Source organism: Cryptomeria japonica, chromosome 3, assembly GCF_030272615.1.
Source record: "Cryptomeria japonica chromosome 3, Sugi_1.0, whole genome shotgun sequence".
NCBI classification, from domain to species: Eukaryota; Viridiplantae; Streptophyta; class Pinopsida; order Cupressales; family Cupressaceae; genus Cryptomeria; species Cryptomeria japonica.
The window spans coordinates 704,719,928-704,792,016 of NC_081407.1; the positions used below are offsets into that span (position 1 = coordinate 704,719,928).

General features: G+C 35.4%; 1 protein-coding gene across 1 annotated transcript; it reads right to left on the bottom strand.

Moving 5' to 3' along the window:
- Nucleotides 1-34,699: 34,699 nt before the first annotated feature.
- Nucleotides 34,700-46,256, bottom strand: LOC131054201 (uncharacterized). The gene is made up of 11 exons (XM_057988664.2): nt 44,287-46,256; nt 43,373-44,184; nt 43,058-43,291; nt 42,743-42,927; nt 42,057-42,405; nt 37,946-38,023; nt 37,024-37,845; nt 36,705-36,947; nt 36,489-36,592; nt 35,974-36,319; nt 34,700-35,623 (listed from the first exon to the last, which is right to left on the bottom strand). The coding sequence occupies exons 1-11, from the start codon at nt 46,175-46,177 to the stop codon at nt 35,228-35,230; spliced, it is 5,460 nt and encodes a 1,819-aa protein (XP_057844647.2). The 5' UTR covers nt 46,178-46,256; the 3' UTR covers nt 34,700-35,227.
- Between the last annotated feature and the right edge of the window lie 25,833 nt (nt 46,257-72,089).

Sequence of the window (72,089 nt, forward strand, 5' to 3'; positions counted from 1 at the left end):
TCAGGTTGTTCAATGTAAACTTCCTCCTCAAGATCTCCATTCAGAAATACACATTTAATATCCATCTGATATACTTTGTAGTTTTTATATGTTGAAAAGGACAAAAACAATCTAACTGCCTCAATTCTAGCTACCGGTGCAAAGGTTTCATTATAGTCAACTCCTTTTTCAGAATATCCCTTACACACTAGTCTTGCTTTATTTTTGATAACCTTACCATCTTCATTAAGTTTGTTTCTGAATACCCATTTTGTTCCAATTACATTTTTATCTTTAGACCGAGGGACTAATGTCCAAGTATTATTTTTCTCAATTTGCTCTAATTCTTCTTCCATAGCTTTAGTCCAATATTTATCTTCACGTGCCTCATTAATTGATGATGGTTCAATTTGAGAAATAAGACACACCTCTTCATTTGCCAATCTTCCTCTTGTCATAACTCCTTTGTATTTGTTTCCAATTTTCTGATCTTCAAAATGATTCAGTCTTACATACCAGGGTGTCTTTGTTTGTTGTAGTTCTTCAGTCACAGTGGAATTTTCAGATGATACCGGTGTAACTAGATCTTCACTCTGTACCGGTGGATTCAGTGTAGGTTCATTTGTTAGAATTTTTGTTGCCAGTTCAGAATCCATATACCTTGAAGTTCCTTTGAATTGTTCATCAATCTTTACATTTGTACTCTCAACAATGTTCTGCAATCTCTTGTTAAAACATCTATATGTTTTACTCTTAGATGAATAACCAAGAAATATTCCTTCATCACTTCTAGGATCAAAATTTCCAATATACTCATCTCTTCTAATGTAGCATTTACTTCCAAATATTCTAAAATATTTAAGAGTAGAAGTAATACCAAACCATAGTTCATGAGAGGTCTTACCAGTTTCACCTTTGATGTGAACTTTGTTGAATGTATAGACTGTTGTACTCACTGCTTCTCTCCAATATACATGTGGTAGATTTTCTTATGATAACATACTTCTAGCTGCATCCAAGATAGTTTTGTTTTTCCTTTCAACAACTCCATCCTGCTACAGTGTTCGAGGTGCTGATAGTTGTCTTCTAATTCCATTCACTTCAAAGAATGCATTAAACTCCTTACATGTAAATTCTCCTCCTTGATCTGATCTTAAACGTTTGATTTTCTTACCGGTTTCATTTTCAACCATTGCTTTGAACAATTTAAACTTTCCAAGTGCTTCTGATTTTTCTCTGAGAAAAGTAACTCAACACATTCTAGAATAATCATCAATGATTAGCATGAAATATCTATCACCCTGTAAGCTTTTAGTTCTAGTTGGACCACATAAATTAGTATGAATTAAATCAAGAGCGTTATTAGATTTCTCTGGAAAACTTTTGAAACTAGCTCTAACCTGTTTTCCGAATTGACATTCCTTACATACTGTGTTGTGAGGTTTGACAATTTTAGGTAAATCTCTAACTGCCTTAGTAGTACTGATTTTTACCATGCAATCAAAGTTTACATGATAGAGTCTCTTATGCCATAGCCAAATTTCATCAATGTGTGCAATCAAGCATGTATTTTCGTTGTTATTCAAACGAAAGATATTACCTCTAGTCTGATTACCGGTTGCAATTTCTAAACCAGTTCTATTCATGATTTTACATTTTCCATTTTTGAATTGTAACTGAAAACCTTTTTCAACTAATTGACCAACACTCAAAAGATTATGCTTTAAACCTTCAACATAGTAGACATTGTCGGTGTTATGCTTACCATTAAAAGATATTGAACCCTTACCTTTGATCTGACAAGCTTTGTCATCTCCAAATCTTACTAGGCCTCCATTATTTTCTTGAAAGTTCAAGAATTTACCTTTATCTCCTGTCATATGATGTGAGCATCTAGAATCAATGATCCATTCATCCTTTACTTCAACTTTAGCTGCCAAGGCTTGTTCTACCAGTTGCACTATAGGTGCCAGTTGATCTTCTGTTATAGCAACAAAAACTCATCCATTATCTGCAGGATCTTCATCAGAATCATCATTCACTCCTTCATCAGCTACATAACAAGATTTGCCCTTTTTCTTCTTAAATTTGTATCTCTGATATTCAGGATTAGGCTTGTATGTCCTTCTAGCTTCTTCTCTTAGTCTAGCATGTCTATTAGGGCATCTTGAAGCCATATGACCAATCTTATTACAGTTAAAACATTTAAAGGGTGCTTTACCTTCATACTTACTTCCAATTGGACCTTTAGGCATTTTTCTTGCAAATAGTGCTTCAAGCTCTTCAAGTTCTTCATTTTCTTTCCTACATTCCTAAAGTTCTCTTGCATAAAAGGCTTTCCAATCAGATTTGTCAAATGATGATGTTGATGCTTTAAAGGCTAAATCTATCTTTATAATAGCAACAAGACCAAATTCCTCAATTTCAAAGGTTGAAAGTTTTCCAATCAATGTATCCCTAGTTACTGATGTATTAGGCATTGTTCTTAGCTCATTTATAGCAGTAACCTTCATTTCATATGTCGGTGGCAATCTTCTTAAAACTTTTGAAAGAATTTCATCTTCACTTAAGGTTCTTCCACAACATTTTATACCCAAAACAATTTCATTAACTCTTTCCACAAAAGCAGAAATTCTTTCATCTTCTTCCATTTTCAGATTTTCATACCTGACCCGGAAGCTTTCAAGTTTTGCAATTTTGACTGTGGAATCTCCTTCATTCAATGTTTCTAAATGATCCCAAATAGCTTTAGCAGTTGATCTATCAGATAATCCCATGATTTGCTGATCTGTTAATGTGCTCAAAAGTGCTTCTCTTGCTTTGCAATCATTTTCCTCATCTTTAGTCAAGTTAGGTGGACTAGGCTGAGTGGTAGTAGCAGCAGTATAACCATTCTTTGTAACTTCCCAGATGTCCTTACCAATGCAATTCAGATGTGTCTCCATTCTAATCTCCCATATGCCATAGTTGGTTCCATCAAGTTTAGGATTGTCCTTCCTGAAATAGTTAGTAGACATTGGATCTCCTCAAGTTGTTAAACTTTTGCAAAAGAGGACCTTGCTCTGATACCAATTGTTAGGTCCCAGAGACAACTAAGAGGGGGGGTGAATCAATTGTCTAAAATATTAAACCAAAAACAACTTAATCAAATTACTGCATAATACCGGTGAAATAGTCTGCTATACCGATGGACAAATTTAATAGATAAATGCAATACCGGTAAAGATTAATGCATGAAACTAAAAGAAAAAATCATCCACAGCACATAACACCAATGTTTGTACTTGGAAACCCTGGAAGGGGAAAAACCACGGTGGGAAACCTTACCCACAATCAGATGATACTATTGCAGATAGTAAGTGTACATAAATGGGGTCTGCACATGCAAAAAGGCCAAGCGCCTAGAGCTTACTTCTCAAACACAAATGGGAGTCACACTAACTACAGTTGGATGGTTAAATCCAATAAAATTGTACTACTCAAAATAGCATCTTCATATGCTGGATTCAGTACCGGTGTAGTTCTGATATGCTTTCACAAAAACCTAGCTTCACCTTCAAATGATGTTTGCGTGTATAGCTTTTCTTAATCTCGCATATACCTTCGCACAAATCCCTTTCCACCTTCCTCCATCGATCTTACAATTAAGACCTTACATTTATACCATAACCTAAGACCAATTTTAGTAGGTCGACTCTACAAGATATTACAATAAAATCATTTTACAAATAATACAATATCCGATGCAATAACTGATTGAACATGTCGGCTTGATGCATTTACAATAATAATTAATCAACTTCATAATATGTCGTGTTGATCTGGAAACGATAAACCTGTCGGTGTAACCCTGGACCTATTTGCCGGTAACAGACAAATATGCAAATTACGAATATGCCAATAAGCAATTCTCCAAAATATGATGTCCAAACATTCTCTTCGACATTTCCAAGTATTTTGTATGCTATTCCAAGTGTCGGTGATCATTATATCCTGTCGGTGTATCATATACCGGTGACTGTGTAAAAGTCACTTGCTTGCCAGTGAATGTTGTTGGATCTCCAAAGTGCTAGAGTTTTAGTAGGTGTTGACATCAATGACAAAACCATACCAAAATACCAACAAAAGGCATCATGGAAAAGATGGAGGCTACATATGGAGCCTTGCTAGACATAGGTTCATGATTTTGATTATGCTTAGAAGTAGTTCCTTCTTTATCTTTAGGTGAGTCATTAGGTTCTTCGATTGTAATGACACCATCATCGAGGAGATCTTGAATCTTATGTTTTAATTCCATACTCATTGAAGTCTTATGTTTGTTATGCCTATGATATACACAATAACTACTCAAAACTACACATCCTCATGTGGTCTTTTTAGGCAATATGATAAGATTGTTCTTAATAAGCTCTTCCAAAGCTGACTCAATAGATTGCCCCAAAGGTGTAAACTATCTATCTAGGGAATAGATGTCTTTATGTCTTGGTGAAGGTGTCTCATGAGCTTGTTTGAGATTTGGCTTTTGATTGTTAATTATTCGTTGGTATTTGCTTGTCAAATCACATAATCGTTTTAACACTTCTTGAAGTTTCTCACACTTGATATCATACATTTGTTTTTCAAATGGAGTCATTGATTTATTTTGTTGGATTTCCATTTTATATATTTCTTCCTTTATATCTTGAAGCATTTGAGCATAGGTAGCCATGGGAATTGGAGCTAAGGTATCTAGGAGATTCTTACTTTTGTCAAAAAAATTAGAAGAGCTTTTGGTTTGAACATACATTTTTAACCGACATGACCGAGAGTGAGATGTGTTGCAGAAGTCAAGATCAAATTATAGCTAGTAGTTCATTTAACGTAGTGATTGAGAGAAGTAACTAAGATCTGGTCTGGTTTTAGGAATGATCTATCATGTGTAAGATGTTATCTAAGTTATCTTAGGTTTGATAAGATGTTTGTTTGAACTAGCTTAAAGATGATCGACAAAATCGTGCAACGCAATGGTAAAGGTACACTATCAAGGTTGTTTATGCTTAGAAGGATGATAGCCAGTTTTAGGCTCGCTATAGGCTGTTTTGGACAGGTTTGACTGTTCAGGACTGGCAAAATCAGAGACTCGTACGACTATATTTCTGAGACCATACGACAGTATAACAGGTTTAGGACGACAATAGTTTTGTTTTGTATGAGTTGCTGCCTAGTACCGTACGACAAATGGGTAGGTCCCGAATGACAAATTATTCTATTCAGTTTTGTCTCGTACGACACAGGATTTAGCATTAAGCGACAGACTGTTGAGTTTCGTACGATAGAGGATTGAGTTTTGGATGACACTTTAGTAGACTCGTACAACATAGGATATGGTGTATGATGACAATTTATCAAACTCGTACGACTGTTCATAGAGTAGGGACTAAAAATTCTGAGTTTTTCAATGGCTGGGTATGACAACTGAGTATGACCAATTCTGAGATGGACTGATTTTTGACAGGGATAGACTAGTTTTGACACGGACAGAGTTTATCACTGAGTTTTTTGATTTGTTTTCTCCAGTTTCAGTATTTCAGTTTCAGTGTGAGGAATGAAAACACAGAAAATACGTAGTATGAATAGTAACTCCAATCACAACATGCAAACCCTATGGAAGTTGGCTTAGAGAAGAAAACCTTTACTTGTTGAATTAGGTACACACCCAATAGCTAATCAGAATATGGTTGTTGAGTCTCATGCAATAGATTCTCAACGTTGTATTAGCCGACTCCAAATGCTAAGGGAGGCACGATATGGCAAGTGTCTTGGGAGAGTTACTATCTTTCTTGCACAAAGATTATCAACCTTTCAGAGGTGAATCGGGTAGCTTCTAATTTATTGTTCTTAGTCAAGAATTCTGTTTGAAATTACCCCTTGAAGTCGTGCAAGCATTATTGAGGCCTATAGCCTGACAAGGTACCGAAACAAGTTGTAGTCATGTAAACGTGATTGAGACCGTGAGGCCCTACAAAATGCTCGATATGAGAGATCTCAAAGAGAAAACTCAAATAATCCCATCCTCTGAGACTTTAATCACTAGAGGCCTATTTATTATAGTGAGTTGGAATGCCCAGGTCCAGTTGTACTCACTTGGGTCATTCTCACAAGGTGATTACTTTTTCCCACTATGACAAGCCCGCTAAAGGTACACAAATCTCAATTTTAGAAAAAGCCTCAAGGGTCTAGATTTTTTATTGTCTGTAAAAGACAAGAGCATACTCTCCTACCTCTTAGATTTTTCTGAAAAACACAAAAGACAGGTTTTTTCATAACCAGATAGCAATTTAAGTGCCTAAAAATGAATTTTAAGAATACACGATGTTTGGTCAATTTTCTTTAGGCAACCTGCAAAAACAACGCATCAATAGTCATGTTGTTTTTTTTCTTTGACAGGTGTATGTTTGATTGATAAATTCTTTGACAAGCATCCTGCAAGAAACTGGTTAGGCTGTGAAAATATCAGGCAGACAGAAGACAATTCAGGGTTAGCGTCAGTGTAATCAAAATTTAATTCAAGAAAAACCTTGAAAAGTAATTTGTTTTTCCAAAAAAAGAATCCTAATCTAACTCCTCCAACCTACAAGAAATTGTTAGAAACCTGCAAGAAGAAAATTTTAGTGAAATATCAAATCTCTTGGTGAGCTTACACAAGCCTAATTTCAAATCATGGTTACAAATTTTTCACTCCGAATGCTGAAATGCCCTGAAATTTGACTAAGTCTGAAATTTGGAAGATCCTCCAAAAACTAGATTTTGCATTATAACTCCTGGAGGTTCGAAACCCCTCTCAAACATCCTGACAATATATATGGAATATAACTTAAAGTATAAGAAATATCACTTATACTTAAATGTTATATTCCATATATATTGACCTTCCACAAGCCTTTTTTCATGAAAAATCCTAAACAAAAACTCTTTGTTTTTCATACGACAAAATAGTAACTCGTACAAGTATTCTCACCTAACCATATGACAATTCTCACCAAACCGAATGAGCAAAAATAGAAAAACAATGACAGATTAGTTACTCGTACGACAGAGGATTTCTTCTCGCACGACAGAGGATTTATGCTCGTACGCCAGAGGATTGCTTCTAGCATGACAGAGGATTTATGCTTGTACGACAGAGGATTGTTTCTAGCATGACAAAGGATTTATGCTTGTATGACAGAGGATTGCTTCTAGCACGACAGAGGATTTCTTTTCGTACGACACCTGCAATTTTTCGTTTCAACCTATGAGAAATGTCGTACAAGATTACGCAGAGGTTGTACGGCCAAAAATCTGAAAAGTCAAAAAACCTGAAAAATAATAAAAATAAAAAGTTAGTCTTTGGAGGTCGAAAAATATAGTCTTCTGCCCCACGGTGGGCGCTAGAAATGTGTGTGTGAAAAGTGGACCTGTATCTGTAAGCACAACACTTCAATCAAATCATTACATGCATGGTTAAATAGATATAAATATGAATATTGAAACCATAACAAAGCGACCCATTGCCTTCTAAAAGATGCGAGTATATGATTGCTCTCAAATTATTTAGCAATACCAGTGACTAGACAACATCAAGACGAAGAATTTTATCTATATGAACATGATGAATGCTAGATGGATGCAATATTGATCTAACAAGATTTAAGCATATTAAGCTAAATGATTTAAGCAATGTGAAATAATTAATATGCAATATATCAATGATCCTAGAGCAAAAATAGTATAATAACGATATATTCTCCAGCCTTTTTTGAATGAGAGATGAACCTGAATTTATAGAAAATTGAGAAAGAAACCAGTGGCTAAGATCAAATGATGATGAGTGGTCAAGATTTTCCAAGAGGAAGCACAATCCGAGTGAATTGATGTGATTGGATGCTTTTATCAGTTTTAAAGGAAGTTGAACTAAAATTAAGATTAAAATCAGAAAAAACTAATTTATTCTCTATTTCATTCAATTTTGAGATTTAATTGTTTTAATTGCTTTCTTTGAGATTATTCATCAATTTTTAATTTGTTTTTTCAAGATTGTTTCCAATTGATTTCTTTTCTCAATTTTTGGTCAATTAATTCCTTTTTTTAATTTATTTCCATTTTTGAAGATTTGTGCTTAATTGATTTATTTAATTAAATTCCTCTTTTTGATGTTTTAATGGCAAATTGATTTATTTAATTAAATATGCTAGGATATTTAATTAAAATAAATAAGATAATTGTTTAAAATGATTTACTTGGAATGATTTAATTAATTAAATAAATATTTAATTAATATTGGGTGATTGATTTTGCCATGTGACATTTGATGATTAAAGAATTAATTGTGTGCTCAAGATTGATTTAATTGCCTTTGGTTAGGACCTTGGTGATGTTGTCGATATTAGGGGCTCATGGTTTAGATGACCATTTTTAGGGTATTACAGTTGCATATCATCATATAGGATAGCATACTTGGGGGCATAACTGAAAAAAATCTAAACATCAGAAAAAGTCCTAAAAAAACCTTGAAAATCAGAAAAAGTCCTGAAAAAATTCTAAAAAACAGAAAAAGTCCTAAAAAAATCAAATCTAAAACATTCAAGTATCAAAATCACAACAAAAAACATCCAGATATCAATCCTAAAAAAAACACAAAAACATTGAGAAAATGCCAAAAACCCTAAACATCGAAAAGCTCTTCGAAAACAAACTAAAAATCCAAAAACATCAAAAACTTGCAATAAATTGTCTCACAAGAATCCAACACCCTAGCAGATATCCAGCAAAGACTTCGTGCAAAGATAAACAAAGGATACAACTATCTTATCAAAACATCTGCAATCAAGCTGATCAACTATCTAATCTATCGAATCACTATCAAACTATCAACGTGATCAACATCTTGTCTTAAACAGAATCAGTACACTTGAAACCAAATAGGTTAGTCTTAAATGGGGTCCAAAACTTTTGAAACTTGACATTATCAAAATCACATCAAACATATCAAAGAAAAGGCACAGTCAGTCCAACTGCTAAGTTTTGTCTATTTTGGTTGACTCTTTTTATCAAATTGGTGAAGATCGTTTCTTTTAGCTACTCAAGGATGTCCAAAAAGTGACTAGAGGAGTCATGATGGGCATGATCCTTTTCTTTGTTTGTTGTTTGTGGTTTGAACCAATGAAGTTCTGGGGTAGTTTCTCTAGTGGGTATCTATGAGAGGATCATTCAACTTGTGAATGCCACACATACCTCGACCCCTACTATAATTCTTAGAATGGAGGGTTCATTCCTTGTCTACTACGTGTTTGTTTCTTTGCACTGAGATATCTATACATCTTGGTTCCTCATACCCTGGTGTAATAAGCTCCATTGTTAAATAACAAGGCTCAATAATGATAATGTATTGCACTATGAATAAAGCAGTGAAGACTTTCTCATCATATTTTTTTATCAAATCGCTTCTATCATATCTATTTCTGGAATAAAACAAAGGTTGATTCAATTGATTTATCATTTCATATCTATTATGCATCTAACAACTAACAATTCTTCTAAATGAACAATTTTCAACACCTATTTTGACACAACAAAAAAATAAACATCATCACATTACATTTTCATATATATCACTTCATAATATTAGTCCATTGCATTATAATAAGAATTTCATCAACCATTATACATCGCAAGATAAAGGTACATCACATCACTGCATGATATCACATTCACATTGCAATCACCATCACATAAGCATAAAAAAAAAAAAAAACATTAGACCATGAAGTTCATCATCAAATAGCTCATCAAGGATGCATATCATATACCATATAGAAATGTGTCAAAATACATCGTATCTATAACATCAAAATCAATATTAAATCTCTCAACCTATGGTGCCTCTATCAGTAGGTGCATTCGCCTAACTCCAGTCTATCTCGACGATGCCCTAGGTGGACCCATCACTCCTCCATTGCTAGTCTATCGAGAGGTCGACCGACTCGATCTTCTCCCCATGAAAGCAGTAAAACTAGGCTCCCTCTGACCCTCAGGAATGGCTCTCTCATAAGCCTGCCTATAGTAAATAGCCTCTTGTGTAGCAACAAAATATCCATCTGCCTAGCTATGTGCCTCTGTCACCAACCCAAATAACTGATTGTATGCATCCATGGTGATATGAGCTCTCCTAACTGCCTCATCCTTCTCCCTCTATAGTTGATCTCTTTCAGCAGCTATCCGATCACTCTCTGTAGTCAACTCCTCCATCGCCCACCGATACTAATCTCTATCCTCCATCTGCCACTACCGCAAAGTAGCGACTAAGTCCTCTAAACGCCTAACTTGATCTCTCAATTCCTCCTCATCTCCTCTCTCCACACCTCCTGACTCCGTAACCTGGAGCATCTCAACATCATGTCCACTATCCCCATCCTCATCCCCATATTTGCTTGATGAGTCTGATACTATCTCATCACCCTCATCAGAACTGCTTATAGATGTAGTCTCTCCACTAATATTCACATCCTCCTCTCCACTATCTACCTGCTCTGCAACCACTGCCATCAAATCTATTCCACCTCCACCTCTCCCTCCTCCATCTCTCCCCCCACCTCTCCCTCTCCCTCTGGGACCCCTGCCATGTCTAATTTGTTGAGCAATAATTGAAACTGTCGGATTTGTCAAAGGTACAAGCATGTGTTATATCCACCATACACTATATTGTGTTGTGGACCCTGGATCCGCTACACCAACCCACCATCCCCACTGAATAGGAGCAAGAGCATCAAACTCAGCAATAGCAACATGAGGTTGCACGCAAGCACCCCAACCATCAACCTATCGAGTAGTGCGAGCAAAATAAGTTGTCACATCTAGAATACCATGTATATCCCTGAATTATCAGAGTACATGACCAGGAAGATGCATATCAATAGCCCTGTGACCACCTACGTCTCAACTAATAAGATATCTTTGTTGTCGACAAAAAAGATGTTGGGCATCATCAGCCCAATCGGGGCAAGTAAGATAAGGCCTCCATGAGAAATACTGTAAGATATCAATCTGATGATGCCAATACAAGATGTTACCTAATACCCTATGTCTCACACCAACACTCTACCCATAAGTATATGGTTGATCCGGCTCTAAATCAACATGTAATGCAAGATGAAAGATAGCTATGTGCTCCCAAGCCCATGTCTGGAGCAAAGTAATGCCACATCCAACTGATTTTTGTTGCAAGTAAACAATCCCATGCATCTAATGATATAAAGTGGCAAGAAGACAGGGACCCCAAGCAAACACCCATCTATCAATAATCATATCATGCATGACTCATCCCCATCCAACAAGGAAACCATGGGTACGTCTATCAGGGATCAATAATCCAACAACAGTGCAAGCAAGAACAACTGTGAGATCATCATATTTAAAATCATCCCACCAAATCTCGCAATGACCATAAATATTTAGATCCTGCTCCTCACACTCGAACAATGTACACAAATCAAATACACCGTGATGACGATCAAAAGTAACTTGTGTACCAAATATCAAAATGTGTAAGATACGCCACACGTCCTCAAGTGTGATGGATGCCTCACCTGTAGGTAGATGAAAAGAACATGTCTCTGAATGCCACCACTCAATCAAAGTAATAATCATGGCCATGTTGGTCATAACCTCAGGCAAATGCGCTTTATGATACAATCTAACCTGTCGTAACAAAGTGGTATCCTCTAGGTCCAACTCATGACGTCGATCAAGACCATTTGGCCTTGTCTGTCTAGCAAGCAGTACTGGATAATGCGCCTGCATTTGGAAAACATAAAAATGAATAAGTTACATCATCAAATTATCAGGATGCATAAGAAAAATTGCCTTTTATTATCAAATGCAACATACTTATATCAACTGCGAAATGATTTTATCAAATGCAAAGTAAAATTTTCAATTGCGAAACAAATTTAGCAACTGCGAAGTGATTTGAGCAAATGTGAATCAAGAATAGCAAGTGCAACATAAAATATCAATTGTTGTACATTAACATCAAATGCGAGATAATTATATCAATTGCGGCAAAAGTGACAGTCAATTGCGAAATTCATGAAAGATGATATACCATAAAATGATTAAAATTTTGGAAAAAACAAATACAAACGAGCAAAAAATCATGACAAATCACCATGCCACCAGTGTCGGGAGGTCTTTGATAAGACCACACTCGCTCGGATAAATGCAGCCTCACTCTGTGACCTACCATTTCACTCCAAGGACGCCGAAAGAACTAATATCTTTAAGGACTTCTTACAAAGAAAAATAGTGCAAATGAGCTCAAATCAATACCAATTTTTAATTTATAAGCTCAAATTTAGGGTTTTTTGTCACACTAATGCTCGTGGACCCCTCCAACTTCAACACAGTTGTAGACATAGCAAACAAGATCAAAACCATGATAATATGATGAAACAATAAGGATCTGGTCAACTACTGAGAGGGGCGGGTGAATCAGTATATAGAAAACAAACTAAACTTTTACCAAACTTAATCCCAACTCAAAAACAACTTGCTAAACTAACTGGTCTAACAAAAACTGCAATTGCACTCTCAAACTTTACTGGTTTACCAAAACATCAATAATATAGTGTAACAGATCTGATACTCATGAACCATTTAATCAAAACATTAAACCAGTTTACTAACATCAGTAATAGCTTGTTGCAGATAACTTCCGATAATCTAAACATATCTAAGTGGATTTACTAGTTAGCATATCAACCATATCAAAATCACATCCACAAAATCATTCACCACTTGACACAATAATATTTCACATGGAAACCCAAATAGGAAAAACCATGGTGGGGATGAATACCTACAAGTATCCTAAAGTTCACCATGTTAGGAGCCAAGCCTTGTTAGAAGCTTATACAATAATGTCCTGTTAAGAAAAGATCTAGTTAGGGACCATTCGGTTAAGGGAGTGACTACAATACCCTGTTAAAGGCAATGCCCTATTAAGAGTAACCTCAGTGAAGGATTTCAAATCCAAGCTAATGGATCACCTGGTTAGAGAATTTAAACAAGAAGCCTGTTAAAGCTTACCCGGTTAAGGGATTTAACTGTTGTAATGGTTAGAGAATAGTAGGTTCTTTGTTGATCTTGAAATAGCACTATCTTGCTTAGTAGGATCCTTTTTTATTCCTATTTGCCTTTACATCATTCTGTAGACACTCCTTCTAGTTCGGAAATAATCACACTACCACACTTAACCAAATTTGCCAACACAATTACAAACTCATCGACCTTAAATACAAATACAATAGGTTAGTAACACATCACTACAAATATCATAAAGATTACAAACATATTGGTTCAATCATGACTATTGGATTACATAGAAATCAACTTCACATTGTTCTAGACAACTTCAACCGCTTATGGATCACCACAAATTGGATCTTGTAGCTCATCACGTGTTTTCCACTTCATGCTATACATTTGCTCATTCCCAAGATAAACGGTTATCTTCACGCGCCAAAATTACTTTGAAACTCATCACGTGCATCCTGCTTATGTGGAATCTCCATCTCCGATCACCATTTGATCATAGATCAACACAACCGATGCAACAAGCTTCATCGGTTAGGGTTTTGATGATTAATTGGTTAGGGTTACCGGTTGATCTCCACTTTCATAACAATACTGGTTTCCTTCATTGCTTTACCAATACTGGTTGCTTAACAACATCACTACCGGTTTGCAAGGCAACTTCAATACCAATTATAATTGACATCAATGACAACACTCAACCTCATCAATGCAATCTTTAGGTAATTCTAACAATCTCCCCCTTTGGCATTGATGGCAATACAAATATCAATACCCTTTGATTGTGATGATTGAGAGTAAAGCACATAATCAAGTATAGGAATCCTGGTTTACATTTTCCAATCATATACTCTCCTTCAAATGTATCTCCATGTCTTCAGTTGTAACTGGCTATTCAGTCATATACAATTCTTCTCCCTACATTTCTTCTCCCCATTTGATAGCAACGCCAAAGTGAAGGTTAACCATTCCATGCTTCACTGATCTTCAACTAGTTGCTCCCTCTGTGGAGTAGCTCCACTCTACACTAATCTTTCTTCAAGATTTTCAATAAGCTCAAGGATTGATGTCTTCCACGTCTACTTAATTGACTTCATGCAGGGGTACAACCCCTAACTTACCTCTAAGATACTCAAATGTAGCCTTAGGTAGTTAGTAAAGATATCGGCTAGTTGTTCCTTAGTAGATACATGCTCCAGTGACACATCTTTACTTTGCACTTTCTCTCTCAAGAAATGATACTTCAACTCAATATGCTTTGTCCTAGCATGCAACACCAAGTTCTTAGAAATGTTTATTGCACTGGTGTTATGACAGAAAATCCTTACCGGTTCTGATAACTTCAACCTGAAACCTTCCAAAATGTGTTTCATCGAGATTGCTTGGGTGGAATTCATTTATGCTGCAACATACTCAGCTTCTGCAGTTGATTGAGAGATACAACTCTCTTTCTTGTTGCACCAAGATGTTAGTCTTCCTCCAAGAAAGAATGCTCCTCCAGTTGTACTCTTCCTATCATCAACATTTTCCGCCTAGTCTTCATTTGTAGACTTTCAAATCAAAATTTCCTGCATATGGATACCATAATCCATAATAATTGTGCCTTTCAAATATCTGAAAATTCTTTTGGTTGCTACCATGTGTGTCTCCTTCGGGCTCTTCTGAAATTTGGCAACCAATCCTACTGCATGAGAAATTTCTGGTCTGTTGTGGACAACATAATGTAGTTTCCCTATCATTGACATGTACTCCTTTTCATCCACTGATGCAGAATCATCCTCCTTAGATAATGTACAACCTATAACCATTGGTGTTCCAACTAGTTTACAATCTCCCATTCCAAAAGTCTCCAATACTTCTTTCACATATTTAGATTATGTGATGAAATACCTTCCTTCATCTGTTGGATTTGCACACCTATGAAGAATTTTATCTCACCTACCAGTGACATTTCAAACTCATTCTTCATTTCATTAGCAAAATCATGACACGTCATCATGACCTCCAAAAATGATATCATCCACAAATACTTCACATACCAATATCTTATCTCCTTCAGACTTGAGATATATGTTGTTGTCTTCACTGGTTCTCTGAAAACCTATCTTCACCAAGTGAGAGTGCAATCTTTCATACCATGCTCTTGGCGCTTGCTTTAGTCCATATAATGCCTTATGTTTGTAATGTTCTCAGTTGGGGATTGGATTATTTGGCATTCAAAACCTGCAAACAAACATTAGTATACAAACAATATGAAAGATAATTAAACATATATATTTATTTGGGCAATTATACAAGAAAGAATGCTATACGTTATTCTACATATTTAACAAATAATGTTAACTAATTTATTGTTATCTATAAAAAAGGATACAATACTCAGTTGGACCTTATCTAGATTGACCCAACCCTCTATTGAGAAATATTTCTCAGTTGGGAGCAACCCAGGATGTCATCCTCCTAAGGTATCTATTTGGGATCTCTATTAATGAGTGAAATCATTAATTTTCTCAAAGCTTGGCAGAGATCCCACCCCTGCTCAAGCTTCTCTATCTCTAACATATGCATATGGTTAACCTCTACAATATATATATATAGTCTCTAAGAGATTCCCTATGAATCTCTCTTTGGATTGCTCTTGGAATCTTGGCATTCAATTATGCCCTCTGGTCTCTATGGCTCCTTTAAAGGGAGCAATCATCGTAGACATTATCAGGGACTTAAATATAATTCTGCTCTGAAATGCCTCAATGATCCCTAGCTCTGTAAATTACCTCTGAAGCAATCTCTATTTCTTCTATTTTAATTCTAAGTGTATCTCTACAATCTTATGGTAATTGTTATTTAACACCACTAATATATCACTATTATATTATAATCCTGAGTGTATCTCTGTCTCTAGAAGTGTTGTTACAATTCTGAGTGCATCTCTATTATGCTAATTCTGAATGTATCTCTGCGACATTGATTCTAAATGCATCTCTGATATATTAATTTAGAATGTATCTCTTGTGGTATGATTCGAATTCCATGGCATTATTCATGAAGTATTTCCTATGGTTTAGGGCAAACCACTTACCGTTCACTTGCCGGTGGTGTATCCTGGATATGCTGGGTACGCTCCACTCCTTCCATGGTTTTTGCTTCCAACGTGGCTATCACTGTTAGCACTATCCCCCATGCATACCACCAAGAACACAAATGTTACTGCTTGTAACTTGATAACAATTCTGGTCTGATCTGATCAATGGTGATGTCACTAGATGCTTTTGATTCCTTCCCTTTATATCTCTCAATTTGAGGGAGAGGTCACACCTCTTTATTTAGGGATCGCTATGACTGAGTTGCTATTTCTGATTCAATCCCTGAATATATTCAAATGTAAGGTAAGACGCTATCATCAATAACTATAGGATTGTTGTTTCAGATATTATACTTTAGTTCATGCAATGTCTAATATGATAATATCGCTTAGAGGGATATGGTTGCTATTTTATATGAGGAATTATAATCTTGCAGCAATTTGATGTTACACCGATAAGGCTATTGTGCAAAGAACGATCTAATAATCCCGGTTTTGGAACTTGTTCCTTATGCAACCACTTTGTGTGCCAAAGGCAATGCTCAATTTGAGCATTCAAAACTGGATATGAAATAAAGGGATAAATTTATGCCATCCTTGCTGAACTAACGTCGAATGCCTCATTATATCTTGTAGGTCAGATTGATTGGTTGCATTCCTAAGACATGTCAAATGTCTATTCATCATTGCCAACTTTCCTTTCTATTAATTGCACCATTTCACATACAATCGGTTAGTTATCTCATGACTACCGATTAGTCTTCTTACTAATCGTTGTCTTCAAGATAATAGCTCGTTGTCTTAACTCAATACGAGTAGACATCTCCACTTAATTGATGCTTAAGGGATATCATTTCCTTCCACAATGGCAAAGTACGAAGATGTCAGCAAATATAAACATCATCGACTTGTCACAAGGTAATCTATGTCTTCCTTCATCACTGACATATAATTTTGATCGCCATCTGCTTCCTTTTGAATTGTCTCACCAATTCTTCTTAATCATTATTTTTGAGCCCTAATCGATTTTCATAATGATATCGATTGGGTGTCAAATTGCCTCCTTGCCTGAGTTGACGTTATTAATTATTATCGAAAATAATATTGTTGCCAACTGTAGCTTTTATAGCATGCTTAAATACGATAGCCTCCACAACGCTTACGTTCCACTTTTCCTTATCGACTCTAATGTAACTGAGCATACTTGTATGTAATCACTGAATTACCATCTGGAGCATACTTGTATGTAATCGTTTAATTACCATCCAATATAGAATCGTTGTTAATCTACTCGTCACTTGGTAGACTCTTTCTTTATATATATGATTTTTACATGGCTGGTTATATTGCAAAGTATGAAGATTATGGGTCCATATGATCAATGGTATTAACACTGTATTTGTCGGTCCTATACTTTGTCTTTGGAATATTAAGGATGACTGGCAATGGTGTTGTTATGTATTATTGATATTTATGATCATTGATGTCTATTGACTAGTAGTAGCGTTGCTTGTTTCTTCTAATGATAAGTTTAAATCTTTATTTTAAACTTATCTAATCATTTATTCATTTAGCTTTTTTTAGACTAATCATTATTGATTAGCCTTTATATTCTAATCATTTGATATTCTTTAATCATAGCTTTCTCACTTTAACAGTTATTTGTTATTGTTGTTCATTGTCTATGTCTGGTTCATGGGTTTAGATGGGGACATCACAAATTTGCATACCATGTCCTTTTCTTCAATTAAAGAATAACCATCTAGTTGTTCAATGTAGACTTCATCTTCCAATATTCCATTTAGGAATGTTGACTTAACATCCATCTGATATACTTTGAATCCTCTATATGTTGCAAATGCAAGTAGAGTCCTTACTCCTTCCAATCTTGCAACTGGTGCAAATGTCTCACCATATTCTTCATCTTCTTCTTGTGCATATCCTTTTCATACCAATCTGGCTTTATTTCTGACCAGTACTCTATCTTCATTCAGTTTATTTCTAAATACCCATTTTGTACCTATTACATTTTTGTTCTCCGGTCTAAGTACCAATGACCATGTATTGTTCTTCTTTATTTGGTCAAGTTCTTCTTCCATTGCCTTGATCTATTCTTCATCTCCAAATGCTTCTTTTGCAGTTCTAAGCTCAATGGTGGAAATCATACAAGAGTTCTCTCTAATTCTTGTTCTTGTTAGCACACCTCCATTCATGTCTCCAATAATTTGATCAGGGCTATGATTGAGTCTTACATACCTTGGAATAACATGTTCTTGATTTCCAAGTTCTTCTTCTTCACTTTCTTCTTCTTTTCCAGGACCTCATTGTTCCGATTGAACTGGGGCTTCTTTTTTCCATTCACCAACTTCTGGCTTCATCGGTACTGGTTCCAAAAATAGTGTGTAAGGATCTTCTTCCTCTTTCTCCTCACTGGTTTCTCCCGATTTCTCAATAAAATCATCAACTCGGACTTTAATACTTTCAATGATCTTCTTGGTTCGGTTATTGTAACACTTTTAAGCTTTGCTTTTGGTGGACTAACCAAGAAATGTGCCTTCATCACTCTTAGCATCAAACTTAGCAACATAATCACCTCTGTTGATAAAACATTTGCTACCAAAAATCTTAAAGTAACTGACATTAGGTGATCTACCATACCAGTACTCACAGGGAGTTTTATCCTTACCTCTTTTAACCAATATCTTGTTCATTGTGTAAACAGTCGTGCTGACAGCTTCTCTCCAGAATGTCTTAGCTACACTTCCTTGAATTAGTATAGTCCTTGCAACTTCAACAACTGACCAGTTGTTCCTTTTTGCAATATTGTTCTGTTGTGGTGTCCTCGGTGAAAAAAGTTGCCTTTTAATTCTATCGACTTCACAGTATCTAGTGAATTCCTCTGAAGTAAATTCACCACCTTGATCAGTCCTTAAGCATTTTATCTTCTTACCACTTTCATTTTCAACTAAGGCTTTGAATGCCTTAAACTTGCTAAAATCTTATTTCTTTTCTTTCAAGAATGTGACCCACATCATCCTTGAGCAATTATCAGTAAATATCAAGAAATACCGATCACCTTGAATACTCCTAGTTCTCATCAGTCCACAAAGGTGGGTATGCACCAAATATAGAAAATGTTCTGCTAAGAAATATTTGCTCTTGAAGGTTGAGGATGTCATCTTCCCTAACTGACATTCCTTGCACAAAGCAATCACCATTTTGTCCAACTATGGAAAACCTCTTACAGATTTGGACTTACTGACTTTTACAATGTTATCAATATTTACATGACAGAATCTCCGATGCCAAAGACAATTATCTTCTACTTTTTCAATTAAACAACTGTTGACTTTAGAACTTAAATGAAACAAGTTACCTCTAGTTTGTTTGCCGGTTGCAATCAACTCACCTTTGCTTCCATAAATCTTGCAGACTCCATTCTTGAATTCCAGGGGGTAACCTTTGTCATTGAGCTGAGCAACACTCAAAAGATTGTGTTTTAGACCTTCAATCCAGTAGACATCATTTGCACTACTCTTACCATTCAAAGAGATGGTTCCTTTTCCTTTCACCATGCAAGGTGAATCATTCCCAAATCTCACAACACCTCCATCAAACTCTCTCAAAGTAAGAAACTTACTTTGGTCATCGGTCATGTGGTGTGAACAACCACTATCTAAAATCCAATCAACTATACATGCGAGAGACCAATGCCTTCTGATCTGATGTCTCTTCTTTAATAGCAACAAAGACAATGTCCTCATTTGCATCTTCTTTAGGTTCATCATATGTAATTCCTCCATCCACTACAATGAGACAATCTCTTTTACCTTTGCCTTTATACTTCTTGAACTTCTCACGATTTTGCTCATTATCTCCATTTGGATAGTTAGCAACAATATGTCCAATCCGGTTACATGCAAAACACTTCAAAGGTAATTTACCTCTGTACTTACTAGTACCTCTGGGTAATCGCTTGGCTAATAATGATTCAATCTCAATCAGACTATCTTCATCATCTACCTCTCTGCTGGATCTAGACTCGTGACTGTACCTCACTTCTCTGCTATTCCTTATTGATGGAGTTGAAACTGGGGCTCTAAATACAGATTCCAATCTTTGAACAGTTCCATCAAAACCATTTAATTCAAATACAGTTAATTTACCAATGATGGAATCAAGAGTTACCTTTGTTTTATCAATAGACTTGAGTTCCTGAATGGCTGCAACTCGGATAGCCTAGACTGGTAGAAGGGTTCTCAACACCTTGGTAACCACTATGGTATCCTCCACTGTACCTCCAACACTTTTGATCTCACTGACTATCTCCTTGATCCTCTGACCATACCGTTGAATGTTTTCTCCTTCAGCCATCTGCATATCATCAAATTTATCTCTCAGACTCTCTTCTTTGGTAATCTTAACATGCTCATCGCCGCTATAAATATCTTCCAATTTCTTCCACACTTCGAATGAAGTCTCCAATCCATGAACATCAATATACTCTGAATCAGACAAAGAACTAATAATGGCCTCCAATGCTTGATTATTCTCCTGTTGCTCCTTCTTTTGATCATCTAAGAAAATCCCACTAGGAAAGTTATATTTAGTAACAACATGTTCCCAATATTGACTTCCTAAGCTCTTGATATAGATCTTCATCATATCGATCCAGATTCTATAGTTTTCCCTATTGAATTTCGGACCTTCTTTCTTCATCATGTTCTCCTAGATTTTTTCCTCAAACTATTAGGCTTAAACACAAGAGGACCTGAAAAGCTCTAATACCAATTGATAATATAATAAAACAATAAGGATCTAGTCAACTACTAAGAGGGGGGGTGAATCAGTAGATAGAAAACAAACTAAACTTTCACCAAAATTAATCCCAACTCATAAACAACTTGCTAAACTATCTGGTTTAGACAGTGTAACAAAAAATGCAACCGCACTGTCAAACTTTATTGGTTTTCCAAAACATCAATAATATAGTGTAATAGATCTGATACTCATGAAACATTTAATCAAAACATTAAACCACTTCACTAACATCAGTAATAGCTCGTTTCAGATCACCTTTTGGTCATCTAAACATATCTAAGTGGATTTACCAATTAGCATATCAACCATATCAAAATCACATTCACAAAATCATTCACCACTTGACACAATGATTTTTCACATGGAAACCCAAATGGAAAAAACCACGGTGGGGATGAATACCCACAAGTATTCTGAACTCTTCTGAAGTTTGCCCTGTTAGGAGCCAAGCCTTGTTAGAAGCTTATACAATAATGTCCTATTAAGAACAGATTTGGTTAGGGACCACCTAGTTAAGGGATTGACTACAATACCCTGTTAAGAGTAACCTTAGTAGAGGATTTAAAATCCAAGCTAGTGGATCACCTGGTTAGAGGATTTAAAATCCAAGCTAGTGGATCACCTGGTTAGAGGATTTAAACAAGAAGCCCGTTAAAGCTTACCGGGGTAAGGGATTTAACTATTGTAATGGTTAGAGAACAACAGGTTCTTTATTGATATGGAAATAGCACTATCTTACTTAGTCAAATCCTTGTCTGCTCCTATATGCCTTTACAACATTCTGCAGACACTCCTTCTGGTTTGGCAACAATCACACTACCACATTTTAGCCAAATTTTCCAACACAATTACAAACAACTCATTGACCTTAAATACAAATACAATAGGTCGGTACCACATCACAAAACCTACAAATCTCATAAAGATTACAAACATATCAGTTCAATCATGATCGTTGGATTACATAGCAATCAACTTCACATTGTTCTAGACAACTTTGACTACTCCTGGATCACCGTACATTGGATCTTGTAGCTCATCACGCATATTCCACTTCATGCTATTCATTTGCTCATTCCCAAGATAAACGGTTATGTTCACGCGCCAAAATCACTTTGAAACTCATCATGTGCATTCTGCTTACGTGGCATATCCATCTCCGATCACCATTTGATCATAGATCAACACAACCGATTCATCAAGCTTCATCGGTTAGGGTTCTGCTTATCAACTGGTTAAGGTTACCGATTGATCTTTGCTTTCATAACAATATTGGTTTTCGTCACTGCTTTACCAATACCGATTGCTTAACATCACTATCGGCTTGCAATACAACTTCAATACCGGTTACAATTGACATCAATGACAACACTTAGCTTCATCAATGCAATCTTCATGCAATTCCAACAAACCATACCAAACTTCATATTATCACTATCCAGCACATTTCCGAAAAACTAGTCTTCATTCCACAATTTTGCAACCACTTTTTCCAAGAGGTCATATTTATACCCTAAGTGTCACCGGTGCATACTGGGGCAGTTTTCTTTGAAACAACGTCGTTCTGACATTGTGTCAAAGAGGAGCAAATGTAGACACCTGAAAATGTCTCATTGATTTTACACTAATTATTCATATAATTAATTAAATAATTCTTTAATTATTTGATTAAATTAACTATTTCTTCTGATCATCACATCCAACATCGCTAATTATTCAATTTCTATTCTCTAATTGTTTAATCAGTTAACCCTTTTCTAAATATTAATTAAATATCAATTATTTAATTAATTGCAATATTTTCCTTCGTTAAATAATCTTTATTATTTAATTAATGCAATTTCATATGATTAAACAATTTCATTAAAATTAATTAATTAATTAATTAATTTCATTTAAATTAATTAATTAATTAAATATTTCCAAATCCCCAAATTAAAATTCTAATTAATTCCATTTAATTTCATTTCATTTTCTTTCAAATTCGAATTTCACTTAACTCTAATTAATTTCATTTCCTCCAAATTCACATTTCACCAAATTCGAATTTCAATTAATTTCATGTGCATTTCAGCATTCGAAAGTCCAAATTCAAATCCAAATTGAAAATAAAAATCAAATTCAATTTCAAATTCCTACAACGCATGCTAAAATCAGAACTGATTGATCAAATCACTTGTCTATTCAATTAACTAAATCACTTGTCTATTCAATTAACTAAGTTAACTCATCAATCATCCTTTTTAACTCAAAATCAGCTTTTTATGACTAATCTATCATTTTCGTCTTCTAATAAATCAATTCAGTTATCTTCCTAGTCTATTCAGTCAACTGACTAGTCTATTGAGTTCACTCTCCAATCAATCATGTTAACAGATCAATCAAATGAGTTAACAAATCAATCATGACTAGTTCATTGATCAATCAATTTTAATTATCTATCAATCAACACTTGAGTTCTATTTCTCACCCCCTTTTTGTTGAAAATCCATAAATTCAACATCATTTCTCAATTCAAGCTTATCTTCAAAATTGTTGTTCATCTTATGCAGGAAATCAAGTGCAATACCTAAGAGCCACCTACATCAACAACAATGGAGAAGAGAAATGGAAGCCTTGCTATTTCAATTGAGGGAGTTTTAGATAGATCATTCTTTCAATTCAATTGACTTTGCATTATTTCATTGACATTTAGGAGTAATATTGATTAGATTAGAGTTGTGATTCGCTCTTTGATATTTGATTATGCAATTTACACTTAATTTACCCCTAGAAACAATCCACAATATACCCCATAACTCGTGCATATGTGAAGCATTCTCAAGCATTCAAGGTAGCATCATGGGGGCTTCACTTAGTGAACCTGGGTTATATCACTTGCGTTCAAGGCATACTAAAGAATCACCCTATTTTCAAAAAGATTGCCCTAAACTCCTTTTTTTCCACCCCCTCCCAATACATAGCCTGAATTAAAAGCCCTCCTATTTCCATAAAATATTGCATTTTTTCATAGCCTAAATTAAAAACCCCCTTATTTTCACCAATGGGCAATATATTGCACCCTCATTTTTGGGATATTAAACCCCCCAATATGAATGCACGTGATATGATATTGCCTATTTAGTGAAGCCCATGTGGGTAGCATTTCATCCCACCATATCCTTTAAGTATCATGGAGCAAAGCCACTTTGATCATCATGTAAGAATGTGTCTTTTATTAGGTCATTCATGCTCATGTGTTTGCCATGCTATTGTATTCAAAAATTATGATCACATCTAAAAAGCATTGCATCATCAATCTGATGAATGCTAAGAGGGGGGTTGAATTAGTATGCCAAAAACCTCAGTACTTAAACACTTTGCTAGACTAACAGTAAATGGGTAAAACAGTTTAGCAGACAAACCGATTAGCACACATGCAAACCAAATAGCAAATAATGCATTCATCCACAGAAGCACAAACACCATAACACAGAAGATTTTAATGTGGAAACCCAAATGGGAAAAACCACGGTGAGATGGAACTCACAAGTAACTATCTACAGAATAGGAACCAGACCGGTTAAGGTCACACAATGTTCTTTACCATAACAGATCCTGCTAGGTATCTCAATCTCTGTTAGGAGATAAGTCAGATCAAAGACTACCTTGCTAAAGGATTTTAGATCCACATATGTGAACCACCTTGTTAGAGGATTTTACAAAGGCTACTCTGAGCCTACCCAGTTAAGGGCTTCAGACTTGTCGAAGATGTGAGTAATCAACAAGTGAGTGATCTAGCTAATAGCACAGATTGCTTGGTTAGATCCTTGATAGCTTGTTTCTAATGCATTCCAGCATTACTTCAGTCTTCAACACATTCACACTTTGCCTCTTCTCGTGGACCTCAACTTCTCTTCTATGTACTCACTCACAAAAACTCTTCAACCACCTTAAACCCTAGCAACTCCTAAAACCCTAGACATGATGTCCTTATCAAGGAATCTGATTTCATGTCGGTCCAATAGGTTTACAATCCATTTTCCTAGGTTCAATGAATCTAGACATATTTGGTAACACGACACAAAAAGAACCGCCAGAGTGTCGGCACCGTCAAAAATTCGATGGATGGTAACTCATCACAAAATGTTGGTTGGTAACTCATCACAGAGTATTACCAGTTCATACAAAATAACGGTCGCCGATTTGACAAAATGAAGACTAGGAAATATGTGTTCTGCCGCTTTGATCCTTCGTACCGCTTGGGATCCTCGAACCGCTTGGGGTCTACATACTGCTTCATATCGGTAATTACTTTTTGCAAAACACCAATAGTCTAAGGACTATGATGCATCATACCAGTTGGAACAAGTATTGGTTGAGCTTTAACTTATACAAGAGTGATCTCAATGCAAGTGTGTGTCCATCAATGACAATCACAACATAATCATCAAAAATGCCAACAATCTCCCCCTTTGGCATTGATGGCAACACTTAGGAAATTTTGACATCTAAGTGTTTTACAACAAAAATATGCCATAATCAAAATTACTCCCCCTAAGCATATACACTATCCCTTTTGCAGAAAATACAATGTATACTACTCCTTAACAGAAATAACATGAAAGTATACATCAAAACATTCAAAATTTATACTTCTCCCCCTTTGCCAACAATGACAACAATATTACAGACCAATCCCTGTTTCATTAAAAGAATAAGAGTTTATGACAATAAAGAATAATACTTGTTAAAAACTAATTTGAAGTCCTACAAAAATTGTTTCATAGATAAGGACCAGGACTCAAGTAGGGAGGTAGCCACTTCTTTCTCTGTCTGCATCTGGGAGACCTGCTCTTCCATGGCGTCTATTGTGCTCATCTCTTGAGTCACCGTTAAGGCATCCAAATTTAGGTAGCACTTCTGAAGAATTTGCAGGCGTGGGAGTAGAACTAGTTGAAGTTCCTACAAATCTCGTGACCGATTGCTGATCTCGAGCTCTATTCTCACAGACTGGATATGAAACCATTGAACGGTTTGCCCATAAGCTGTGAAAGAGTCATATGGCAGCTTGAAGGTGCTCATGTACAGCTGCAAGTCAAATTGAAGCTTTTGCTTCTATGCAAGCACATCATCACAGATTGCCTTCATCATCAAATACTTCATCCGGTTTAGATATTGTCGGTTCTTGCTCAGCCTTCTTGTTGGCTTGTAGCACTTTGTGCGTATGAACCACAGTGGTCATATGCAGATGAGTGTCCTTTTTGACATCATCAAGTTTTCCTTCCAATAACCAGAGTCTTCTTCTTCTACTGAAGAAGAGTCCTTTATTTTGATTGATGACATCCAATAGTTTTGAATTGGACAGGTTGGGAAAGTGTTGAGAAAAAACTTTCTCCTTAATTTTATGTTCCTTCTCTATGGCAATGCGCCATTTATTGTCTAAGGACTTATACAAAGAATTTGGTGTCTTAGATCTAATTTCTGAAGGCGACCGATCATTAGCATATAAACACCTTATAACTTCTTCCCGTTCTTCATCATTAAAATCATCAAAATGATCTACCAAATCATTTAACAATTTTCTCCTAATATTCTTAATTGTTCTTTAACAATGTGTCAAAGGTTTGTAGGAAGAAATGTCAATATTTACCGGTGCAGATGATGCCGGTTCAACCTTTGTCTTTTTCCTTGTTTGCCTAGTCTTCTTAAGCGGTTCTTTTGACACAGTTTCTTCTGAGTCAGGTGAATTGCTTTTTGTCTTCCGCTTCCTCTCGAAGACTTTTGCTGGTGCCGCTTCCGGTTTCCTCTTGATCGGTGATTGCTTGGTCACTTTGGGGCTGGCTGCAGTAACTGGTGCTGATGTTGAAGGCACTGCGTTCCCTTTCTTTTCTGAGGGTTCTGTAACTGGTGTAACCCTTTCTAAATAAGTGTCGGTTCTCTTTGCTTTAGGATCAAGGGGTGAGGCAATTAGGGTGGAAGCATACCCATCCAGCATATCATTTATTACCTCATAGCCCATAGGCTCTACTTCTTCCTATCTAGGCTCAACGGCCTCCATTAAGCATTCATCCACTTTGATGGTGAAGCAGATGTCTTGTTCATATTTCTTGACTATGTCACGGGATATTCTCATCCTCGGGCTCATCTTGCTTCTGAACTCATCAAAATATTTGTTCAGAACTTCAGTGTAGCCGGTTCCGATTGCTTGCAGGCTTTCTTTGATTTGCTTGGTAACCGGTTAGTCAGCAGACCACTGAATGTCTCCCACTCCTGGGAAGTAATCTTGGAAGTAGAAAAATAATCCTACTAGTAGTTGACCAAACTTGAATTTTAATGCATTATCCTGTTTGATTGATTTGAGATTCAACAGGAGTTGCCTTTGCATACCAGTGCACAGATCAAACGATGTATCTTCCTTAATCATCCTATAAGTGGCATTTACCGCTGCAGCAGAGACATAATTAATTCTACTATCGGATAACGTCCGGTAACCTATCACCATGCAGGCATACTTCACCAAATCATCCTTGATGGAATTAACAGTCAATCCTCGTGAATTGCTCACTGAACCGATGAGCTTGGTCATTTCAGTCTTGATGATCTTCCTCAGGGCCGATACCTCACCAACGTTGCAGAAACCGGTGACGACATGAACAGCTTGTGGTGTGATATCATGCGTTCTTTCAAGATACATATTGTCACCATGAACCCTGCTCAGGATGATTCTAATATGATCATCTGTGAAATCCTCAAGGAAGTAAACCGCATTATGAAGCATCTTCTTCTCCAGGATGCTATATTCCAGTTTGATCTTTTTATCCTTCCCATAGAATAGACCTAGCTGTGAGTGAATTGCGAGAGACCCTAGATCTTCAATTTTACAATCTATATAATCAGAGATTCCTTCTTCTACTATTGCTCCAGCAGGAACTTGTGATAGGGCATTGTATTTGGACTTGCGTTGAATGAAGTTTACTGAATTGACAGATGCACTCGAGCTAGTATGAGATGTGGAAGCCATTATAAAAACACAGAACTCGGGAAATACCTTTTGGAAATCGTGAATTTAGGGCTTTCAGATTCTACTTCACCTCACACTTCGTCGATTGCATAATCACCACTTTGTGTTCTTCTCTTGACCGTTTGCACTTAGCTTCTGAATCTCCTTCAAATTTTCTAAAATTCTCTGAATCGCAGCACAAATCACTTTTTCTTCGCTCTGCACTTAAAAAACTTCTTCGCTTCGAAAAATGATAAGTGAGAAATGATTTCAAAATTCCTTTTAAACAGGTTCCTCATCTACCATAATTAATGCTCCACTATTAGGGCGTAAACCCTAATTTGTGTTTCACCAATCCCAATCTTCTACCACAAGACAGGTATCACACACCGATTAAGGTTTTTTACCGGTGTAAACTGAGGGTACGAAACATTTCGCCGTTTGCTCCCCCTAAGCTTTTCTGAAGCTTAGTTCGTCGGTTCCGTGATTTCCACACTAGGTGCAGAAACCGGTTCGTCTTGCAACACTGTTGGTTTCTTCTTCCAGATTTTGTTCATTTCCACTTGAACAGTGTCAATGTCCATCTTTCCTTCTAGAGTGATCGGTATGTTATCCGATATGTTCTTTCTTGATCTGTAGAATTTGGCAGTGTGACCCGGTTTGTTGCAATGATAGCAAACCATTCCAGGTGCTCTCCAAGGTTCATTATTCATGTTTCCATTCTTCCTTCTGCATGTTGCAGCAGTGTGACCATGACCATGACAAATCCAACATTTTGCTCTCCATCTGGTTGTCGCTTGATAGCCACCGCTTCTTGACTGATGATTAAAGGCATTAAACCAGTTGTGATTCTGGTTCACAAAAGGTTCCGGACCAGCTCCTTGAGTCCTCTGAGGATATCTTCCAGTGTTGTTCATAACAGACCTGCATTCAGATGCTTTATGCCCAAACTTGTTTTATGTATAATAGTTACCATTGAATCTATAGGATCTAGGCTTATCATTTATAAAATAAGGAAAGTTATTGTAAGCCTTACTCCTACATACATTGGCAGTATGTCTCTCTTTAAGACAGTTAAAGCAAACATGTTTGAACTTTTGCTTACCTTTACCTTTGAATGTCGGTTGCCTCTTTGAGGCTTCAGCATTTGCACCAGAGGTCTCACCTTCCTCATGACCAGAATAACCAAGTCCATCAGTATTCTTGACAGGTTTGGCAGATTTAAGCTTTTGCTCTAGCTTAACAGTACTCTTGTTGAACTTAGCAAGTATTTCCTTTGACTCAGAGAGTTCTTTGAAAATAGCACCATTTGTCTCCATCAGGTTTGCATTCTCAGATATGGCTGTGTTCAGTTCACCTTGTACTTCTTCTTTTTCATTCTGCTTTCATGAAGGTGAGTAGTAAGTGCACTGATCTCTTGCTTCAACTTGGAGATCTCATGATCTTTGTCCTTCACCAGATCTTCAGTTTTTCTTCAGTTTTCAAGCTCTTGACACATTCGGGTAGTCAATCCTTCCAGCTCCTTTCTCAGGTTGGAGTTTGATTCATTCAGCTTTTCTACTTCCTGAATTAGGGCTTCCATATCTGCTTCATCAGAAGAACTATTTTCAGATAGCTCCATCAGTTTTTCAGCATGTTCTCTCCTTTTTGCTTGAGATGCCTTATATTTGACCATAAGATCATCATAGGCTTGCTCAGACTGAGTGAGTCGATGAGTAAGTTCCCTTAATGTGTATCCCCCATATCTCTTTCCAAGTGGTTAAACTTATAGAAAGGTAAGCTCTGATACCAATTGATGAATACTAAGAGGGGGGGTGAATTAGTATGCCAAAAATCTCAGTACTTAAACACTTTTCTAGACCAACAGTAAACCGGTAAAACAATTTAGCAGACAAACCGATTAGCATACATGCAAACCAAATAACAAATAATGCATTCACCCACAGAAGCACAAACACCATAACACAGAAGATCTTGATGTGGAAACCCAAATGGGAAAAACCACGGTGAGATGGACCTCACAAGTAACTATCTGCAAAATAGGAACCAGACCGGTTAAGGTCACACAATGTTCTTTACCATAACAGATCTTGTTAGGGATCTCAATCTCTCTTAGGAGATAAGTCCGATCAAAGACTACCTTGCTAAAGGATTTTAGATCCACAGATGTGAACCACCTTGTTAGAGAATTTTACAAAGGCTACTCTAAGCCTACCCGGTTAAGGGCTTCAGACTTGTCGAAGATGTGAGTAATCAACAAGTGAGTGATCTAACTAATAGCATAGATTGCTTGGTTAGATCCTTGATAGCTCGTTTCTAATGCATTCCAGCATTACTTCAATCTTCAACACATTCACACTTTGCCTCTTCTCGCAGACCTCAACTTGTCTTCTATGTACTCACTCACAAAAACTCTTCAACCACCTTAAACCCTAGCAACTCCTAAAACCCTAGACATGATGTCCTTATCAAGGAATCTAATTTCAAGTCGGTCCAATAGGTTTACAATCCAATTTCCTAGGTTCAATGAATCTAGACATACTTGGTAACACGACACAAAAAACACCGCCAGAGTGTCGGCACCGTCAAACATTCGGTGGATGGTAACTCATCACAAAATGTCGGTTGGTAACTCATCACAAAGTACTACCAGTTCATACAAAATACCAGTTGCCGGTTTGACAAAATGAAGACCGAGAAATATGTGTTATGTCGCTTTGATCCTTCGAACCGCTTGGGATCCTCAAACCGCTTGGGGTCTACATACCGCTTTAGATCGGTAATCACTTTCTGCAAAACACCAATAGTCTAAGGACTATAATGCATCATACCGGTTGGAACAAGTACCAGTTGAGCTTTAACTTATACAAGAGTGATCTCAATGCAAGTGTGTGTCCATCAATGACAATCACAACATAATCATCAAAAATGCCAACACAATCTTCCTATCAATCATTGCATATTTGAGGTATATATTCCATCATTTACTTTAGTATTCACACTTCCTATTTCAATTAAATTCAAGGTTAATTCCTAAATCGAGGTTTGAGCCAAGGCAAACCCATATCCACGACCCATTTTCTCTCTTTTTGTGTGCATGTAATTAATTTAGGAGTTGCGATAGAAGATTCTGAGAAAATAGACGACGATAAACATGTTCCATTTTTAAAAGTGGTGGACTAGGGCAACCTACAACCTCGATCTCAAAAAATTTACATGATATTCTGAAAGTGGGTGCATCTCCCTGATCCAAAAAAGATCTCATTTGCTCATCCAAGAATTGTAGGAGCAGGACGAACTACCACCCTAGTCTCGATAATTCAACCCAAAGTTTTTGCTATAGGTTCTTATTCACTTTCCTTTATTTGATCTCTATTTGTGACTTTGTGTGAAGTTTGTAGCATCTTGTTATTACTACATTCAATTGCAATCCTTCATTGTTTTATCCTAAACTTTATAATACAAAACTAATTTCAACTCTAAAAGAGAAAAATAGAAAAAAAAATAAAAAAATCTAGTAAGTGTTATGGCCCTTTTGTCTAATTAAATTATGGCTAGATCTATTGGATTTATCCCTCTTTTAATGTATGGTTGATTTGGTGAGATTAGGGGTCTTTTAATATATGCTTTATTTAGGGCCTAGGGTTGAGGGATAGGGTTTCTAGGGTTGAGGTTATATGGTTTAGGGTTGATAGTATATTGTTGAGGGTTTATCATGCAAGCCTCAGGGCCAAGGGTTGAGTATTTAGTGTTGAGCGAAATGGTACATACATACATACATGCATATAGATTACACACATATTATACATATATATGTATGAATTTATGTCAAACAAACTCGTACGTAATTTGTTTAGTAAAACAAACGCGTACATGTTCTTTACATATAAAAAACATATATGAGTTTTTTTAAAATATAAAAACATGTACAAACTTCTTGAATTATAACAACGTATGGGCTAATAGTTCAAATTAGATGCACATGTTAAGGCCTATACTTAGGCATGGATGACAGGGTTGAGGCTTGGGAGCCTCTTTTCCCTCCTTTCTACGTGTTTTATTCTTCCAATTTGGTTTCTCAACTTCTTTGTCATCACTTGTTTACACGTTATCAAGTGGGTATTTGTAAAATTGTCACCATAATTTCGCATGTCTTATGAGATTTCTAACCATATAAATTTTTATAAATTTGAACAACATTAACATATTAATTTTTAATTTATTTTACCAATGTTTCCATAGTTCTCAAAGACGTGTACCATTTTTTTAATAACTTTTGACCTACTTGCCCAAATTTGAAATAAGTTATATATTATTAGTCTACGCTTTGTTCTTTACAGTTCCAAAAAAATGCATTTTTTATTATTTTGGTGCAAGTTATGTGACCTACATGCACATGTATTTGATTTTTAGGATGTGTCCACTTTTAAAAATTATTTAACAAAAAATACACAATTTTTAGTAATCACTCTTAACTAAAGAAAACAAAACACTTTTGTGCATGGGAAGGATTTGACTCTCTTAATATTATCCATTTTTGGAAAAATCTAGTAGTTTAGAAACTAGATTTAGAGTACTAGAATTCTTGATCTTTTGGTATCTTCAAATTTTGAATGCGCAAGTCTCAAATTGCTCCTTTAACTTCAAATTTAGCTTATTTCAGAAAAATGAAAAAAAAGTAGCCACTTTTGACACCCTTTTTGTTCACCATCTTGGTGCACATACCCTGGGATGACATATGGAACACACATGGTAACATAAACAAAATATGATATCCTTGAAAGAGAAGATGACTTCATGAGTGAAAGACAAGAAGATATGGATATAGAAGAAAAAGATCCAAAGGAATAGATAGATTGAGAAACCTAAGAAAATAAATTAGGATTAGAACTTCAAGAGGACAACGAATCCAATTTAGAGTTAGTACGAAGCCTTCAAGAATCCAATTAGGTGATCATAGATCTAAAAGTTTAAAGTGAAGAAAGGAAAAGGATTGAAAAAGAGGTGAGAACCCAGCCAAAAGTAAAGGAAGAAAATTGTGAAAGGTTAGAGTTTGAGATTGTTTCCTTGAGAAAGGAACTAGAAAGGATATAATCCAAGTTGAATAAAGGCTCAAATTTGATTAGTGTGCCAAGAGTTTGGATAATATGTTAAATGATCAAAGATCATCATTCAATAAGACATGACTTGGTCATAAAGAACACCAAATAGCTAATAAAGAAGACTATAAAATGGCACCAAAGAAGTCTAATGAAGAACCAAAGAGTTTTGTTGAGGCCCTAAAGAGTCCTATAAAAAAAGGAAGTTTTCAAGTCCCATATAAAATATACATTCCTCCAACAATTAACAAGAACAAGTTCATAATATCCTTCCCAATTACAAGACACCGACATAAAATAAGCTTTCAAAGTTTCTTTTATGGTTATTGTTTTCCATGCAATCATTTTGGTCACAAGGCAAAAGATTGTAGAGCACATGTGAGATATAATTATGGTTGGAACAAAAATAGAAGTTCTTATGGGTGGTCAAAGAGGAAATTTAACTCATTTGCCCTATTGGTAGATTATTATATCATATGCTACAAATGCAACTACTATAGCCATAAAAGAAAATTTTGTAGAAGTTGTCTTATTGAACCTCTTCCTCCTCTTCCTCTTCCTCTTCCTCCTCCTCTTCTTCCTTTTCTTCTTCTTCCTCCTCTTCTTCTTCCTCCTACTACTCCTCTTCCTCTTCCTCTTCCTCTTCCTCTTCGTCCTCATCCTCTTCCTCGTCGTCCTCTTCTTCTTACTCTTTTTACTCGTCTTCCTCTTCTTCTTCCTCTTCTTCTTCTTCTTCCTCTTCTTGTCCCTCTTCCTCCTCTTCTTCCATCTTACATGTTCCATCTTCTATTGTTAATAGCATATATATCTTAAACATAAATCAAATATACATTTATGGAAGCATCTGTTTAATTTTACACTATTCTATTTAAATAATTTATACACAAATTTATTAATTATAAGCTTAAGATTATATTTATGATGTGTGCGATTTAAATAATATAAAATTATTTATCTTATTCACCGCATGCCTAAAAATTAAGAGCTTCTATTTTTTTGGAAAAGATTCCAAGCACAAATTTTTTTATTCATGAGACCGCCTCTTCCTTGAAAATAAAGCTTAAACCCCTCATGAGACCCCTACCTATGGGTATCAGAAATTTTAAATGAATTTTACAAGATTATCAACATAATGAGAGTTTTAACACCACTACATTATCATCCAGCGAAATGCCTCTGATTAGGTTCTGTTGATTTTTTCATAGCACAAAGCGTTGAGTCTGGGTGTTAACTTTCGTTTGCTGTAATAGGGTTGTAACCGACAAAATTGACACCAGAAACTTTTGTAAAATAATGATGAGAAACAGAGCATTAAAAACCCTATGGAAGTTGACAACCCTTTTAGTTGAAAATGGAGCCTCATTCTCAATCACTTTTCGAAATGCTACTGCTTCTACAATCCTTTGGCGTTAACACTTCTTCTGTTTTGTTTACTGGATTTCTTCTACGAATGTTTACAACAATCTTTCTTCTGCAATTTATTTTTCTAGCATTATTTAGAAATTGTTTTCGAAGGAATGTTCAAATATCAAATGCTTTGATCGACAAACTTGGACTGTGAAATACAGAATGTGGTACCAATATAAACAAGGCCATTCTGTAATGTTTAAATATGTAGGAACCGACTGATATAAAGATCCTTTTATAAAATTAAAATATCATTAAAATTCCATTATATATCAGTTCCAGACCTCTCAAATTCAGGCAAGTCTGGAATAGTGTAGTGACAGCTATACATTATATATTTCTCTTCAAGATGGATTATGTACTCTGTTAGCAACTGTATTACCTCATAACTCAGGAAGTCTGAGATAGGTAAGTATAGTGACAGCTACACATTAACTATTTCTTTACAAAATGGATTACCTGCTTGGTATCAAGTGTTCTGTTTTGCCTCCAAAATTCGGGCTAATCTGGAATAGGTAAGTTTAGTAACAGCTATACATCCACAATTTCTTTACAGAACGGATTTTGTACCTTGGTAGAGCGAGTATTCTGTTTTAACTAAAAAATTCTGGTGAATTCTGGTGTAGTGATAGCTATACGTTACTTATCTTTACAAAAAGGATCGGATTCTGTATTTTGGTACCAAGTATTCTATTTTACTTCCAAAATTCAGGCGAATTTGGAAGTGTAGTTATGGCTATACATCAGCTATTTCTTCACAAAATGGACTATGTACTTTGGTAGCAGGTACTCTGTTTTGTGAAGCACAAGCACGTCGCTAGAAGCTCCTTCGTTGAAATCGTTACCTTTCTCACCAATTAAAGCAGAGGAGAGAAGGATCATTCCTCCTCTGCTATAGTTGATTGATGTGTGAGGATCTAGGGCAGTGTATACGCCGCTCCCATATACGGTTCCATGTCGCACCTCCACTCCTTGGCCACCTATCTTGAAGCCTTCTTCTATAATCTTCTCTATGGCATCTTTGTCAGTTCCATGAAAGACTAACATCTCTTCCACACTTTTCCTCTGCTTTTCGAGTTCTTCTTTGGCTTTCTCATATACCATTTGCAATTTTTTATTCAATATATGCTCAACCTTTATTACCTGCTTGTACAGATCAAAATCAGGTATATATCTTTTACAGATCAAAATAAATCAGGTATATTTAGTTAGAGAAATAGAGATTTCTTTATCAAAATCAGGTATATATCTTTAACAGATCAAAATAAATCAGGTATATTTAGTTAGAGAAATAGAGATTTCTTTATGTTTCTCTGTATGAAATAAAAAGAGGTAAAAATTTATTCAAAACAGAAGAAATACAAAATAAGGCACAACTGTGGAAGGAAGTCATTTTTATTGTGTCACCATATTATATATGCTGAACTTTGTAAATTTATTAATAGTGAAGATATTTATAAATTTATTAATAGTGAAGATATTTATCAACTTGCCTTATAATCGTTCCTGCTAGACATCCTAAAAAATTGCGACTCTGCAAGTCTGAAATGGTATTCGGCAGGGGTATCACCAGTGAAATTTTGAGACATTTCATACTGCACTCTGGTGAGGTTGCGGTCGACAGAAATTGGCCAGGAGATTGCTGCAGGATCAAATGCCAGGTTTTTATAGTGCACTATATATCGGGGAATCGCTTGATAAGGATCGTACACCACAAATTCATCATAAAGAGTGCCTCCTTTGCCTTTTCCGTCTCTCTTTGAAAACAGAGAATCGTATCCCTTTTTATTAATTTGCTGCTTATCCATCTTAGCCATATATGGATTAACTTGTTGCACCCTACGGAAACGAAAAAATAAAGAAATTATTTACAATCCTTTTTCCTAATAAAGCCAGCCAAGAGAACTATATTCTCATTTATAATGGTACTAGGATTAATGTGCTTGAATTTGAAGTGACTGGGAAGATCAGTATTAGGCAAACAAATAACACGTCGAACAAGACTTACGTCCAAGTCCTCCCAAGAAGAACCTCACAGAGTAAGAGTTTGTTGCTCCCTTTTGTGTAAATTTGTTGAGCGCTCTTGGAAGAATCGGTAGCAAAATAAATCCCCTATTACAAAAATGTTATAAGAATGAATTACCAAATTATCTTTACATTCAATTTGCGAAAAAAGAACTTGTCAAAAATAATTTGCTTCGGTTGTAAGTGAAGGATGTCTTACCCGTCCAAACATATTTTGTTTATCTGGGGGTGGAAGCTCAAAGCCCTTCTTGATAATCCCTTGAATGCCTTGATCACTAGTTCCGTGGAAGAGAAGTTGCGTGGGAGAAGTGGGACTGATGAGATCCTTCTGAGTCTCTAAAAACTTGATTTTTAAATGCACGCTAGACACCTTTTCAATCTTCGTCACAATAGGAAGAATACCATGTTTTGGCTGGATGAATTTTTCCGTTCGGTCTCTAACCTGCATTCCCAATCAAAATAAGAGCTAGAAGGCAACAAATGTTCCATGTTTATAATGCGAGAACAAGCAAACGTACCAGCAAATATTCTGCAGCCGTCTCACTCTCTGAATCAATCTCTGAGATTGATGACTCTTCAGTCACATTCTGTGTCTTCAATTTCGAAATTTCTTTCTTCAGTTCTTCCTTTTTCAATGAAAGTTCCTTAACCTCCCGTTCCTTCTCTTTTGCCGCCTTTTCCTTTTCTATCTCAATACAAATACCACATGGATTTGCTTTGCAATCTTTGTAGCATTTGAGAGAACATGGATGCCCACACTCCAACTCCCTGGGGCAGGAATGCATACAAAGCAAACCTTGCTTCTTCATAACTCGCCAGCATTTAAAGACCTCTGTGTGTCCACACTTCTTAAACTTGTAGCTTATTTCCTCCGAACAGAGTATTGTTTCCTCGTCTTGTGAGCAGCGCTTTGTTGCTTCGTGGCCACAACTTCGGAACTGAAATAGAACTTGCTCGCCACAGGGCGGATGCTCCCCATGATGACATGTACTCGAGCACAGGTGACTGCATTCAAGAACAGCCCTGCAAGGCCTTGTGCAGAAAAGAGGATTGAAAGAAGACGCATCTTTATTGCACAGTAAAAAAGGAGGGTCGCAAGAATGTCTTGGACAACGAAGATACATTTGCTCGCTGACACATTCCCGCTCTTTGAAATACTCGATGAGGGTTCTCCAATGCGGAGACTTTTCTAAAAACAAATTGTGATCGCCACAGAAATATAGGCCTCCTCTTGCTCTGGAAACAGCAATGCAGAGCCTATTTCGCCTAGCTAGATATCCAATGTTTCTATCGTCATTGGATCTTACGAGGGATACAATCACAATGTTATTCTCTGAACCCTGAAACCCCAACAGTGAAACATCAAACGACAACACTGTCAACATCAATACTATCTATTGCACCATATCAATTTTTTAGGCAAGAGAGGCACATTCTTACTTGAAATCTATCGATCGAAAGAACTTGAACGTCTTTAGCACCTGTCTTTCCCTCCAATTTTTTTCTCAACAAAGACACCTGCATGACCAAAACATAAAATTAAATAGCGAATGTTAAGGGCTCACAATATTGCAGCTTTCTTCGTAAAAAATTAACTAGGAAGAGTGGCTGCATATTGTCTCTGAATTGCCATGGCAGTATTAAAAATATTATTTGCGTCTCTCTTCCTTTATTCCATATCCATTGCCTTGTGATCAAATTTGCATATGCTAAGTTGCTGGCAACAGTGCCCTGTTCGTATACTTCCACCTGAAGCAGCTAGGATATGGCTAATTAAAGCTCTTTAGTCAGAAAATGGAGGCGGGCACGTATGCAGAGCAAACAAGGCAAAATGATATTTTATATATTCATATAGTAGAGGGTTAAATTAAGAAACTGTTACTTGTTACTTGATGTGCATTCTGATGCATGCTTGGCGCGTTTTACAATACTTTTAAAGACATGATTTCATACACATATCTCATCATATTTGTCATGTTCCCTGTGAAATTGTGAATACTATTGTCCTTTAAGCTTCTAGTCAGTTTTGATATCCCCTGTTTCTCGGTGTAATTTAGATGAAAGAGTTTTGATATCCCCTGTTTCTTGGTGTAATTTAGATGAAAGCCTGCAGTCGGCATAGTGTTATGGCATATGCTTATAAATTCAATAATTTTCTTTATCGCGGCTTGCTGTAATAATAATATCACTGACATGAGCATTATTTCGTGCAATGAACGATTCGAAACCTGAATTACTCGGGTCAGAAGGATGTTACTCATCCCATATAGAACCAATGTGTGATATCATGGCGCACGCTTCCTATAATCCGAGTCATTGCCGATTGAACTAAGTACGTCATAACACGCTTCCTATAATCTGAGTCATTGCCGATTGACCTAAGTAGGTCATAACTTTACACGGGTCAAGTTTGTTTAATATCTTAAGTATCAGGATAAAGCTTTATTTCAAGCTTCTGTGGCATTTTAAAAGATTTTAGTGTTGAACTAAGACATATGGATTTGACCCCCACGCTTTCTTCTAAAACAGGACGCCACTTTCATCATAGTTCTTCAAGCAAACCAAATGAATAGGCGTTAGATTTTATTTGCTTGCAAGCATTATGTGATGCTGCAGCAGGGCATTTTATTTTTAGTATGAGGCATACCTTTGGTGGACCTGTGGTACCTTTTAGACACATTCCTTTTTTCCAGCCAGGCGGCTTTTGAGTCTCTATCCTCAAGGTATTGAGATGGCGTGGTATTTTTCTGTTCAAAAGTGCGTATTGAAGGGTTTTTTCATCAGCTTGTTCCATATCAGCAGGGTTTTTTTTTTCTTACCTGCCTTGCTTTCTCTAACCCTACTTCCACTTCAAAAATAAGGTTTTCTTTATTTTGAAGAGTTTTCTAAAGGTACAAATAGAGTATTGTTAATAGATTTTTGGTTTACTGGTGAAGTTGAATGATTCTGAATGAGTCTATCAGAAATCAAATCTTGTTGAATGCAAAGTCTTAACACTATAAAAGATGAGATAGAGATCGTGATCTAAATAATTTTGATGGAATGAATATCCTTCAACCTTTGACTGTCAACTGAAAAAATTCAAACAAAAAGATTTCAATCTAAAATTCCTGTTCCCATAATAATTAACTAAAAAATTCTGAATCTGATATTAAAAACCCTTTAAAAAACAAAATATTTGGTTCTTTGAGAGACGAGGCAGGTAGACAATTCATGAAGAGGTGGATGATCAACTATGCCCATTCCATATGGACATTTTAAAACAAAATAGATTTCCTTAACAAGGGAGGCTATTTAGCCTCCTAAATTGAATGCAGTTTTGATAAAAGGCACGTGTGTGTTGTACGTGGTTATTGCTTATCCCTTCTCCATTGTAACAGAAATCCAGCCTAATCGAGAGCTTCCTCCATATGTTTGATTTCCAAATTAAAAATCATCCTATATTCTCAGTGCAAATTGAATATCTCTTTTAATTAGAATTTTGATTAGTTTGGATGAACTTAGAGATGATGTACTAACTCATCCAGTTCTGTGGAGCTCTTAAAGGCTATATTTGGCTTATCCACTTCTTTAAAGATATGTTAGGTATCTAATATATCAAATAATAATAAAAAAAATTCTATAGTTTTCCATTGGGTCTACATGAATTGTAGAGGCTTCTGACATGTATTGAAGATGGTCTCCTTTTTTCTATTATTGTTTTCAGATATGAGAAATGTTGTATGAAAGCTTCTGCTAGATCACCCCATGACTTAATTCCAGGTGGAAGTTGGGAGAACCATTCCATGGCTTGTTCACCTAAGCTTTGTGGGAACAATCTCATCAAGTACGTTTCTTCTATTGCTACCTCAATGCAAGCTGTGAAAAACTGTCTTATATATGCCTTAGGGTCTTCCTTTGCCTCTGTATTTATGCTCAGATCATTGATGGCAACTGATCTCTACTATGTTGTATTTTGTCATCTTAGTCTTATATTATTTGATGTAAGTTATTGATGCAAGTCTACAACGGATATCAAATAGAGCTCTTAAAGACTATATTTGGCTTATCCACTTCTTTAAAGATATGTTAGGTATCTAATATATCAAATAATAATAAAAAAAATTCTATTGATTAGTTCTGCAAACAATAATAGAAAGAAGGAGACCATCTTCAATATATGTCAGAGGCCTCTACAATTCATGTAGAACCAATGGAAAATTATAGAATGATCATCATGAAAGGTGGTTCACATATCTTTGACAATTCAACCTCAAATAAGAAAATGAGTTACAATTTGCTTTGGCAAGTATTCATGAATATTATGTCATAGACCTCAACATTTTAAAGTTATAAAAGAAAATAACAGTGAGACAAAGGTTCCTTAACTACAACACGTTATATGGGTATATCTAGAATTTTATTGTTGTCTATGGAAAATGACATATAAAGCATATTATAAATCTTTATGTGGAGTGTAGTACATTTTTTGAAAAAAATTTACAATGTTTATTTTTTCTTAGTATCTTGAATCGATATCATTGCTTTTTGTAATAAATCTAATTTGATTATAAAATTTTATGTGTATTCAAAAAAATAATACATACAATAAAAATTTTAAATCTAATTTTAAGAGTTATAAAATGACATTTTCAAATGACTCAATTTGATCTTCTAAATGTTAAGCAATTTTTATTTTTTTTCCAACATTTTAATAGACTTTAAAGACTCCATTGAAATTTTGACTTAAGTCTAGAAGATTCTACCTAAAGAGATTTGATCTAAAAGAAGTTAATATAACCCCTTTAATAAAATTCTTAAATCATTTATATATACATAAACAATTTGAAATACTTTATATGGTTATCTCTTAGCTTTTCAATAGCCATGACAAGTTTGGGATGTCTATATGAGTATATTTTGACGAACTTGGGACAGTTCTTGTAAAGCTTGTTGAAGGAGATTATTTTAGAATTTGACCAAGTCTGACCAAGTTGGATGTAATTGCAAAGCACAAAGTGTTACTACCACTCGATTCATGGATATGGTGATTAGAGGACTATAAAGAATCAACGGACGCCACTCTATCAACTGGTAAGGTTAGGAAAATTTGAAACGTTGCTTCTCAAAAAGGGATAAATGATATGAAAAACAACTCGGAATATCCAACTGATAGTTTTGGATAGAATCCTCCTTTTTAACTGAAAGTTAAAAAAAATTTACATTTTCAAGTTCCTTCAAAGTAGATTTTAGACTAGATAAACACCCAAAAATCAATATATAAATGCCATTTCCTTGAACAGCCACATAGGGTGCTCCATTTCATGAAGTAATAAAAACTGTACAAGACGATTAATCGGTTGTGGGGAAAAAAAGGGGATATTTTAACAATGTTCTATGAAGAAATCTGGTACTCGAGATTGCCTTTTGATTGCCTCTTTTAAGAAATGGCTTTAAAGTCGATAAGATTAATGGATTTCTTACATGGAGTTGACCATAATCCTATCAAATGTGATAGTTGGACATGCTTTTGAGTGTGATATGAAATTGCACGCAAGTAGAAGAAGCATACCTGTCCATTATAGGCTGCCAGTACAGTTATATTCTGAGGATTCTCTCCTTCGGCTAGCATCAAACTTAAAAGGGCAACCACCATTTCTGATTCTCCTTTGTTTGCGTAACTGTTTTCGTGTTTAGTCTCTGGATATGTATGAGACCAAAAATGCATTGGAGTTGTAATACAAGAAGGCGCCTCGTTCCTTCTCCCTCTAACAAGCTCGGTGTTTGATCTTACATGTGGATATATGGGCAAAATCATGGGTAGAAACTCCTCTCTCATGCGGCTCTGTACAGCAAGTGATTGGAAGGGAAACTTGTTGTATTCAACCAATCTTTCAAACATCGACACTGAGAAATCATGCCTGTGAGAATAATACGGGGCAACTTATGATCAGAACTGCACCAAATACTACGTATAAATGACTTCTCATCAAAAGACCAAACCTTGTCGAGTAATGATTGCTCTGAAGATTTTAAAATAGAATTTTTTGTTTGAACGAGACACAGCGTGATGGTCTTTTCCATCAAATTTCAGACAGCTTCATTTCATGTAGCCCATGTGTTTTAGAAGGAATTCTTAGGCAGTACAGGTCGAAATTGAAAATGAGAGTTATAACATGTCATTGTCGTCTTTCATGTTTTAACAGATTGAGGTATTAAACACAGAGACATGCATTTGAAGATAGCGTGCATACATACCAGAGCTCCAGCTCATAACATGCTACACTGGGTGATAACTGGTAATGATCCCCAATAAGAATCAGATGTTGTACACTGGGTTGAAGAGCAGCCAACACTTGAGGTTCCAAAATTTCTGAGGCCTCTTCCACAAAAACAATTGCCGGTCTGAGCATTTTAAGAACACTGAGATGCATCGCTGCACCCTGAAAAAGCTTTCATAATCAGAGCTTTGATGGAAGGGCTTGGCATTGACCTATGTTTATAATTTGAAAATTTAAACAAACAAACTAATGCCGTTTTTGTTAAGTGTGAAAAAAGTTTAAAAACACTCACGGCCGTTGTCATCCCAACAATGCTAGCCTCTTGAAGCACTTGCAGCTGCCGACGTTGATTGATTTCTTTCATCATCTCACAGATTTCATCGTATTCCTTCTTTAAATCTGCAAGGCTTTTCAAACCCAGCTCATATTGGGTTTGCATTATCACATGTACTAATAGTACGCGGCAGTGTTCATTTAAGTGCCAGGGATTCTCGTTCAGCAGCCATCGATATTTGTCTATGTCTATCTGCATTGAAATTAAATTATTAGATTACGAAGTAGCGTTCTCCGAATAACTGCTTGGAGGCAACATGGGTAAGAAATTTACATGTAAATTAACTCGCTTTGAGAATAAGTTGCCATCATCTTCTCTTTTGAAAGGAAAGAAGTTGTTCTCTAGCCACGATCCGTTGTCTTGCGATCTCTTTGAACCAGGTACCCAGAAATCCTCCATGGATTCATCTTCGCTTGGATCCTCTTCAACTTCGTCTTGATAACTGTATCCCTCGGTACCTCTGCGTAACTTATTAGAAGCCAAAATTTCATCTACTACTCGTTGAGGCTTACAATGAGAGAAACAATTCTCCACAAGTTCGAACGTCTTCATGGGCGGCTTCCACTCACGAATTTGTCTTGAGATTGCATTATGCAACGAGGTAGTAAAACGTCTTGCTTCCGTGCTTTCACCAATTTTGCCTCTAATAGATTCCCCAAGCGGGGTTTCCTCAGGAAAATTCTCGAGGAGTTGTTTACCAGACTGTGATTTGGAGAGCAATAGCCTTAGTTGCCTATCTGGCATGTGAGTAATTAGCGTTTCTGAATCGAAAGCATTACTATCTATTAAGCTATTAAGAGCCATCTCCATCTTGTATTGAATTTCCTGCAACCGATGCCTGCAAGCCGTCCATTCAGACGAAAATTCGTCCACCCGGCTAACCTTCACACTCAAATTGTAATCCTGGAGCGCAAGTTCAGTACTTCTCCTTCCTACCCTCACCAAATTTTTGCAGAATGGCAAGCAACCCAACAAAAAATTATCCAAACCATGATTCTTATAAGTGATCACAAGTATCGGACCAGTGGGTAAAGTATCTGCTGTTAAAAGAAGGCGCACCAGTTTTACTCCAAGATATGTCTTGCCTGTTGTCAAAACAAGTCAACACTAAAACATAAGCTGTTCCTATTTTAAAGGATTTAGCCTTGAGAAAAATTACATTCAAGTGGTGGTGTTTATGTGCATACCTGTGCCAGGGGGCCCTTGAATCAAAACTAATCGGTTGCTTAAGGCGAGCTTAAGTGCCTCAGTTTGGCTCTCATCAAGGCTCATTCTACATCCACTAGTGAGCAAATTGTCCAGTTCAGAGACCGGTGCTCTCAAAAAGGGAAAAAGTGTTGGGAATTTTAAATTATCATTTAAACTTCCATCAGGGAAGATCTGACCTTTCTTCTCAAACAGACAGCTCCAGTCCAGGGTTGTCGAGGGAGTAAGATATTCTGGAGGGCAGCTTGGCCAGTGTCCGTAGACAAGCTCTTCTACAAATGGAAAATTCACAAGATCCTTGTCTTGTAAAGCTTTCAACACGGGTTGATAGGCCTTATAAAATGTAGGGCTTTCTGCAATAACAATCCTAGAGGCCGCCAATAGACGACCGATTGCTTCAATTTCTACCACTGCAGAGCCACCTCTTCCTTCCACAATCTCTACAAAGATCATTACCATTTTTTCCGCGGCATCCTCACAATGCGCTACAATGCCCCAAATCGGGGAATCGAAATTCCCTCCATCATCAGACAGGCAAATGAGGTTTCCCTCCTTAAGACACTTACTGCTGTACACCCTTTCCGTTGCCACTGCTATGGTTAACCCTGAATAGCTTCCACCGAAATGGAATCCTATGAGGACCCCATTCGGCCAAACCCTCATGTCCTTTGGGTCCCATTTGTTCTTCTTCAGATCAGATATTCCCTTTTTCAGACCCCAGAAGCAATCCTCCTTGAGCAATCGGAAGTAAGTGTCCATATACTCCTCAACTGACCCGTAGCTTCCCTCCGTCTTAACATACGGCAACCCTTTAAAATAAATTTCCATAGAGGCCTCATCTGTCAAGCTGTCTGTCATCTCAGATTCCATAGGGACCAACTGCATCTTACTCCGTTCAAGATTACACGCAGATATGGCATCACCAGCTTGAGCAGTAAGCATATGCAAAAGAAACTCACAGTGGCAATCAAGCTTTTCGCCGCCCTTATCTTTCACCATGTCATTCAGGAGGGGTAATACCTCTGCAACACTCTGGCTGTTGTGCGTTGCTATGCGCGCCAAAAAGTTTATAAACCGATTCTCCTCTATCAGAGGGCGGAGTTCCCTAAGAGAGCGTTGTAAGAGAATGGTACCAGAGAAAAGCCTGTAAAACTTCTTTAACCTCGTAGCATATAGTGGGGCCTGATTATAGTCAGAGATAATCGTAACTAGCTCCATTACAGGGCTCACAAGATCAAGTGGTGGACTTTTGTAGTTGAGAAGCTGAAGAAACCCAGCCGGGCATTTAGTAGTCTCTTGCAAAACTCTTTCTGGGTTGCTCTTACAATGCATTAAAAGCTCATTCAAGTAGGAAAGCAAATCTTCTAGGCTTCTCAGCTTACACTCCACTAGACATGCATACAGACACCTTGGACTCTCTGCTGACTCATTCGTAATGTATTCAAGCACATCACCAATTTTAAGTTCAAACAGGCCTATCTCTGTTTTAGTATTCTCTCCTACTCTAAAATATACATTGCTGCTACTGTTCTGCTGCCACTGCCCCTCTGGGACAATTGGAGCAAGAAAACCATAGCCTTCACTCAATTGCAAAGTAACAACTTTACCTCTTTTAATGGCAGATTTTCTGGAAGTCCCTCCTCGTGAGGCATTAGAAGGACTAGGAGGCTGGTTCCTCCATGACTGGTCAGAAGATGAAGAACTAGAAGCTGTTGATGTGCGTCTCCAAGAAGAACTTTGTGAGGATCCACTGCGTCCCCTGCTAGACCAAGTGTCGCTGGTGTTATTGGTAGATGACTTGTTCCTCCAATTATCACATTCATCACTTCGACCGCGTGGCCGATTCTCACTGCTAAACCCTCCTCTCTCCATGCCGGCAAGCTTCAGAGCTGCTCTTACTCCACATTAGTTATATTATATTTGGCACCCTTGAAATGCGCGTGCCTTGTGCAGACATTCCTTTCTTCGGAGTTTCCCTTCATTAACTTTAAGTCGTGTCAACTTTGATGACAAGAGCAAATTTTTATTAGTTTCCCCTTCTTTATTCCCGTCGCAGGCTGGCTCACAGGTCTTTATCATTGTTGTCGCGGTGGGCTCCTCGAGATAGAAAATGGTTCTTTATTGTTTATGTTTTTGTTTGTATTTTTCTTTTTGTTACTTGTTAGCGAAGTATCAGGCAAATGTGTGGTGGATGTCTTTCCACAGACTCACGCAAGGAATATATATTTACACCTTTCGGAAAACAACTATTTGGGAATCTTCAATTTCTGAACACTTCCCACAAAAAGTATCATTGAATATTTACTAGCAATTGCATCTTGGTGTGCAATGGATACACAAGAAAAGGCATGTAAGTTCAATTGGAGAAAATTTTAATCTAGTTTTGTATACATTTGTGTTGTACATGAGATGAATTGATAGTGAATTTGGCAAATGTTGTTGTTCGTGTAACAAAGGTTAGAAACTAGTCCATCCAAACATGAGTTAGACAAAACCTCTAAATTAGCTCCCATAGTCAATGTCAAAATGTCAAAGATGATCATATAAAATAACATTCCAATATAAATTTCAATGTCCATATAGGTTATGTCAAAATGACTATTATATATTTAATATTAAATATGGGTGTAACTTATTAATGAATTTTAATAAGTATATTAAGAGAGCTTGTAAGTCTAATAGATTTCTCGAGATATCATATTCACCATAAAATATGTATGTTCATTATAATTCATCTATTATAATTATTTAATAAATAAGTTTTACAAAAGATATTTAGGATCAGAATTACATATTTGTATATATGATTTGTCATTATATATTAAAGTTAATAAGACATTTAGTTTAAATTTAGTTAAAAAGTATAACGGTGGATATATATATAGCAAAACACAAGATGCATTATAGTAAAAATAAAGTAAAAGAGAAAAAGATCATAGTTGAATTGTACAATGAACCAATTCAACACACAATCCATGAGATCTGTAGTCATTATGCAATTGTGTGTGAATATTAAGGAATGTATAGAGGCACATCTATGGAGGAGACAACTGGCATTAATAAGGAGAGGGCACAAGTAAGACTAAGCACAACTATGCCACTAATATGATATGGCATTCTAGTTCTCGAATTGTCTAGAAAGAAATGGCAATTACTTTTTAGATGACCACAATAAATACGCCAACTACATAAAAGAGACGGCCAAAAGAAAGCGAATGCGAAAAGAATTGTCTCGAATTGTCTAGAAAGCAATGCCAATTACTTTTTAGATGACCACAATAAATACGCCAACTACATGAAAGCGAATGCGAAAAGAATAAATTGATAAAAGATTACCAGAATAAATAAATAAACAAATTACAATTGACCATGCCATTACTAATTTCCGTCTCTTTGGGTGGCATGAAAACCATTGGGAATTAAAGCTTGAGGAAGAGAGAATTGACAGGGGATCTTAATAACCTATTCTATAAGCTCCCATTTTATCACAGACAAGAAGAGAAGTGTTTGGGAATGAAAAATGACGATCTGGACACTATCTTATTCCAGGAGATGACATATCTTTGAGGCATTTTGTAAACAATTCAAATGCTATTTCAAAGCTTCCATTTTGGTAGTCACAACAACGAGGAGACAACATCAGTTAGGCATTTTGTCACATAACCCACGTGCTTGTCCTATGTTTTCACACTTTGCATACATGCATACCAAAGCTATCACTACGATAGCTTCCCCACATCTCCTAGCTCAGCACGGGCAGAGAAGATGTAGGCTTAAGGTTGCGATTTCAAATATTCTTGCAATCGTTACAATCTTTGAGAATACATTCCTTTGGGGCATTTTGTTAAACAATGCATTTTCCTTGTTTACACTTTCACATTTTGTGTATGCATCTCTACTAAGGTAGTTGCAATTAGGAAACTTGATAAAATCCCTCTATCTTTTATACTTTCAAGTATGTTCATACTTTGTTCAAAGATTTCCCTTTGGGTCAGGGACGAAGGACATTGGAAAAGAATTATCTTCATACCTGCCATTTACACTTGCTTGAAAGTTTCTAAAGCTTGACGAATGCTCATACCCTATTCCAAAGCTCCCATTGTATCATACGCAGGCTGAGAGAGTTGGTTTTACAACCAAGTTGCAATAGCTTGAAAGTTTCTAAAGCCTTTTCAACCATCTATCTCCTATGTATCTGATCCAGTCAATGCATATCCTTGAATCATTGCATTACGTGAGCTAACGTCTCTTTGAAGCATTCTGTCAAAACTCTAACTCCTATTTTGGCAGAGGCGAGCACGGAAAATCAGACGCTCCATATTTTCCCAATCGTCTTGCAATGATTTAACAAACTTTGAACCTTCACTTATTTGGCATCGGGTGAAACCACATCGTTCTTAATAGCAACCTATATTGATTTTTTTAATATCTCCACTCACATCTCAAAAGCGACATGTTATCTGTGTAACTGCGCAATTAAGAGACCAAAACCGCAATAGATGTGGACATATCGAGCTCTGACAATTATCGTACTTGCCCCGTTAGTGCGCTACAAACGGATGCCACTTTGAAACTTCCTTCCGCGTTCATTTCTCTCGCCTATTTAATGTTGTTTCAAAAATTTAATGCTCCAAAGTGTTCTAAATTGCGTACTTACACCATTGACTTGCCCAAAAAAAAATCAACAGATAAAACTTTCCCAGTCGTCTTGCATAGCTTATTATGAGATTTGAGCCATTGATTTTAAAAGTCACCCGGTGCATCTCATATAAGAGACGCCTTTGGCATAAAAAAATCAATGGATAAAACTTTCCCAATCATCTTGCATAGCTTATTATGAGATTTGAGCCATTGATTTTAAAAGTCATACGATGCATCTCATATAAGAGACGCCTTCGGCATAATTACGGAATATAGATTTGGGACTAGATTGTGAAACCTGATCGGTACGGTCAAATCTTGCCCAATGTTCTTTGCAGTCCCTGGTCTAATTTCATGGCCTAGTGGCGGTTTTTATTTATCGATATTATAGACTAGTGTAGACACCCAAAATTGTCCAGTTTAATTAAATAAATATCTAAGCTTAATTCTTCTATTAATTAAATAAATCTTTATTTATTTAATTAATTCATTTATCCTCTTCTAGCCTTATTTGTCATTTAAATAAATACATTTATTTATTTAAATTATCCTTTTCCTAAATTAAATAAATATCTTATTTATTTAATTGATCCCACTTCTTCTATTAATTAAATAAATATTTATTTATTTAATTAATTCATTAACCTTTTCTACCCATGACACATGCCATTCATCTCTTAATTCATACACTACCTACCCCTTTCATTATTTTATTATTTCTTTTACCTACCCTCTAATCATAGTCGACCTCTTTTACACCTCTCAATCTTATCCCTCCATTTCATATAGTGTCTTCTATATAAGGAGATGTTTCCTTCATTATCAAACCCTAATCAATCATTTTAATCAATCTATGCATCCCCCCGTTGACTACTTGACTACACTACGCTTTTGAACATAGGCGATCCTACTTGCAACCACATTTCCGTTCTTTGTTGAGCTCTTGTGCACACATAAAATCTGAGAGCAAATATATCAAGCAAGATCAATGGAGATAGGAAGAATGGAGATCCAAACCCTATTGGACATGTGATGGTATAATCTTTGTGATTTCATTTGATTTGCATTGTCTTAGGTAATCTTCATATGTTATGGTGGATCTTTGTTGTTTTTAGACTAGGGTTTTGTGGTTGAATTCATTTAGCCTTTCAATATCGTTATTATTGTTATCCATTTTCAACATAAACAACTAGTTATTGCACCTTTTTGTGCAATGGGTACGTTGTAAAGGTGTGGAAGATTAATTAGGAAGAAAATTGGTCTATTGGTTGCATACACATGTGCAGTGTATGAGTTTAATTGGTAGGCCATTAAGCAAATGATGTTTTTTGTGCAACAAAGGTCTCAATGGGGAAGTGATAGCTTCAAATCAAGTATGCATCCTTCTAAACATTATCAAAACAAAACCTCTAAATTTAGAAGATGATGAGGCTCCATTATTAACAAACTCATGTTATGTTTGCAATATGAAGAGAGAGAGGGAGAGATAGAGGGGGGGAGAGCTAGAGAGGGGGGGGTAAGGAAATATATGGGATATGGAGAGGGAGAGGGAGAGGGAGAGGAGAGGGGGATAGACAAAGATGTGTAGGAAGAGAAAGAGAGAGTGATAGAGATATATGGGAAAAAGAAAGGGAGGGATCCATACATAGGTAGAGAGTGAGATAGAGAGGGAGAGATATTGGTAGGACATTTAGCGAATAATGTTATTTGTGCAACAAAGGTCTCAATGGAGAAGTGATAGCTTCAATAACTATCCATCCACTTACATAGATCCTAACAAAACTAAAAAAGACTTTTAATTAGGAATACAATTAGGCCTAATTATCAATAGGCTCATGTTATATTTTCAATTGGGAGATATGAATAGAGTGAGGGAGAGATAGAGGGGATGTGAGAGAGAGAGAGGAAATGAGATAGAGATTGAGAGGAAAATAGAGATAAAGATGGAGATGAAGAATGAGAGAGATATGAAGAGAAGGAAAGGAGAGATAAAGAGAGAGAGAAGGGGGAGAGTGAGAGATGAAAGAGAGAAATATATAAAGGGGAGAGGGAGATGGAGATAGACAGAAATATAAAGTTAGAGATAAGTTATATATATATATATATATATATATATATATATATATATATATATATATATATATATATATATATATATATATATATATATATATATATATATAACAAGATAGAGACAGAGAGAGAGATGTAAGAAGAAATACACACACACACACACACACACACACACACACACACACACACACACAGAGGAATATTGAAGTAGAGAAGATAATAGTGGGAGAGAGGAAGAGGGAGAAATAGAGAGGAAGAGATAGAGTAGAAAGGAGAGATAGATATAGACATAAACTTGGGAAAGATATAGATATAAACTTGAGAATTAAGAGATCTAAGAAATATTTGAAAATTTAGATTGTAGACAATATAAAAATTCTAATTATAGATTGAGAGGGAAATATGTCCAAAGAGCTAGGGTTTCTAGAAAATGATTGACTGAATTAAAATATATCAAAGTCAATCAAGTTTAAAATATAATTCTAATTGTAATTATATCAAAAATAATAAATAAATAATATATAATACATAATATTAGAATAGCGCACTCACTCACTATTATAGATATAATAATTTATATTTATGTGCAAGTTATATAAAACCATAAAAAATTATTAATAGTAATAGTTATATAATTGTAATTAATAGTTTTCATTATAGAACATAATAAGTACAATAAATTGTATATAACTTAATTTGGATTATATTTACATTTAATGATTTCTAATATAAAATACATTTTATAATAATTTATAAATTTTAATTTGTATTATGTAAAATATATATTATATATTATATTTGTATTTAATAATTTATAGTCTAAAATAAAATATATGATTATAAATATAATCATAATATTATTTTAAAAACTATTTCCATTGTGTAAAATATAACATATAAATTTATTAAATGTAATTTAAATCTAAGAATTCATTAAAAAGAATAATTATAAATTATAATAAACCATCATTTAATATTTATATATTTTGTAAGATGCGCCTATGTTGAATTTATAATAAAAAAATATTCTTTTACTATCAAATTTAAGCCCATTTTCCGTTAACAAAATGAAAATCCATACTGAAACATCTTAAAATTAATACCTCAATGCTATGTGTGTGGATAAATATCACAATATGGGTCATGAATTCCTAATCCAAAAACTATTCTTCTTTTATGAGACCCTAATAATTTCTATATTAGGAGAGAAATAGATCTTATGTCTAGAAAAGTCGTCACTTTGAGAATGATCACATTTGGAAACTTGATTCACCACACTTTTTTGAAAGCTAGTTGCGATATAGTAGCATAATTAGAATTTCCTAGCATATGGTTAATAATATCCTTGTCTTGGTAAATGTTCCCAAAGGATGTATTTTATATTCTACTCACCATGTTGTTCTTACTGAGATATATCCAAAATCAACTAGGCTACTTGCATTTATTTTGTACCGTAGCCTTTTTAATCCCATGAAAACGGATTATATTTTTATTTAATTTTTCAAATTTGTTTCTGATTTCTGACGCAGGACGTTTTCATTTATCACACTCCAAGATGGTACAAACGTCAGTAGATTGTCGAGTTGTATGAGACCCTACACACAAACTTTTTCAGAATATCGAAAAATGCAACAAACGATCCAACAATCTTAAAATGCTATTTCCGTAAACCAGAGAGGCGATGAAACCATTTTCTTTGTAAAACGAATTGAAAAGCTTCTCTTGTTTGTGTGAAGCATGACACGGGAGGTACTTTCAAAATTAATGTCTATGAATAGTGGACGGAAAAGCAAATTGAAGGAACAAGATGAGTTAGATCGTCTTGCATGATTAATGGAGTGTTTTTAACCATTGATTTTCTAAAGCAGGTTGTCCATTTCAAATAGGGGAAAGGACTTAGTAGTTGTGCACCTTAATTTTGCGCTTCTCAAAATTCTACTTGAAAATTTTAAATCACTCCGATTTTTTTACAGCACCTTACTTGGCAAGTCCTCTGCTTATAACTAAGGTTTCAAGGCCACATCATCAAATATGATGCCACATCAGCATGTTTTTTGCCAAGGTGTCCAAAACAGTGCCAAGAAAAAGTGAGACCAATAGGCGTGCAAAAGAGACCCCAATAGTTGTGTAGCTAACATGACATCCCCTGATTGGTTACTTTTTACAATATTAGTACATTTCTTAACAACTATTGGTACATTTCCTAACAACTGTTGGTACATTTCCTAACAAAAATCGACATTTTTTGTTTCAAACAATAGGTTTTATTTGTTCAATTTTTGGAACAAAAGGTATCAAAAACCCTCACAACAATTGGTACATGCTCAACTACTGGGTCCTTTCCCCTAAGGGAACGCCTTCAACGTAAAAATAAACATGTTTTGGGAATGAATTAAGGGGTTTCATTATAAAAAATAATAATTTAGAAAACATATTTATTCTCTAGCATTTTCATCAAAATGAAGTGCAATAGTTACGCTGATAGTAAGATATGTATTAACTAATATATTGGACTGTACAAATTGAAGAAAGAGTGAGACATACTAAGGCTGGGTCCTTGAAGGGGCTTAAGTTTCTATTTTTTAGGAGTAGAGGTCCCATGAAGAAAAATAAAATTTGCTATATGACAAAACCGGTGTGTTGGCATTGACAAAACCGGTCAATCTAGAGAACCAGTATATGAGATAAGATTTGTCATTGATGTCTAACACTGACCGGTAAAGTGGTATCGGTGGAGTGGTGTAGCTCAGTAGCAAAGGTGATGACTTGTAAACACATGGAAACAACATTAGAAACAAATGACCAAAGTTCAATCAGCTCAAGGGAAGACAGACTAAGCCAACCAATCTGTCACTCAAGAAGATCGGTGTTGAGATCAGATCTTCAGGTTGGTCATTCTGACATGATGATGAAGTCACAAAAGGTGACTTAGGCAAGAAGACTTAAGTTTGTATGCAAACCAGAACGTCATTGGCAAACAGGGAAAGAGACTTGATGCTAGCACAACAAATCGACAATCAAAGGATGAACCGGTAATATAGAGTGTAGTGGCATATCGGTACACCGGTAAGGTAGAAGGAAGATAAGTGATCACCAAAAATCTCGGAGTGGCGATCAGTTATTCAGTTGCGGTGGAAAAAGTGAGTTGGTGAGCTTGTGTTTACGCCAAACTAAAAGTTGGTGAAGTCAACTTTAGTTACCATGCAATCAAGCCATGATTACTTGCGGATTTTCCAGTTCACATTTAAATGACTGAACTCGACCCATAAGTCACTTTTTTGGGGGGATGCGGTGCCATAATTAGTTGAACAATTGGCAGAATTGTTGCAGGGCACGCAAAGAAAGAGTGGGAGATTTTGAATTTGAAATCCTCTGAAATTTGTGATTGCTTTGATTGAGGAAACACCTGAAGGTGACGATAGAAAATGTATAAAGTATTTTTGAGTTCATTCAAAAATTCTTGATCGTGAAATTTGCAAAAGGCAGATCCTGTAGAAGGCGATCCAAAGTGAAGAGTAGAGTGAGAGGAAGTGCTAAGAAGATTTAGTAGATCAAAGAGTGTATGAGGTAGACCGACAGAGTGTAGAGCCGAGGGACAGAGGACCGACATAATGCAGAGTCGAAGGATAGAGGACCTACAAAGTACAGAGCCGAAGGCCAGAGGACCGACAGAGTGCAGAGCCAAAGGTATAAGAAGAAAATCAGTGTTGTGCAGAGCAAACACAACCGGTGTGAATAGAGTATGATTCTCATTGTGATCTGATCAAGCTATTAGTAGCTAATTCAACAAATCATCCTTTTGTTGCTTTCTAACCATTGCAACTTAAATCCCTTAACCGGGTGGACTTTAACAAATCCCTTTGTAAAATCCCTTAACCGGGTGACATCTTAATTGATGTTCTTAAGTCCTTTAACCAGGCTACCTTTAACTGGGTAAAGGCACTAACAAGCCTTAAACAAAATCCCTTAACCGAGTGGCACCTAACAATGTCTTTGTAATCTCCTAATTGGGATGGCTCCTCACCGGGCGTACTCCAGAATAGTACAAATTTTATGAGTTCCTACTCACACCGTGGTTTTCTCCCATTTGGGTTTCCATGAGACAAATCTTGGTGTCACTATATATCTTTTCATGCGTGCATATTATTCTACAGTAATTATGTATATTGATGAATATTAAGTTAGTGCAGATTTGAGTTAAAAGTTTTAATTGTGAAAAATTGATGAAGTGATGATTCACCCCTCCCCTCTTAGCACCGGTTGGGACTAACAAGGTGAAAGGGTAAAAACACAAACTTGTGTCACATTTTTATAATGGATTAGCCAACACAATTAAAACTGTTTAACTTCGACCGCATAAAAGTGACATTTCTAAATTGAATTTTAAAATGATGTAAATTGATCAAATGTAGAAATATTAATGAAATTTAGGTTTGCTATTTTTTTTTTTAAATGATATTTTTTTTTATAAATTCAAAGACAGATTTTTCATTGCTGAAAATCAGGGGTTCTAGTCGGCATCACCAAAAAAAATGAAAACGAACTATATTTTTTCTAATTTTATTTTTCCAAATAGAGAACATATATATGCAGTATTAAAATAATAATAATAATAATAATAATTTTGATGTATATTTTTATCGTTATAATATTTTGAAGTCCAACATAGCTAAATTTGACAGTTTTCATTCGGCATCACTTTTTGACTACTAAATTTATCATTAACCAAAAAAAAAAAAACCCTTTTCGAGAAGATTCTAAGAAGAGATCATATAAGGTAAATGATGGTTATAGATTCTTATCTATGAAAAAAGTAGATCAAAATGCAAGAAGATATTCATTTTGTTGGAATGTCAAGGGGTTACGGAAGGCAAGTGCTTTCTCTTGGCTTGCATTAAAAGGCAGAATACTAACAAGCGAGAGGTTAAAAAAACTAGGTATTGCACAAGATTTCAATTGTGTTCTATGTAATAAGGAACCTGCGACAATTGATCATTTGCTCCTAAATTGTGAATTTGTAAATGACTGTTGGAAATGGTTGATGGAGATGTTAGGTTGGTGTGCCCCCTTGCACTCTTCAATTTGTGCTACTTTTGAATCATGGCCCAAATTGTGTCCTCAAGCACTCTTCAACATTATTTGGGAGGTCTCGCCACCTATTTTGATATGAAATATTTGGTGGGAAAGGAACAAGCACATATTTAGAAAAGAACAAAATAACCCGTCAAATGTTCTACTTAAGATTGAATTATCAATTTCAGAAGTGGTTAATATACATGTGCTCAAAAACCAGAAGTTGGATTCACAATTCTCTTCATGGGATGATAAGCTACTGAATAAATGGAAGTTTTTGAAGATTTCCTTTAAAGGGAGTATTATCCTAACGCCAAATGAGAGAGTTAACATAAAGGAGATTAGATGGAAACCTCCTCAATTGCAATTTTGTAAGTTGAACTTTGATGGTGTAGCTAGGGGGAACCTGGGGGTTTTAGGTGTTGGATGTGTCATTCGTAATCACGAAGGAATATTGCTTAGGGAAGGATACACAAAGATTCCAAATGGATCAAATAACCTTGCAGAAGCTAGGGCCCTTATTTTTGGTATTAATCTTGCTATATCCCCCAAGTTAGAAAGATTGGTTATTGAGGGAGACTCAATGAATATCATTTCTGCAATGCAAAAGTATCAAGCGGGTACATGGAATGTCAATTACATTATTCAAGAGAGAAGAGCATTGCTTCAAAACTTCCAGGAATACTTTGTCCAACATAGCTATAGGGAAGCAAATAAACTTGTAGATCTTTTGGCCAACAAAGGATGTGGCTTAGAAAAGGGGGAGAAATTTCTAATGGAGGAACAAATAAGAGAAGACCTGTATCTTTATGCTCAAATGATAGAGGATGCAACCAAATCATAAACAAGAGGATTGGGTAACTTAATGGACTCTGGTAAAATGAAGTATGGCTTAACCAAATTACAGAGTACTCAGTCCAATGGCAACTTGTTTAACATATCCTGGGGTGCGATTATGATCCAGAAAGAAAAACAACTTTCTCAGTAGAGACAATCCTTTTCAGATAGATAGCAACTCAAATGGACACACATGCCACATTTGGAGTATTTATTTATTTCTAATGTTGTGTGTTTTAATGCAGGGTTTATTAAACTCACAGGATTTTGTAGGGCACATTGACATGATATGTCATATGACATGGCACTCCCACTTTGATGTTGGGAATAGTTTGTTAGTTGAATGCCTTTTCAAATGGATTTTATGCACGGTAGCACGGGGTCCACTTCCATCACATGGTGCATGTGATCATTTTCTATTAGCATGGAGTTGTCTGAAGCATGCATAGGGAATGGTGCTTTATTAGGCTTGAGCTAGAGGTCTTTGATATTTCATTTCAACATGATAGCTCGAACCATCCAGAGCAAGTAAAAAGTGAGATAGGAAGCATGCCACTTCAATATGATGTGTTGTTTTCAGTGTAGAGATGGTGTGTTGTTTTCCGCTACATACAGTTTTGGTGCCTCCTACTACATATGGTTTATCATGAGGGTTGGTCATTTGCCAGACTTTTGTTGAAGGGGTGAGTTTGATTCTTCCCAATGTGCCTATCAGATCAAAATATAAGGGTTGTGTTTGAAGCTCTGTGCTAGGAGATCTAATGTGCTTGATCAGTTTTAATGTATCTTGCAGTGCCAAAAAAGAAGGCTTGCCTTAAAGCACCCTGCTAGGATATGTAGCATTTAGTAGACTTTATTTTGTGAAGGTTGGAATTCTTCTAGTGTCCATAGATGAGCAACCCAGTAGTAGTGTTTTTTGTTTTCATCTTGTCATCTCTATGTAAGCTATCTTTATTTCATATCAATATATTATAGGCTTCGACCTTTCGCCTAAAAATAATTTATTTTTTATTTTTAATTTCTAATCAGCCTCTTTTTTAACTTTAAAAAGCTACTCGCAATGTTTAATTAATAAAAATTATTAAAATTGATCAAAATACTAAAAAAATTATATGTCTAGATTCATGACTTTGAGCTCTACAAAAATGTATTTTTCAATTTTTGTAAAAAAATATTATGCTTGAAGAAAAATTGAACAGAAGTGAAAAGTTTCAGAAATATAGATTTTTTCACCTTTTTTGTGCCACATCACATGACACATAGGCTAGTCCAGCCAAACTCAGTCTGGTCGAACTCAGTCTAGCCGGACTAACCTTAGTTCTAACAATAAAAAAAAAATTATTATTTTTTGAATGAAAGCATTTGAACTAAGGGAGTCAAGTTGAACTGAGTCCGGCTGGACTTCCGGCGCCACATGGCGCCACGTGGTCCGGGGGTAGTCCGGTCGGACTCAATCCGACCGAACTACCCTTAGTTGGCCCAAAATGTGACACAACTCCATGCTTTTGCCCAAAAATGGGGTGGAGCTAGAAATTGTCCCATCACCTTATAAATGTATGTTGTCACTTGTCAATAATCTAAGTTTAGATTTCTATTCACAAAAGTTAGAGGGAAACATTTATTTTTTACTTGTTTTTTGTCTCTATATACAAGGTATTGTGTTCATGAGACCACCAACTTCCTTAAATTGTGGAGCTTAAACTTTTAAGCTGAATTGCACCACAAAATTCATGTGATCAATAGCTTTTAACTATTCCTAAAAAATATCAGTAGCTCCAACTCTACTTTTTAGGAAGCCCCATCCATGAGACCCTACCCTAACCCTACCTCTACTACTAATTTAATCCTAACCCTAATGCTATCTTTGCTTAATTTAAATCTTAGGAACACCAGCTTCGATCCTAATTGAACCTCAATGTTAAAAGATGGTACAAATTATTTAATTTTGGTATATATTTTTTATTATTTTACATTAGATTAATGACCATTACTGGTATTTTACATATCGCAATAAAATAATTTTATACATTTTTTTATTGCAAAATCATTTAAATTTTTAATATTTTAAAAATGCTTAATAATTATTTTTAATTTTGTAATATTATTATTATTATTTTTTAATAAAAGTGGCAAAGCCACTAAATTTTTTGTAATATTATTAAATACAACATAGAAATATAATTTTTCTATAATGACTAAAAAATATATATAGACAATTTTTGCTACAATAGAATTAAAATATTATTAATATTTATTTTTTAAACCTAAATTTTGTTAAGTTCATATTTGGAAGATAACCAACCCCTAACACTAACATTAAGTTAACCTTAACCCTAACTTTAACTACAATTTAAAGTTGGTACATATTAGTGATAAGAGATTTACACAATCCATAATATCAAGATATAGATATTTCTAGATTCAATTGTGTAAAATATTTTTGCATCAATGTTTCGGATCACACTCCATGATCCATCTTCAGGATGAAGAGAACCAAAGGAATCATAAAAATGTGTGAAGTTGTAGACCCAGTGTAAATAAAAAGAGATAGAAGGAGTGAGAAAAATGAAGCACGTGGATCAAGAGAACATGAAGTCAAAAAGAAGAAGAAATAAATAAATAAATAAAACTAAACAAGAGCATATCAAGCTAGAGATAAAAAGAAAAACAACTGACCACATGAACAAAGAAAAGAAAACAAATAAAAGTAATAATTAAAACATAAAAGTAAATGAACCAAAAGAACAATAAAACTAGTAAATATTTAATAAATACAAAAAGGCAAATGAATAATGCAAAAAAGGAAAATAGAGATAAAAATCGAATAACTTCAAATAATATACCAAAAATACAAGATGTATAAAGGGCATAAATAAAAATGAAGAAAAATAAGAATAAGTAAAAATGACAAAAATAAATCAAATGTAAAGAAAAATAATAAACTAAAAGGACACATATGTGTACTATATAATATAAAAATGAAAGAAAGAAAAACAACCTAAATGAAGATGGAATTAAAGAAGAAAAATAAGACCTATTAATGAGAATTATTAATAAGCACAAAGGGAAAATGATGAAAATAAGAAATAAATATAATGAAGAAAAAATAATAAACAAAAAATAATCAATGATGATTACTAATAATTATCAAAACAATTTAATTATAGACAAAATCTATTAGATATTTAAATAAATAGAAAGGAGGGAAAACTGATTAAAAATAAAAGTTAAAATCAATAAAATAAAAAGGTTTATAAATATGTATAATAGAAGAAAAGTACAAAAATAAAAAAATAAACATAACGGACAAACAAAAGAGAAAACAAAGAGGAAAAGGACCAAGTAGAGAGAGCGGGAAGCAAACATGAAAGGAAAAAGGCAAAGAAGACAAAAAAACACTAGAGAAAGAAAGAGACAACAAAAAGAAATAAAGAAAGAAGGGAAAAATAAAGAAGGAGATAGAAGGAAAAAAGAAGAAGAGAGGGATGGGGAGGCGGGGCTGACAAAAGCCGTGGGACCAACAAAATTGGGGGGAGAGATAGACAGGCTAAGGGGAAGATATGAGACAAGAAAAGGAAGGAGGCAAAGGCTATCTAAGATTGGTTAATAGGGGTTGCCAAGAAGCGTTAAGGCTTTAACCATCATCATAGTTAAGGTTGGTGGGATGATTAAAGATCTCAATAGGCTCCTTGACTTTTCTTTTAAAGAAATTTCCTTCTTTGGATATGACTTAGGTGTTCTCCAAACAAATATGGTGTCTGGTAGAGAACGAGTGGCTTGCTAGGGTTGACTTGAGGGTTCGCTCATGCTTCATGTCTACACTATGTTCCTTGATTCTAGTGTTGAATGAGCGACCTGTTTCTCCTATGTATTGTGTGGCACAGGAGCAGACAATTTTGTAGACACCAGAATCTAGAAAGATATCTTTATGGTCTGTAAGAGGAGGGATGCATTCTTTAACAAAGAAAATGGGTTGAAAGAACATCGAAGACCTTTTTTGAGAAGAATCTTGGAAATTTTATGGGAAGTGCCTTTGATGTAAGAGATGGAAGCACATAGGATGGCAAGAGGAGGGACACAGAGAAAAAGAAGTGCAACTTGGCTTGGTTGAAGGCTCTGGAGATTTGTTTGCTCATGTATCCATTCAAATAGAAGACTTGACGAAGATGGGCTAACTCTTGGCGAAGGTTGTCTCGGTCACAAATATGATAAGCTCTCATGGAAAGGGTATTAATGATATCATTTTTTTATAGGGTAATGATGAGAAGAAGAGTGAAGGTAGAGGTTGGTGTGCTTTGCTTTGCGATAAACACAATGAACTAGAGAGCCATCAAAATTTTTAATGAGAAAAATGCCAAGGAATGAGAGTCGGTTATTGGTTTCAAGCTCATTGGTGAAGGAAGTGCAGTGGGATATGCTATTAAGAAGGGCATTGAATTCTTCTAACTTCTCCAGATGCTACTCCAAGATTTTAAGGAAAGTTATATCGATTATGTCTTCTTCCTCATTCTATAAGGAAACTAAGATGCGCTCACTTATGTCAAAAGAAGTAACAGTCCACATATATGGTGTTCCCAAAATCCACAAAGGCAAGCTTCTATTAAAACCCATCATTGACACCATAGGCTCTCCCACCTACATGTTGGCTTATTACCTTGCTAAGATGAGATCTCCTGTTGTGGGCAATTTAGAGTCCATCAAAGATTCTACCTATTTTATTGAATTTATCAAGGATAAAAGGGTAGAGAACAATGACCTCTCTATTAGCTTTGATGTGGTCTCTCTTTTCACCAAGGTCCCCATGTTCCTAACTCTATTAATATTGCTGGGAAAAAATCCAATGATGAGATAGCTTCCTTAGTTGAGTTGCTCTTTAGATCCACTTTTTTCTCTTTTCAAGATGTCATTTATGAGCAAGTGGATAGTGTGGCCATGGTTTCCCCTCTTTCTCCTATCATTGCTAACCTTTACATGGAGCACTTCAAAAAAGTTTCTCTTTTATCCTTTCCTCTCAAACCAAGGTGGTGGAAATGATTTGTGGATGATACCAAAATTTGTTGGCCACATGGTCTTGAGAAGTTAGAAGAATTCCATGCCCATCTTAATAGCACAACCCATTGCATTTCTTTCACCAAGGAACTTAAAACTGATAACCAACTCTCAGTTCTTGACATTTTACTCATTACAAGTTTGATGGCTCTCTAGATCATCATGCTTATTGCAAAGTGACCCACACTAACCTCTACCTTCACTCTTCTTCTCATCACCACCCTAGCCAAAAAAAATAGTATCATTAAGACCCTTGCCATGAGAGCTTATTGTATTTGTGACTGAGATAACCTTAGCTAAGAGTTAGCCCATCTCCATAAAGTCTTCTATTTGAATGGATACATGAGTGCAAACAAATCTCTAGAGCCTTCAACCAAGTCATCATGCTTCTTTTCCTCAGTAAACAAACCCGTCTCTCTTCTTACCGTCCTCAGTGCTTCCATTTATAATACCCACCAAGAAACCCTAGAGGACTGTTGGCATTTGGCATTATAACAAGCAAGGAGAGATTGTTGGCATTTCAATAAGGATATTGAGAAGGTTGTTGATGATTATGGATATAACTAATTAAGGATGTTTATTGTCTTAATATTATTATTTTGTCATTGATGTCAAGAAATTGATTTTCTAATTTAGTATGATGTTGCCATATCTTGAGAAGTATGATTTGATGAGTATAAAGATGTCGGTAAAAGACACAGAAAGAATATGATGAATAAGGGGAGAAATAAGTTATTCAATGGGCAACTATTACTGAGTTAGACAATGATGAGATCATGATGATTAGATTGTTTTGATATCCTACATATGTTTTTGATTGAAAGGTTAATACTATATTATGTTACCAAGCAAGGAACTTAGTCGGTAAACCCTAAGGTTATCACTATCGGTTAATGAAGGCAGAATGTCTACCGAGTGAAATTTAGTATTTACCGAGTTGCAACCTAGTAATAATAGAATGCATTAAATGATTACAAGCATTATTTAATGAAGGAAGCTGATGAGCTAGCTATGATTAAATGATTGGTATGCCGTGAATGAACTTTGTTAAAGAATCTATGGCAAAGGAAAATCAGTAGGAAGATCTACAACTCAGATTGAACCGCAATACCCTAGCACAAGTTCCAAGAAATATATGCAAGTTCCAAGGCAGGGTAAAACATTTTCAGATTGAAGGATACATTGAACCTGGTCGAAGTTTGAAGATCTCATGGCTATGATTGATCATGGGAAATGTGATCAAGGAGATTAAGTGGTTGGCGAATTGTTTATAAATAGGGAATTGTTGATAAACAATGTATGTGGGCAAGTGTATGCACAAGGATGCTACATAGTGATTACCGAGCACAGGAGCTTGAAGATCTGTTTTGAATAACAGAGTATAGAGCCCAGCAGATGGACAAGATTAGTTCTATGTCTATATTGTATTGAGCAAATAAGAATCTGCTTTAACATTTTAGATGTGAAGTTGCAGATAGATTTTTATTACTATTATTTTGTGAAGTGATAGAAAATCTCTTAACCGAGTGGACTTAGCAGTCTTATTTGTAAAACCCTCTAGCAAGGTGACATTCTGATTAAGTGTTTGAAATCCTTTAACAAGGTCACTTCTAACAAGGTGAAGATCCTAACAGATCTGAGGGAAATCCCTTAACCGGGTCACATCTATCAGTGTGTTTGTAATCTTTAACAAGATTTGCTTTTAACCGAGCATACTCTAGAAGAGTATATTTCTTAGTGGGTCCAAAATCCCATAGTGGTTTTTCCCTATTTGGGTTTCCACATTAAATCTGGTGTTATGAGTGTTATGATGTTTATATGCTTTTGAGTTTGCATGTTTAGCAATTTTGGTTATATTACTGAAGTATATGTTACCGAGGTTGAATCTGATGTTTTTATGGAAGATTAAGTTTGTATGATTCACCCCCCCCCCCTCTCATCTTATTAGCTTGGCATATGTACTTATCTTTAAGTATCAGAACTACAATTGGTATCAGAGCTTTGGACTCTGGAAGAAAAAGTTTAAAGGTACTTGAGGAAAAGATCCAAAGATGTATAAGAGGGATGCACCGAAGCTGAACAAGTCAAGTTTCTCTACATGGCAGAAAAGGATGAAGCTACACCTATCAGGAGTTGGAGAATATGCTATATATTATCTGGAGAATGATTTCATCACATCGAGCACCTATCCATTGACAATGGAAGAGATAAAAGCAAAGCAAGAACATATCCAAGCAATGATTGAAATAACATATGCATTGACCGATTCAGAGTTTAATGATCTAGAAGGCTGCAATGATGCAAAGGCAATGTGGGATAAGCTCATATCTGTGTATGGTGGAGATGAACATGTTCAAAGAGCAAAAGTGGATAGTCTAAGAGGACAACTTGAATCTATGAGGATGAATGAAGGTGAGAACATAACCCAGTATAGTACAAGACTAAAGGAGATTGTCAATCAAATCAAAGGAGCAGGTGGAACTATTGAAGAAAAGGATATAACAAGTAAGTTGTTAAGAACCCTTCTACCAGCTTATGCAATCCGAGTCTCTGCAATCAATGAATTGAGGTTTGTACCTAATATGCTTGTTTCTTTAGATGCTACTATTGGTAAGCTACATGCATTTGAGTTAAGTAACTTTGATAACAGTGGGTCATCGGTAAATAAAGTTGAATCTGCATTTAGTTCTTTTCATATTGGTGAATCTAATGATTACAATGAAAGAAAGTATAAGTACTCTGAAGGGGATCACAGTGGAGCAAGTGAAAGATTTCGCAAGAACATGGAGGAAGTACACAAACTGTATGAGGAAATCAGAAAGCAAGAAGAATTTGAAGCACTATTAGCTAGAAGGTTACCGAGAGGCAAAGGTAAGTATAAAGGAAAACTACCTTTGAAATGTTTCAATTGTGATAAGATAGGACATATGGCTTCTAACTGTCCCGACAAAGATTCTACTGAAAAGAGAGATTACTGAGATGATAGATAGAAAGATAACATTACAGAGGACACCGAGACTTCAGAAGAAGAGATAGAAAGTCACGCTTAATAGCCAAGGATGAATCCAATGATGATAAATCAGATGAAACCGATACATAGGAAGTAGTTTATGTGGCTATCAAAGATGGATCAGATGAAGAAAGGTATGAAGAAAAATCCCTAATATCTCACATAAATACTAATGATTCTTGGATCATAGATAGTGGATGCTCACATCACATGACAGGTGATAAACACAAGTTTGTTATGTTAGAAGACTATGATGGAGGCTATGTAAGATTTGGTAATGATGCACCATGTCTGGTAAGAGATAAAGGATCCATAACACTTCTTGACAATGCAAGATGCAATGATGTTTATTGGGTTGAAGGTTTGAAATACAATTTATTGATTGTAGCACAGCTAAACAATACAGGTTACTGAATAGAATTTCAGAAAGGAATTGTTAAAGTTCATGACAAGAATGGAAAGTTAGCTGCTACTGGGACACAAACAAAAGGTAACACATTTCACCTTGACTCAACTTGGAATAAATGTCTGTATGCAAAGATAGATGATACCTGGTTATGGCATAAAAGGTTTTGTCATGTAAATTTTGATAATCTGATCAAAATAAGTAAGAAGCATCGAGTAAGAGGTCTACCGAGTCTTGAAAAGCCTGAGAATGCTATGTGTCGAGGATGCTAGATAGGTAAAAGGACAAGATCAAGCTTTACAAGTAAGTCCTACACCTCCAAGGGAATTTTAGATCTTGTGCACATCGATCTTTGTGGTCCTATGAAATTTCAAAGTTATTACGGTGATAAATATTTCATATTATTTGTGGATGATTACTCAAGGATGATGTCAGTAATGTTTTTAAAAGAAAAATTAGAAGCTTTTCAAATGTTTAAATGGTACAAGGCAAGAGTTGAAAATGAAACAGGAAGACAATTGAAATGTCTTAGATTAGATAGAGGAGGAGAGTTCACATCTGATGAGTTCAACTTATTCTGCAATGATCATGGTATAAAAAGACAAGTCTTTGCACTGAGAACTCCATAAATGGAATTGCTGAGAGAAGAAACAGATCTATTGTGGATTGTGCCAGAACCCTAATGATTGAAAAGAAAGTGCCACAAACATTTTGGAGAGAAGCAATAAGCACAACAGTTTACACCTTGAACCGAGTACAACTGAAGAAAGGTACTTTGAAGACACCATATGAAATCTGGTATGACAAGAAACCTAATGTAAGTTATTTTAAAATCTTTGGAAGTAGATGCTATGTACACAAGGATGATAGAAATGGCAAGTTTGATCAGAAAAGTGAAGAAGGAACATTTCTTGGTTATTCTTCTAGAAGTAAAGCATTTAAATGTTTGATCAAATCATCTAACAAAATAGTAGAAAGTGAAAATGTGAAAATTGATGAATTTACAGAAAGAAATGATGAAGGAAATTCTAAGGAACCAGAAGATTATGATGAATTTGTCTATGTTCAACCGACAAGTCCTACTAAGAAAACTGCAGAAGGAAATGAAGAAAATGTCTAGTTACCAAGTGATGAAGAAAATCATACAGAGCCTATCGAGCCTGTATTAGTCAAATATGTCAGAAGACATCATGCACCAAGTCAGATTATAGGAGATAAGGATGATCCAGTGATGACAAGGAACAAACTGAGACAGAACACATGTCTGATATTTGAATTTGAACCAAGAATAGTTAAAGAGGCATTTAATAGTGAAGATTGGATAAATGCTATGACAGAAGAGATTGATCAAATCAAGAAAAATGACACATGGACACTGGTCCCAAGACCGAAGGACAAAAATGTAATCGGTACAAAATGGATTTTCAGAAACAAGCTGAATGAAAAAGGAGAGGTCATTCGAAATAAAGCAAGATTAGTTTGCAAATGTTATGCCCAAGAAGAAGGAATTGATTATGGTGAAACTTTTGCACCTGTGGCTAGACTAGAAGGAGTAAGAACATTGTTGGCATATGCTACTTACAAGAATTTCAAGGTATATCAGATGGATGTCAAATCTGCATTTTTGAATGGAGTATTAGAAGAAGAAGTTTTTATTGAACAACCTGAAGGATTTGCTGAAGACAATAATAAAGATCAGGTATGTAAATTGAACAAAGCTTTATATGGTCTGAAACAAGCACCTAGAGCATGGTATGAAAGATTGCACTCTTATTTAATCAAGATTGGTTTTATAAGAAGAAGTGAAAACAACAATATTTACATGAAGAATGATGAAAATGGAATACTGATCTCAGCCATATTTGTTGATGATATTATATTTTGTGGAAATGACTCTCTATGTAAGAACTCTGGAAATGAAATGAGCAAAGAATTTGAGATGTCATTAATCGGTGAGATAAAGTATTTTATAGGTTTACAGATACTACAAATGAAAGATGAGATTTTCATTACTCAATCCAAGTACATAAAGGAAATCTTGAAGAAATTTGGAATGGAGGATTCAAAACCAGTAAGTACTCCTATTACTACCAACTATAAACTATCAAAGAATGATGAATCTGCATCTATTGATGAGACACTTTACCGATCCATGATTGGAAAGCTACAATATGTTGTTCACAGCAGGCCAGACATAGCACATGCAGTAGGTATAGTTGCAAGATTCTCTACAGATCCTAAGGAAACACACATGACAACAATCAAGAGAATTTTTAGATACTTAAAAGGCATTGAGGATTATGGCTTAGTATATCAGAAAAGAAATGAGTTTGATTTAAAATTTTATACTGATGCTGATTGGGCAGGCAACATTGATGACAGAAAAAACACAAGTGGAGGAGCTTTCTTTTTAGGAGAAAGACTAGTAAGTTGGCTTAGCAAGAAACAAGGTTGTGTTTCACAGTCAACAGCAGAAGTTGAATACGTTGCTGCAACATTGAATTGTACCAACATAGCATGGATCAAACAACTGTTGGAAGGTATAAATGAGAAAGTTACTGAGCCAGTAACTATATTCTGTGACAATACTAGTGCCATTAACATTTCAAAGAATCTTGTTATGCACTCTAAGACAAAGCACATCTTTATCAAATATCATTATCTTAGAGAAGAAGCTCAAGAGAAGAAAGTGGTGTTGGAGTATGTTAGCACAAAGGAACAAATAGCAAATATCTTCACCAAGCCACTGCCAAGGGACACTTTTGAGTATCTCAGAAGTAAGTTAGGGGTCCTACCCCTATCTTCTACTCACTGATCGAGTTCGGTGAAAGCATCAATTCGATGACTCTACAAAATATCTTTTAGGAGTTGATGCTGATTTACACACTTTAGGATGTTTTCTAAAGGTGTGCAGGAAACAATACAGGAAACGACACAGGGAACAGGAATTGAAGACAAAATGCTCTGACCGAGACTAAGTTGACACATAACAACAGGAAATCACTTCATATAGGAAGAAATTATGTTTTAGTTCTTTACTTTTTGGCATTGTTGTCAAAGGGGGAGAAGACAGAAGAGAAGAGGAGAAGACTAATGTATGGGGGAGAATTCTGATGATAGGGGGAAAGCATTTCAGCATTTCAGAATCTCACAGCAATCCGAATCAATTAGGTCAAATCAATTGGTTTTGCCATCAATGCCAAAGGGGGAGATTGTTGGCATTTGAAATTATAACAAGCAAGGAGAGATTGTTGGCATTTCAATAAGGATATTGAGAAGGTTGTTGATGATTATGGATATAACTGATTAAGGATGTTTACTGTCTTAATATTATTATTTTGTCATTGATGTCAAGAAATTGATTTTCTAATTTAGTATGATGTTGCCATATCTTGTGAAGTATGATTTGATGAGTATAAAGATGTCAGTAAAAGACACAGAAAGAATATGATGAATAAGGGGAGAAATAAGTTATTCAATGGGCAACTATTACCGAGTTAGACAATGATGAGATCATGATGATTAGATTGTTTTGATATCCTACATATGTTATTGATTGAAAGGTTAATACTATACTATGTTACCAAGCAAGGAACCTAGTCGGTAAACCCTAAGGTTATCACTATCGGTTAATGAAGGCAGAATGTCTACCGATTGAAGTTTAGTATTTATCGAGTTGCAACCGAGTAATAACAGAATGCATTAAATGATTACAAGCATTATTTAATGAAGGAAGCTGATGAGCTGGCTATGATTAAATGATTGGTATGCCATGAATGAACTTTGCTAAAGAATCTATGGCAAAGGAAAATCAATAGGAAGATCTACAACTCAGATTGAACCGCAATACCCTAGCACAAGTTCCAAGAAATATATGCAAGTTCTAAGGCGGGGTAAAACATTTTTAGATTGAAGGATACATTGAACCTGGTCAAAGTTTGAAGATCTGATGGCTATGATTGATCATGGGAAATGTGATCAAGGAGATTAAGTGGTTGGCGAATTGTTTATAAATAGGGAACTGTTGATAAACAATGTATGTGGGCAAGTGTATGTATAGGGATGCTACATAGTGGTTACAGAGCACAGAAGCTTGAAGATCTGTTTTGAATAACAGAGTATAGAGCCCAGCAGATGGACAAGATTAGTTCTATGTCTATATTGTATTAAGCAAATAAGAATCTACTTTAGCATTTTAGATGTGAAGTTGCAGATAGATTTTTATTACTGTTATTTTGTGAAGTGATAGAAAATCTCTTAACTGAGTGGACTTAGCAGTCTTATTTGTAAAACCCTCTAGCAAGGTGACATTCTGATTGAGTGTTTGAAATCCTTTAACAAGGTCACTTCTAACAAGGTGAAGATCCTAACAGATCTGAGGGAAATCCCTTAACCGGGTCACATCTAGCAATGTGTTTGTAATCTTTAACATGATTTGCTTTTAACCTAGCATACTCTAGAAGAGTATATTTCATAGTGGGTCCGAAATCCCATAGTGGTTTTTCCCTATTTGGGTTTCCACGTTAAATCTGGTGTTATGAGTGTTATGATGTTTATATTCTTTTGAGTTTGCATGTTTAGCAGTTTTGGTTATATTACTGAAGTATATGTTACCGAGGTTGAATCTGATGTTTTTATGGAAGATTAAGTTTGTATGATTCACCCCCCCCTCTCATCTTATTAGCTTGGCATCTGTACTTATCTTTAAGTATCAGAACTATCAGAGGACAACACTAACTAACTAACCAACTAAGCATCTAATAGATAAAAAATATATATTAAAAGAAACATTATCACATAAAACTACTGAATTAACATACATATATAATCAACAAGTAAAGTATCTTATTAATGCACTAGTGAAAATAACTTATGATCATCGATCGTATGTCCTCTAAGGTTCCTTAACATCGCTACCATGCAACTCTACAACATGATAAAATACATGAAATCAATCTTATCAAATCATTAGCGTTCCATAATGCTTAACATAAGTAAATAATTTTTAACAAGGAAATGATAAAACATAGGATATGAACATCATTGTTATGCCTAGGAAACTAGGTTCTTTTTAATAACTGTAGTCACATAAATCTGTCCACTTAATTAAATGAATATTTAATATTTATTTGATTATTTAACCATCAATTAATAATTAATTAAATTAATATATTTAATTAATTCATCTTAACCCTCTTCTCCTATTAATTAAATAAATTATTCAATTTATTTGATTTAATTCACTTAACCAAATTTAGACCATTAATTAAATAAATAAATCATATTTATTTAATTAAATATTCTCTCACATTTAAATAAATTAATATTTATTTAAATCCCCCAAAATCCCACCTCTCACATTTAAATAAATTAATATTTATTTAAATCCCCCAAAATCCCACCTCTCACATTTAAATAAATAAATCATTTATTTAACTCACCTTTATCCTCCACCCACTTGTATTTTCCTACAAAAGCAAGTTGCACAATTATTTTAAATAAATAATTTATTTAAATCACCTTTATCCTCCACCCACTTGTATTTTCCTACAAAAGCAAGTTGCACAACTATTTTAAATAAATTATTTATTTAAAATCCTATTTATCCTCACCCACTTGAAACCTTTAATGGTTTCCCTTAAAGTATTCAAACTTGATGACTTTAAAGTCTTCAAACTTGATGGCTTCCTTCTATAGTCTTCTTAAGACTTTAATGGTTTTCCTTAAAGTCTTCAAGCCTTTAATGGTTCCCCTCAAAGTCTTCAAGCATTTTAATGCTTTATCTTCCTTTTTCTCATTTAAATAAATTAATATTTATTTGAATATTTATCCAAATACAACTTGCACACATTTATTGAAATAAATGAATTTTTATTTTAATAAAATCCTATTTTCCCTCACCCATCAAATCCACTTGCAAAATCTAATCCCCTTCTAGATTCTTCTAACCCCTTCCTAATTAGCCTAATCCATCCCCTAATTATTGTCACATTCCTAAGCAAAATGGAGTCACTTCTCAAAGCCTAAAAGTCTTTGATAACCATTAAAGGCTTTCAACCTTCAACCACTAAATGTCTCAAAGTCTTGGATAACCTTTGAAAGCTTCCAACCTTCAACCACTTAATCCACAAAATCTTCAAAAACCATTAATGGTTAACCCAAACCCTCCTACATAGTTAAAACATTTGTTTTGACTCAACCTCTACCCAACCCAAGGGTCTCATCAAGCCTTTAATGCTTTGACCATGATTATCTCTTAATCATTTGCACAAAGGTTTATCCTTGCATTAACTCCTAATCCAGTGGGTAATCCTAATTTAGGCTTGACCCTTACCTTCTAGATAACCATGAGGTCTCCTCAGGCATTTAATGCCTCCAACCTCTTCTCTCAACCCAATCTTATGTTGACACTTGTCACCATTTCATTGGTGCAAATTGTGCACATGGATCCCCAACTTTCAAGCTTGACCCTTGATTAAACCTTTCAATCCTGGCCATCCATTGCTCCATTTTTCCTATAAATAGAGCCCATTCCTTCATAATCCAGATCCTGAAAACTTGTATGCATTTAGGCTATAGACATTTTTAGAGAGCATTTAGCATAGCATAACTAAAATCTTGTCTTTTTGGTAAAATCAATCATTTTAGCATCAATAGCATAGTATTTAGCTTTTCATTTCATATTTGAAGCTTAA

Coding starts and splice junctions, on each gene's coding strand:
- LOC131054201 (XM_057988664.2), bottom strand. CDS start 46,177: ATGGAGAGAGGAGGGTTTAGCAGTGAGAATCGGCCACGCGGTCGAAGT. Junction 43,292..43,372: donor CAAAGCGAGTTAATTTACAT/GTAAATTTCTTA, acceptor ATTTCAATGCAG/ATAGACATAGACAAATATCG. Junction 36,593..36,704: donor AACAAAATATGTTTGGACGG/GTAAGACATCCT, acceptor TTTTTGTAATAG/GGGATTTATTTTGCTACCGA.